We start from the raw sequence: 68,663 nt of genomic DNA on the forward strand, positions 1-68,663 counted from the left end.
CCTCTGTTAATGCAATTTAGGATTGCATTGGCTTTTTTGGCTGCTGCTGCACACGGCTGGCTCAGATTAACTATACAGCCGTGATGTTCACCTTACTATTGTGGCGTTCACTTAGTGACTGCCACAAAACAAGGTCACAAAATCGGACGTGGTCGCATAGTGACCTGCTTAATGACTGGGAAGACTTATCACCGCAATTCAAGGCTCAATGATGGTTGTCAAGTTGAGGATAGGCGAGATGGGCAGCATATGAACGTGGTCACAAAAATATTCAACTAACTAAATAAATACACGACAAAACATCCATACCCAACCAACTGGCCTGCTCCTGCTTGATTTCCCGGCAAGGCTGTTTTTCGCTGGCGTCATCCTCTCTTGAAAAACTCATCGCTACTTCTTCAAACTCTCCGAGCACCTGAAAGATTCAAAAAAAAGAAAAGCAAAAACGTGGGTGGATAGCTGCAATTCTGGCTGTTTGAATCTGAATGACAAAGGGAGCATCCATCACTTGCCGGTTCTGGCCCTTTGGGGAATGTACATGTGATGTCACAACAACACACGTATGAAGACGGTGTTGTTGTTTTTTTGCTGCACACCGCTGCAACCGTTCGGCCGGGAAACAAACCCTCACAATAGTTGATGGAAATCTACTGAGTGTCATAGCGCAAGATCGGGAGATGTGGCAAGGACCTTGGCCATTCGGGGAGTTGAGGTCCACAATGCGTAGAAGTTGACAAGTCTCATTTACACCAGAGGTGGGTATTCACCAGGTTCTGACCAGTTCTGGAGAACCGGTAGCAGAAATTTTGAGTAGTTCGGAGAACCGGCAAATACCGCCTCCGACTGGCCCCGCCCCCATCTTATCTCTGCCTCCCAAGTCCCAGCTGATCGGCTGGGTCTTCTTTGGTTGCCCTGCACAGGAGAACGGAGCTGGAAAGCAGGTTAGTGAGGTGGGGAGGGAATGGGGATTTTGCAGTAACCTTCCCCTGCCACACCCACTAAGCCACGCCACACCCATCAAGCCACGCCCACAGAACCAGTAGTAAAAAAATTTTGAATCCCACCACTGGTCTACACTCAAAAGAATATGGGACGAGACCATGCCTGGGAAATGTTAAACAGGCAGTAAGATCTGGAGAAAGACTGGAAAACTAATTCATGGGCTTAGTATGAAGCGAGAAGGTCAGAAAGACCCCAAACTTCTGACCGGCTTGTTCACATTTCAGGCTGTTGGCTCAACTGAGGGAGAAATCCAAAATTTCAAGGCACAAAGTTGATTGCTGACTGGAAAGCCTTATAAACGTTTTGTGTGAAACAGAAGAAAAAAAAGAACTTGTGATAGATGCTTTTGATTAGGAAAAAAAAAATTACCAAAAAAGGAAGAGCCTGGTATAACCACAGACTAAGAGGTAAAAGTTATAACTGCTGTTAACAAAAATTGGAAGCTATTTTTTTTTATATTTTCTTTCCTTTTCCCTCTACATTTTGGTTTTCCTATTCTGCCTTTTCTTCTTTTCTTTATTCTAACTATTGTAAATGTATTCCGTCAAATATATTTCTTTACTAAAAATCCCAATAAAGTTATATCAACATTTCAGGCGCATGACTAAAGCAAAGTGTTTCCTTCAGCTGAGGAGGAAACAGCCTCGAAAGGGTTTAAAAAAAACAACAACCCACGAGCTAATGTCAGCCAATAATACAGAATTTCTCAACCTCAGCTGCTTTAGGATTTATGAACTTCAACTCCCAGAATTCCCCCAGCCTGCAACGCGGCCTGGGTAATTCTGGGAATTACACATCGTAATGGCGAGGTTGGCTGCAGAACTCTGGGAGCTGGAAGGCTACCGATGTTAAAGCAAACGGGCTGAGGGATTTTGGCAGCAAGACTACTGTATACACCAAAAATGGAAGGACACTTCGATTCCCATCACCATGGATGAATGGCTTACAAAAAAGCTGATGGTCTTAGCAGAGATGGCTAAATTGACCGTTTTGATCGAAGAAAAGAATACGAGGGCTTTTGTTTCTGCTTGGAAACCGCTCCTGGGCTTTGTGCTTGAGTTGTGGGGGGGGAAAAATGAAACTTCCGATTTTGGGTTTTACTGATTAAGTTGATTTGTCCTTATAGAAATGGCTAGTTTTATACTACTGTGAAAAAGTAAAAAGCTGAGGTTCGATGTTCATGCTTTATTCCAGTGGCCCCCAACCTTTTTTTGTGCCACGGCCCGGTACCGGCATCACAAAATGATCCGCGGCCCGGTACCGGCATCAGCACGCATGGCAAGGCGAGCCGAGCGACCGGCCAGCCAGCCGTCCCCCGCTTTTCCCCACCACCTTCAACTCCTCCTTTGTACCTTTGTCGATGGGCTTCGCGGCGGCTTCGGGACGGTCACTCAGCTCGCCTTGCCTTGGGTGCTGAAAGAATCCTCGCGCCTTAGTTTTGTTCGAAGCCGCCCCGCCCCCTTCGATGAAACTAAGGCGCGAGGATTCCTTCAGGACCCAAACGCCGCTTTCAACCGGAAAAGCTCACCGGAAGCACTTTCTCATCAAAACAAGATGGCGGCGCCCAGCAAACCGGCGGCCCGGTAGAAAATGTTCCACGGACTGGGAGCAGTCCGGGGACCGGTGGTTGGGGACCCCTGCTTTATTCTACCGCAACAGAAGGAGTCGGACGAAGTCAACACTTTATTTTTCTTTTCCACACTTCTTTCTTCCACTTCCCTTCCCCACTGTGTCCCACTATTTGCTTTTGTACTTTCGTGTTTTATACTATAAACAGGGGTGAACCGGTAGCTCATTTTATCATTTCTAAGGGCGGGTTCGGTGAACTGGCAAATCCCACCCCTGGCTGGCCCCGTCTCTCCCAGGAGTCCCCACGCGGACTGTTTTGGATGCCAGGTAAGTACAGGGCCCACTTGGAGGCTCGGGGAGGGTGAAAAACGGGCTTCCGGGAGGCTCTGGAAAGCCTCCAGAGGGCCTCCGGAGCCCGGGGAGGCCATTTTCACCCTCTCGGAGGCCCGAGGAAAGCCTCGGGAGCCCGGGGAGAGCAAAAATGCCCCCCTCCCTACCATGGTGCAGGAGGCCAACTAGGCCACACCCACCATGGCCACAACCACCCACAACCACCAGGCAGAGAACCAGTTGCTAAAATTTTTGAAGCCCACCCCGGACTATAAACTACTAAAATGAAAACAATTTCGCAGGAATTCTGGGAGTTGAAGCCCACATATCTTACAGTTGCCAAGATGGAGAAATACTGATTCCACCTTATTTATTTATTTAGCGTACGGCACGCGTTAGCCAGGGATCTCCGGGGTGGCTGGCTGCCTCTGTGAAAGGAAATTTTTTCGGGCGGTGTTATCTTAACCTGCGGGACGCCTGAATGCCAGTAGGCAATCGAGGGAGGCTCTTTTCCTTGTCCTTCCGTGGTTCATTCGCTTACGGGAATCGAGCCGCCGAGCTGTCGAACTCAGCGGTGCGCAGACCCAGCGTCTTACCATGTGATTGGATTGCCATTTGTCAGAAATGGTGTAGGGCCTCCCGCTTGGGCGGGGGGTCGGACTAGATGTCCTACAAGGTCCCTTCCAACTCTGATTATGTTATTTATCTGTGAGCTATTGCAGCCCTGATTCCATCTGTCAGTCCCTGATGGGACACAGTGAGATAGCAACAGCAATAGCAATAACACTTACACTTATATACCACTTCATAGTGCTTTACAGCAGTGGCCTCCAGTTTTTTGGACACCAGGGACTGGTTCCTTGGAGAGTGTTTTTTCTATGAACTAGAGGGGACCTGGGTTCATGTGCTACCTGCATCCCATGGATGGGTCTTTGCTTGTTTCTGCGGCCCAATTTCTGGCATGCTGCGGCCCAGTGCCAGTCCATGGACCGAGGGTTGAAGACCCCTGCTTTATAGCCCTCTCTAAAGTGCTTTAGGGCAGGGGTCTCCAACCTTGGCGACTTTTAAGACTTGTGGGCTTCAACTCCCAGAATTCCTCAGCCAGGTTTGCTAGTTGAAGTCCACAAATCTTAAAGTTGCCACGGTTGGAGACCCTTGGTTTAGGGAGTCAGCATATCGCCTCCCTCCCCCCCACCAACAATCTGGGTCCTCACTGATGGAAAGATGGAAGGCTCAGTCAACCTTAAGCCGGTCAGGATCGAACTGCCAACAGTGGGCAGAGTTAGCCTGCAAGACTGCACTTTATCCCCTGTACCACCGATGGCTCATATGAGGTGAAGGACTGAGGGACTCATCCCCACCTCCCCACCCCTGAAACCTTACTTCCTGTTTCCACCTCTCAGTCTCTTGCTGCCTCAGCAGAAAGTCCTCCACCAGGGCTACCGCCTGGGCACAGGTCTCCGGCCCGCTTTCTCCTACCCAGCCCTGGAGGTCCTCAGGCAAGATGGCCAAGAACTGCTCCAAGACCACCAGCTCCACCATCCGTTCTTTCGAATTCAGGTCCGGCTGCAGCCAGTTGAGGCACAGCTCCCGCAGCCGGGCGCAGACGTCCCAAGGCCCCTCCGCCTCTTGGTAGCAAAACCAGCGGAAGTGTTGCCGGTGCAGTTCCGCGCTGGAGGTCTCCTGGGCTCGGCCCTCTCCCTTCACCTCTCCATCCTCCCCTTGCTCTGCAGGGTCTGCATCCAGGCTGGTCTTGAGGGGTCTCTCCGGGGCCAGAAGCCCACCTGTCTCTTCTTGTAGGAGCTCTTCGCCAGCCCTGGTTTCCGCAGGAGCCAGAACCCCCGGGATATGCGGGTGGCTCCACCCTGAATACGGGGACGGTGTGCTCTTCAGGATGTCCCGCCATTGGGCTTCCCAACAGGGTGACAGCATCCCCTCCTCGAGGTCCTGTTCTGTTGGCTTGGCTGTCATCCGGCTAAAATGATCCCCTATGGTGAAAGCTTGGACGACATAAGGGCTCTTCCGGAATCGGGTCGGGCCGGCCAGCGCAAGGCCATTTCTCTCAAACTCCTCCATTTTGACTCCTTTTTCCACCCGGGTTTCGTACGGGTGGAGGCCCACGGAGGACACCTCCCATCGCTCCGCCGCCATTTTGGCCTCGGCTCTGCTCAACTCTTCGCCTTCCCAGCCCAGCACTGGTTTCTTTCTGCGGACATGATCGAAGGGGTCTGAGTCCAAGTTTGGACAAGTTCAGACTGGTACTTACAAGGGAGAGATGATGGGATTTCAAAGCTTCTCACCTACAGAAAAACCTGGGGGCGTCTTCTCTCCAACCAACTTCTTCCTGAAGAACAGGGAGAGAAAGATGGATGAGAAGGAGGAAAAATGTAATACTGAAACAGCCACGCGCTGAACCGCAGAATCTCAGAGCTGCAAAGGGCCACCGAGGTCATCCGATCCAGCGTCTTGCTCAGTGTAAGAATCCAGATTAAACCATTGTCAGGAAGCCATCTTGAACAACCAGCAAAAAGCAGCCTAACAACTCTCTGGTGATATTCCCACCACAAAATGGCTGTTAAACGAATCCGGCTTCTCTCATTTACTTGGCTTGTAGGAAGCCGGCTGGGAAGGTTGCAAATGTAATTACATGACCCCAGGACTATGCAACTATTCAATCAATCGATTGATCAAAAGGTTGCCAACCTTTTGGACATCAGGGACCACAAAACTCATAATTTTAAATCCTGCAGACCAGAGATCCTGGGAAAATCCCAAGAAACGTCTACAGAAAAATTCCCCACCCTGTTTTCCTACCGATCGATCATTCTTTATTTGGGATCGCGGGATACCGTCTCCAGCTCTGTTCTCTAGGGAGGGAGAGAGAGACTTTTGGCTTCATGCAAGGAAAGCAGCAGAAACAGCAGAAGTCTTTCTTTCTCTCCCCCAAATTCTGCCAGAATTGGTGAGACTTGTCGTGCCGGCGCAGCCTCTTGGGATAGGATGCCTTGCAGGGTCCCAAAGACTCATTTCTGGCAGATCTTGAGGGAGAGAAAGAAAGACTTTTGCTGCTTTCCTTGTGTGCAACCCAAAGCAGAAGAAAGAAGTAGAAAGAAGCAGCCGGGTGGCCAGACGAGGCGCGTGGGGCAAGTTCCCCCCCCCCCCTCACTACCTCATGTTCGCAATGCAAGCGATGCAAACCTTGTATTCCCGTGCAGCCTGGATTAATTGCTTTGGAGGTGACATTTCTCTGTGGACCACCAGTGGTCCCCGGCCCACTGATTGGAGACCACTTGTTCTAGTCCAATCCCCTTTCTCAAGTAGGACAGCCTATACTATTTCACAGGTGGCTGTCCAGTCTCTTTTTAAAAACCTGGTTTATGGTTCTCACTTTTCGGATGTTTCTCCTTAATTCCAGGTTGTTTCTCTCCTTGATTAGAAACAATCTGCGGGATTGTTTCTTGTCTTTGGAGAATAGCTTGACTCCCTCTTCTTTGTGGCAGCCCCTGAGATATTGGAACACTGCTATCATGTTTCCCCTAGTCCTTCTTTTCTCAAGACTAGCCATAACCAGTTCCTGCAACTGTTCTTCATGTTTTAGTCTCCAGGCCTTTAATCATCTTAATTGCTCTTCTCTGCACTTTTTCCAAAGCCTCAATATCTTTTTTGTAATTGTCCAAAACTGGATGCAGTATTCCAGGTGTGGCCTTACTAAGTCTTTATAAAGTGGTACTAACACTTCACATGATTTTGATTCTATGCCTTTGGTTATACAACCAAGGATTATATTAGCTTTTTTGGCTGCTGCCACACACGGCTGGCTCGTGTTTAAGTATTCTAAAGACACTTTGGTTGCCAAGTGCCCAAATGTTGATCACATGATTGTGGGGATGCTGGAACAGTTATGAGTGCAGGGACCGGCTGTAAATCATTTTTTTCAGCACTGTAACTTGAAACGGTCGCTAAACAAATGATTCTAATAGACTTTTGTTCCAATTATGCTGTTAGGGCTGTCTTGGTAGAAAAGGGGAAATTTCTACTTCCCTCCAGCCCCAGTTTATACTGACATCTGCGACTTCCGCCATCTTTTTCCCTGGTTAGAGATGACTTGTGGGAAAGAGGATCTTTGAATTTAATTGGCACAGTATTTTAAATCTGAAATGCACCGAACATCAATGACAACGTATGTCTGGGTTGCCTGCATTGCAGACCAAACGTTTGTGAGTACTTTAACCAATACTAGTTATAGCAATGTTGTTTTTTCATCTTCATTGCATTTGGCCACGTTTATTTTTATTCTCAATCTTCCACGCCTGTCGAATGGGGATATTTACTGATCAGCTCCAGAAAGGAGCAATTGTGAAACCCACTGATCACTGGGGGAATCTGAGCTGAGGACCTTTGACGTGTTACAAACAGCAGCTGCTCATCTATATTATATAAAATCCAAGTACCACTCACTCATCACGAAATCTCCAGAACCGTAAAGCCTACAAACTTGAAATTTGACACGTATGTTCCTCTTGGCTTCTAGGTGCTCGCTAAGAAAGGATTTTTCGAAATAGCAATGGCACTTAGGCTTATATACCGCTTTATAGTGCTTCACAGCCCTCTCTAAGCGGTTTACAGAGTCAGCCTCTTGCCCCCAACAGTCTGGGTCCTCATTTTACCCACCTCAGTAGGATGGAAGGCTGAGTCAACCTTGACCCTGGTGGGATTTGAATTGCCAAACTGTAGGCAGCTGGCTGCAGAAGTAGCTTGCAGTACTGCACTCTAACCACTGCGCCACAGAGGCTCTAAATGAAATGATGAAATGACCATCAGATCATTAGTATTTCTTATACAGTAATTAACACGCTCTGATTCTAAGGAGTTCTACTCCCACCTGAAAAGAACTCTGTTCCAACTGCCAGTTGCCTCACGTTCTGTTACCTCAGTTCAAACTGGCAGACGTTCCCCTCCTTCACTCAGGTGCGGTCTGGGGCTCCTTACAGCAGTGATCCCCAACCTTTTTTACGCCACGGCCCGGTACCGGCATCAGCTGGGTGCCGCGGCCCGGTACCGGCATCAGCTGGGCGCCGCCATCTTTTTGATGAAAAAGTGCTTCCGGTGACCTCACCAGAAGCACGTTTTCATCAAAAAATGCGTATAAGCTTCGATGAGCTTTTCCAGGTAGAAATGGCTTTCTACCGGAAAAGCTCACCGAAGCGCTGGCGCCATCTTTTTGATGAAACGTGCTTCCGGTGAGCTTTCTACCGGAAAAGCTCACGGAAGCGCTGCGCCGCCATCTTTTTGATGAAACGTGCTTCCGGTGAGCTTTCTGCCGGAAAAGCTCACCGGAATCACTTTTCATCAAAAAAGATGGCGGCGCCAGCAAGCCAGCGGCCCGGTAGGACTTGTTTCGCGGACCGGTACCGGTCCGCGGACCGGTGGTTGGGGACCCCTGCCTTACAGTACTAAACTTTGCTACCTCACCAAAATGTCTACGCCTTCCACCTATGGAACTGCTTCCAGACTCAAGGTGGCGGGAACGATATTCCCTTATGTGTTTCAACCACCGACCACCACTGAGCCAAACGGATTGTGAACCGAATTTCTCCTGCATAGCCCACTCACATAGTTTCACCGCGAAGCACGGATATCCAGCTAATAGAATATTTAAAAAATCAAAAGCAATAGCACTTAACATTTAAACCAGGGGATCCCTAACCCCCCGGTCCATGGAAAAAAACTCTCTCCACAGAACCGGTCCCTGGTGCCCAAAAGGTTGGTGGCCCCTGACTTAGACTTACATCGGTAGTCCTCAACTTACGACCACAATGGAGCCCCAAATTGATAGCGCCAAGTGAGACATTTGTGAAGTGAGTTTTTCCCTGTTTTGAAATCTTTCTTAACACGATTGTTAAGGGAATCGCTGCAGTTGTTACATTAGTAACCCGGTTGTTCAGTGAATCTGGCTTCCCCATTGACTTTGCTTGTCAGAAGGTCGTAAGAAGGTTAAAAAAAACATTATTCCCAGGACATTGCAACCGTCATGAGTTGGTTGCCAAGCATCTGAATTTTGATTGTGTGATCACGGGGGATGCTACAACGGTCGTTAAGTGTGAAAAATGGTCATAAGTCCCTTTTTTCAGTGCCGTTGTAATTTTGAATGGTCACTAAACGAACTGTTGCAAGTTGAGGACTAACTATAGCAAAACTCACTTAAATGTTTCACTTAGCAACGGAAATTTTGGGCTCCATTTCAGTCGCAAGTCAAGGACTGGCTGTATTCAGACCTGTTTAAAGCTGAACACAGAGGAATACACGATTACTTTGCCCGCACACAGCCAACTTATTCTCAATGTCCTGATCTGATGAAATTCCACAACCAAAGCAACGTTTCTTCACCTCAGCAAATTTAAGATGTGTGAACTTCAACTTCCAGAATTCCCCAGCAGGGTACAGAAGAAGCAATTATCTTCCCCTTTTGGACAACGGGGGGAAAAAAGGGGAATTATTGCTTGATCTCCAGAGCAAACACAAAAGGAGAAGAGAAGACTGGAAAGAGGAACAACCCAGCAGGAGAAAAAAAAGCCAGTCACAGCAGAGAATGCAGAAAGTGGAACTGTGGGTCCAATCCGACCTTGAACAGTTGTTTTAATTTCCTTCTATTGCTTGTATCTTTTACATCTGTAAATTAGAACCGAGCTGCCTGCTAATTACTTTTGGTAAACCACTTTGAATTGGGTTGGGGTTTTCTTCAGCTAAAAAAAAAAATGGGTAAAAATAGAATATTCTAGATTCTTCTAGAATCCCCTTGTTTCCAGATTTTGAAAGCTGTAACCCCAACATGTGAGAAGGGTTTCAAGCCAGAGAGAACTTCTCAGGCCTGATGGTTTCATCAGATTACGAATGGTTTGTGATCTCCCCTTCTAAAAGTATCCTTTTGTTTCCGGCAGGGCAGCACAGAGCTCAAAACTTAATATTGGGATGGGAGACCAAAATGAAATCCCAGGGTTGCAGATTAGTCTGGAAAGTAAACAAAATACATTTCCAGAAAACAGTAGTGGTTAATTAAACCACTTCTGTTTTGCCCCATGAGGAAACGGTAGGATAATAAAAGCCCCACAAGCTTAACTTTAAAAAAAAAATCCCTGCTTTATGAAATAACCCAATTAATTATTTTTTTGAAAAAAAGCTCTCTTTGTAACTGCCCTTGAATATTCAGGCTCTTCTGAAGTAAGATTATAGGTAGTCCTTGACCACAACTGAATCCAAAATTTCTGTGGCTAAGTGAGACAATTGTTAAAGTGAGTTTTGCCCCATTTTATGACCTTTCTTGCCACAGTCGTTAAGTGAATCATGACACTTAACGGTGCAGTGCATAGTTAGTAACTGTACTGTTAAATTAGTGGCAGGTTCGCTAAGGGAACCTGGCTTCCCAATCGATTTTGCTCATCAGAAAGTGACTGAAGGTTACAGAAAGCTACAAAAGGAATTCACACGACCTCAGTACACTGCAATCATTGTAAACCCGGGTAATCCTCAATTTAGGACCACAATTGAGCCCCAAATTGATGCCGCTAAGTGAGAAATTTGTTAAGTGGGTTTGCTCCATTTTACGACTTTTCCTTGCCAACGTTTGTTAAGGGAATCACTGCAGTTGTTAAAGTAACACGGTTGTTAAGTGAATGTGGTTTCCCCGTGGATTTTGCTTGTCAAAAAGTTGCATGGACACTACAACTGTCACAAACATTGTTAAGTTGTCAAGCATCCAAATGTAAATCTGGTGACCCTGGGTATGCTGCAGTGTGAAAAATTGTCATATAAGTCACTTTTTCTAGTGCGGTTGTGTGATGACCCGGGGCGTGGCACAAAAATAACAAAGTCACAAAAGTAGAATAAATTCCATTTAATATCTCCAACTTGGCCCCCAATGTCCAGTTATCTTCAGCTGGAGATCAAACTCTTCCAAAAACAGTCTACAAAGGGAAGAAATGCAGTCCAAACCCAAAATACAGATAAATTAAAATAAAAAAAAACCCAACACAAACCACGCTGAAGTAAATTAACATGACAGGCCAGGATAATAACCAAAACCCAGATAAGCCTCGACAAAGGTAATGCATGCTTTGCTTCCAGCAAGGTGCTATGTGCAAACGCCCTTCTTATATCCTGTTCTCCCAGCTGCAACTAATGAAAGGCATCAGGGCCCTTTTCTCTCCCGTAAGCCACCTTGCTCCCTTCTCTGTTCCTCCCTGCGTGCCCTAGATTGAAGAGGGGGTGGCCCTGGGTCTTCCTCTGACTGCCCAGCCGGACTGTGCCCTTCCCCCGTTTCTTCCACAGCCACCACAGCCACACTCCCACTCAGCTGCTCAATCTCCCCCTCAGAATCATACTCCAAAAAGGACATGACAGGTTGTAACTTCTGTCATTAAATGAACTGTTGTAAGTCAAGGATTTCCCCGTACAGCAAAAGTCCACAACCACCGCCAAGCAATGTCGTGTTAAGTGAGGTGTACAACACCACAGCAGAGACTCTTGTTGAGCAACTATGAAAATTTTGAGGAGGAAAAGAGAAACACACACACACACATACACACACAAAAAACGGGCCTTGGCCTGAAGCCCAGAAAGGACAACCCAGTCAAACTTGAGGAATGGCTAAGGTGAGAAGAGCCTTTTGCTTGAAACTCTGCAGTATGGCTGCCAGCGAATGGCTGTTCACACAACCCATTAAACCAGCGAAGGGGAAAAAAAAACCTAGAAGGTGCATTTGCAAAACGAGATCTTTACATTCTGTGAAAACCAGTTCATTATTCACCTCTTGCGTGGCTCCATGCATTGCGGAAACCTCCAAGTAGGTTAATTTATTGACTAGGTTAAATGTCTGTGGAGATTCTCAGTCACATCCAGGCCAGGGTTGTCCCAAAGGTGCTTTTTTAAGAGGCAACTGGACTAAGAATGAGAATCGAAACGTCTTCAAAAGAAAAAAAAAACACAATACACCTTTGGGATATTGACCAATATTATAGATGCTGTGTGAATATAGCAATGAAGGGGCATTCTACCATGAAGGGGCCTTTGGGCCTAGATTTTCTGCAACCACGGAGGATGATCAGGTTTGTGCTCACCCCAACCAAACTGCAACCTAGTTACCAACTATGAGGCTAGTGTGTTGTGCAATTCACTAGCCCCATGCCTTGTGTGGTTTGCTGCATTGTGCAAAGGCTGGAAAAAACGGCTCCATTGAGGAAATCATCTCTCCATTAACCACAGATGTTGTCACACAACCATAGCAGGAGAGTTAAAAACTACCCTACTGAGCGGGGCTGCGAATCAAAGCCGGGTAGACAATATTAAGTTAAGCACCCTTGAGAATTAGGCAACCCACAATCCTTAAACTGCCAGAGGATAAAACAGGTAAATCCTTGACTTACAACAGTTCATTTCATGACCGTTTCAAAGTTACGACGGCATTGAAGAAAGGGACCATTCAGGTGCTTTGGAAAATAAATTGATACCCTATTTGTGGACTTGTGATCATTTTTCACACCTAGAACCATTGCAGCATCCCCATGGGCACGTAATCAAAATTCAGACACTCGGCAACCGAGTCATATTTGTGACAGTCATAGCATTCCGGGATCACACAATCACCTTTTGTGCAACCTTCTGACAAGCAAAGTCACTTAACCACCAAGTTACTAACTTAACGACTGCAACAACTGACTCAACAACTGTAGTCAAGAAGGCCGTAAAACGGGGCACAGCTCCCTTAACAAATGCCTTCCTTAAGAGCAGTGATCCCCAACCTTTTTTATGCCGCGGCCCGGTACCGGCATCAGCTGGCGCCACCATCTTTTTGATGAAAAAGTGCTTCCGTGAGGTCACCGGAAGCACTTTTTCATCAAAAAGATGGCGGGCTAGCGCTTCCAGTGAGCTTTCCGGTAGAAATGGCTTTCTACCCGGAAAGCTCACCGGAAGCACTTTTTCATCAAAAAAGATGGCGGCGCCCAGCAAACCAGCAGCCCGGTAGGACTTGTTCCACGGACCGGTACCGGTCCGCGGACCGTGGTTGGGGACCCCTGCTTAAGAGCATCTGCACCAAGACAAATTTCTTGTGTGTCCGATCACACTTGGCCAATAAAGAATTCTATTCCATTCCGTTCCATATTTTCTGTTCTATTAATTTTCTATTCTATTCATTTTCTATTCTATTCTAATTCCATATATTCTATTCTATTCTCTACATTCTATTCTATTCATTTTCTATTCTATATTTTCTATTCTATTTCTATTCAAATTCTATTCTATTCTGTTCTATCTATTCTATCAGCAGCAATTTGGAGCTCCATTGTGGTTGTACGTCAAAGGACTACCTGTATCTCAAAATTTGAGACCACTTCTTGAAGTATCCAAGAAAAAAGGATCTGGGGTCTGTCTGAAAACAAACCTGAAGCCTTTAAAAAAATGGGACAGCTGGTATCCTCCCCTGGCGGGCGGGCAGAAAACCTTCCAGAGGGTGATTCCGCTATTCAAGTGGACTTGCACTCATCTGAACTGAATCAGAATAAAAGGTGGAGATCCTATCCCACTTCAGACAAGTGACTATCTACTCTCTTCTTAAAAACCTCCAGTGGCGAAGCACCCAGTTTCTGAAGGCAAGCTGTTCTGCTGGTTAACTGTCCTCACTTTTGGGAAGTTTCTCTTTAATTCCAGGTTGCTTTCTCTCCTCGATTAGTTTCCATCCATTGTTTCTTCTCCTGCCTTCAGGTGCTTTGGAAAATAAATTGATACCCTATTTGTGGCAGTCACTCAAATACCAAAATACTGCTATCATGCCCCTCCCTTCCCAGTCCTTTTTTTCTCTGGACTAGCCAAACCGAAATCCTTTTTTTCATGTGTTTTAGCCTCCAGCCCCTTTAATCATCTTAGCTTGCTCTTCTTTGCGGTCTTTTAGAAGTCAAACTGCAACCTTTGACTTTGAAAACGGCGGACTGGGCTTACAAATCCATTTGCAGCCTTCCCACAATCATTTTTAAGCTAACCAAGTTAAATCAGGCACCTCTACGGAGCTTCTCAGTCCTCCAGGGTCATGGAAATCATCCCCCTCCAAAACCCAGAAAGCCTCCTGGAAAATGCAAACTATATGTGTTCGCATTTTATTTTTATAGCTATTTATCGACTCTTTCCTAGTATGATTTGATTGCTTATTGTACCCTATGGCTATTATTAAGTGTTGTACCTTATGATTCTTGACTCTTGATGAATGTATCTTTTCTTTTATGTACACTGAGAGCATTTGCACCAAGACAAATTCCTTGTGTGTTCAATCACACTTGGCCAATAAAAAGAATTCTAGGTACACTGAAGAGGGCATTTCATTTGTAGGAGGTGCAATGGCAATAAAATAAATTAAATACGAAATACGAAAAGCAACCTTTGGGTTAAACCCGACATTGCACAACCCAAACCCTCCACCCAGCCCAGCGCAAAAACCTAAAGCTGGCAACAGCAAATCGTCTGAAGAACCCATCTTCCCCTCCCAGAACGGTATGGCTGTGGCTGATGGCCTTGGCTTGGTTAGACCTACTTACCTCTACGATTGGGTGGGAAAGTGGGCTTCATGCGGGCTTGTGCCCGGTCTGCCCCCTTCCTTTAAGGAGCCCCAGACCCGATGCAACCCCTCTCTTTTGCACTGACGACTCCGGCTCCCCACCCTCCGCCCGCAGCCGCCGCCGTCTCGGCTCGACTACGCACCGCCTTGCAAACTGCACATCCCGGAGCGTCAGGAGGAGAAATGCGCCGCCCACCCCCACCCCTCCCGCACGCCCACAAATTCCCACGCCGCTCTAGGCCTCCAGGCTCGTTGGTTTTAACCGCGGCAGCTCCGTGGTTGGTAGGTCCCTCTTTCTCTCCCCCCCCTCTCTTTCTCCCATCTCGCATTTCCGGCCCCGGGGTAGGGAGGGGGCCGGAAGGGGTTCCTTCACGTGATTCCCGTGGCGTCACGTGATCGCCCTCCCCTTGCAGGCCCGAGGAAGGGGGCGGGGCGCAATGCGGCGCAGATAAATGGGAGTAAGGCGCCTATCTGTGATCCCCGACTTCTGACCTTCCCCCCCCATGGAGCCCAAAAGTTCTGTTGCTAAGCAACCGATATTGGTCAAGTGGACTTGGCCCTGTTGGTCAAGTGGACTTGGCCCTTCGTTGACATTGGTCAAGTGGACTTGGCCCTTCGTTGCTGAGGTTGTTAAGTGAATCACCGCAGTTGTTAAGTTAGTAAGGTGGTGGTTGTGCGAATCTGGCTTGGCTATTGACCTTTGCTTGTCAGAAGGTCACAAAAAGGGAATCCCATGACCTTGGGACACTGCAACTGTCATAAATACGATGTCAACTCATAAAAAAATATTTCTATGGTCTTTTAAGAGTTGCCAACAGAAAAGGGAGAGGGGAAAGGGGTTTGAAAGAGCAGTGTGGCAGCTTGGAAATCAAAAGTGCATTCCATAAATAGTTTTTCAAAGATAGTTTCTAGCTGACTGATGTTTCTGCTGTGCAAAATTCTAATTGGAGAGCATGATGACTCTGGGCTATGGATGTGTCCTATTGGAGAATATGAATTACCATACACCCAGGGGGTGGGGGGAAAACCAGGGTCAAGGGTGACAATGAATGATGTGTCTCAGAGTCAGTTATACCCAGGCAGTTGCCTGACATTTTAACTCCCAATAAATCCTTTTGAAGTTTTGGAAGTTTGACTCGAGACTCATGATTTAAATGGGGGTAACTGCCAGAATCCTGACATATGAGTTAATTACCAAGCATCGTGATTGATTATGTGACCATGAAGGATGCTGCAAGTCATAAGTGTGAAAAATGGTCATAAGTCCCTTTTTTCAGGGCCATCGTGACTTGGAATGGTCACTAAATGAACTGTGGTAAGTCGAGGACTACGTGTATTAAGTTGCCAAACCTAGGAATTGAGAGAGAGAGAAAGTGTGTTTAATCTAGCCAAATATCCTCTGCTGGATTTGAATCAGTCATGGTTTTTTTTTTATCATTTTAATGTACAAGTGGTCCTCTACTTAGGACCACAATTGAGCCCAAAATTCATGTTGAGTGAGAAATTTGTTAAGTGAGTTTTGCCCCATTTTACAACTTCTCTTGCCACATTTGTTAAGTGAATTGCTGCCATTAAATTAGTCAGATGGTTGTTAAGTGAAGCTGATTTCCCCATTGACTTTGCTTGTCACAAAAGGGGATCATATGATTCTGGGACACTGCAATTGTCATAAATGTGACTCAGTTGTCATATATCTGAATGTAAATCATGTGACCAAGGAGATGCTACAACAGTCGTAAGTGTGAAGAATGGTCATCAGCCCCTTTTTTGAGTGCCATTGCAAGGTCAAACAGTCACTAAATGGAACTGTTGCAAATCAAGGACCATCTATTTATCATGTTTGTATAGCCACCCATCTCACATGAAAGCGACTCTGGGCTGTGTACGACACTCCTATAGTTAACATTTTATTTTAACCTACCTTACAAGACTGTTCTGCTGTTCAAAGGGTTAAGACAGCTTCAGCAACTTTTAGCTGCGTGGATTTCAATGGGGAATTCTGAGAGTTGAAGTCCACTCAGCTGAAAATTGCTGAGGTTGAGAAACACTGGGTTAAAAAGAGACGATCTGCTTCAAATCTAATATTTTCCAGGTGTGTTAAATTATAGCTCCTGTTCTCTCTTGAGCAATCTGACTCTTTGAGTGCTGAGACTTGTAACCCAACACCTTCTTAGGACACTGAGGTTGGAGTTAGTTGGTATATAAGACTTTGCCGACTCCACTCATTATAGGAAATGCTGCTGTGGGATGTTTTCTCCTCCTTCTCCTCCTCCCTCCTCTTCCTCCTCCCCCCCTCCTCCTCCTCAGGCTCCAGCAAATGCAAAGGAGGGGAATAAATAAAGCTGATCCAAAATCTACCACTTCTGAATTTCTGTGATATTTGACAAAATCCTCTAAAAACGGACAACCTTAAAGAACAAAATATAATGTATGGAAGCAAGAATGGCTTGCCGCAATAGGAGAAGTATTGAGAATAATATTGGTGTAAATTCAAATAAGTTTTGTTTTCTTTTTCTGAATCCATGTTTTTAATTTCTTTGGTTTACTTTTTTGCCCCTTTTCTGTACTTCAAATAATGTTCCTTAATCCAAAAGAAAGTACTGTAGTGTCATCATAATCTAATCTAGAGCTTTAGGATTCCATAGTGGTCTTCTTTCTTTCTTTCTTTCTCTTTCTTTCTTTCTCTTTCTTTCTTTCTCTTTCTTTCTTTCTTTCTTTCTTTCTTTCTTTCTTTCTTTCTTTCTTTCTTTCTTTCTTTCTTTCTTTCTTTCTTTCTTTCTCTCTCTCTCTCTCTCTCTCTCTCTTTCTTTCTCTTTCTTTCTTTCTTTCTTTCTTTCTTTCTTTCTTTCTTTCTTTCTTTCTTTCTTTCTTTCTTTCTTTCTTTCTTTCTTTCTTTCTTTCTTTCCTCTCCTCCCCTTCCCTTTCTTGACGAGCCCAAAGTCACCCAGCTGGCTTTCATGGCTAACACAGGACTTGAACTCACTGTCTCCTGTAGGTAAGATCAGCTAGAAGTCTCTGTTTATTAAAACCTTCTTTCTTGAAGTCCAAGATACAGCTTCATTTAACTGTTACATTTCTCTATCCTCACACTTACCTACAAACATCTGTTAATTTTCAGATTTAGGACGCTGTAAATTAAGCCTATGGACAAAAAAAAACCCCATTTCTCCACATACATTTATTATTACCGTTGGTGAGTCGCAGTCAGCCTGATGTTTACGTTATATGTGATATTTTTATCCCCAATCAAGTTCTTCCCAAGAGCCTGAGATAGGCAGTATTTTTAAATAATATTACAGGTATTGTTAGAGTGTAAACTATTTCAAATAAATGTCTATGGAGATTCACTTTGGGATGGTTGTCCCAAAGGTGTTTTTTTTTTTCAAGAGGCAACTGGACTTTCTTCTTTTTTTTTAAAGACATTTCACTTTGCATCCAAGAAGATTCTTCAGCTCTGACTGAATGGTGGGGAATGGATTTATATTCCTTGCAGACAGCTGGTCATTTGTATTTTTTTTTAAAGAGTCATTGAAGCCACTTGGAGGTTTGTCTATATCCTCAGGGTCACCTGAGTAGTGCAAAGGCTCCACACCCATTTGGAGAAGTGAAACATTTTCAATGGAAAAACAAATACCCAAGAAAGTCCAGTTTCCTCCTTGAAAAAAAGCATCTTTGGGACAAACATGACCTGGATGATTGAGAATCTCAATCATCTAGCTGGTTGACCTTGGATCAGTCTCTCTCTTTCAGTCCAACTCACAGGGTTGTTTGGGAAAAATAGGAGGAAGGAATATTAGGTATATGCGCCACCTTATTTATAAAAATAGCACAGGATTTTATGTATTTATTAAATTTATATGCTGCCCATATCGCTGCCCCTCTGGGTGGCTTATAAATAAATGTTATTATACAGGTAGTCCTTGACTTACAACAGTTTGCATATTGACCATTCGAAGATACAACGGCACTGGGGAAAAAATGACATGACTGTTTTTTACACAACCGCTGCAGCATCCCTATGGTCACGTGATCAAAAATCAGTTGCTTGGCAACTGGCTCATATTTATGACAGTTGCAATGTCCTGGGGTCATGTGATCCCCTTTTGCAACCTTCGGATAAGCCAAGTCAAGGGAGAAGCCAGATTCACTTTACAACCTCACTCACTTAACAACTGTGCCAAGAAAGGTCATAAAAAAAGAACAAAACTCACTTGAACGACTCTCTCGTTTAGCCACAGAAATGTGGGGCTCAGTTGTGATCATAAGTCGAGGAGTACCTGGTATTTATAAATAAGATATAAAATCGCATAGAATTGAATTCATTAACCAATGGAACAGCTTGCCTTCAGTGTAGAATAACCGAGTTGGAAGGGATCTTGTAGGTCATCTAGTCTAACCCCACCCCTCCAAAAGCAGGAGACCCTACATCAGGGGTGTCAAAACTCGATTTCATTGAAGGCCGCATCAGGATTGTATTTTACCTCGGAGGGCCAGAGTTGGCATGGCCAGAGTGGGTGTGGTCAGCTCGACATCACTCGTGTCAGGGGTGCCTGTGGTGGCCCAAGTCCTCTGCCAGAGAAAACAGGCTCCTGAGCTCTGTTTTCGGCTGCAACAGCCTCCTGTAAGTAACCCTCTGCCAATGAAAATAGCTTGACCCCTTCCTCTCTGTGGCAGCCCCTCAAATATTGGAACACCGCTGTCATGTCTCCCCTGGTCCTTCTCTTCACTAGACTAGCCATGCCCAGTTCCTGTGACCGTTCTTCATATGTTTTAGTCTCCAGTCCCCTAATCATCCTGGTTGCTCTTCTCTGTACTTTTTCTAGAGTAGGGGGTCCCCAAATTTGTAGACTTCAGCTCCCAGAATTCTGGGAGTTGCAGTCCACAGGTCTGAAAGTTGCCAAATTTGGAGACCTCTGTTCTAAAATCTCAGCATCTTTTTTATAGTGTGGTGACCCAAACTGGATGCAGTACTCTAGGTGTGGACTTACTTAGGCTTTACAGAGTGGTATTAGTACCTCACTTAGCCTTGATTGTATCCCTCTGTTAATGCAATTTAGGATTGCATTAAGACGATGAAATCCAAACTCAACATCTTTTTTATAATGTGGTGACCAAAACTGGATGCAGTACTCTAGGTGTGGTCTTACTAAGGCTTTACAGAGTGGTATTAGTACCTCCCTTGATCTTGATTGTATCCCTCTGTTAATGCAGCTTAAGGTTGCATTAGCTTTTTTTTGGCTTGTTTTTTCTGGGTCGTAGGGACTCCGTCACTAGAGGCTTTTAAAAAGAGGCTGGACAGCCACTTGTGTAAAATGGTATCTGCTGGTGTTCTGCTGGAGGAGGGGGCTGGACTAGATGACCTCCAAGGTCCCTGATTGAAAAAAAATTAAAAAACAAACAAACAGAAGACGTTTGTGGGGAGGGGGCAAACCAAGCGGTTCTCCCTTCCACAACTCGTGCCCGCAACGTGCCGCGTGGAACGAACAACGGGGAAAGTCGGCGAAGGACGGGAAAAGTTCCGCGCTTCCTTTCGGCGGCCGAAGGGGTTAAAAAAAAAAGGATGAGGAGCAGCGCGCCGGCTTCCTAGAGCGGCCCCCGGCGTCTGCGTCAGCGCGGCGCACAGAACGAGCGAGCGAGAGCCAACGTGAGAAGGAGCGTCCCAGCCCTCGCCTCGAAGCTCCGCCCCTTCCACTCCCCCTCCCACCACCACCACCACCACCACTTCCAACTCTCTGGATTTTGAATTTCTCAACTCGGGAGGTTCGGCTGTGAGTTTCGGAGGCTGCTTTTGTCCGGCGGGAGGGGGGAGGAGGAGGGAGAGGGAGGGGGGCGAGGAGACGGAGAGGGGAGAATCGGGGTGGGGGGTTGGGGAGAAGGAGGAGAGAGGCAGGATGGTCCAGTGGTTAAAGGCAGCGGGGCTATAGGTAGAAAGGCGAGAGACGGCGAGGTCTGGTGCCGCCTTGGGCGTGAAAAGCCGGCTGGGCGACTTTGGGCCGGTTGCCTCTTTCTTCGCTCCTCTCCACGGCAGGATCGGGAGAGGAGCCGGTGGGGCGGTGATCTGTTGGTCCCAAGCAACAGGATCGATCCTGGGGTGATCCGGGGGGAGAAAAAAGGGGGAAGGGATCTCCTTTTGGGGGGAATGGGTGGGAAGGGATCTCCTTTTGGGGGTGGGGGAAAGGGATCTCCTTTTGGGGGTGGGGAGTGGGGGAAGGGATCTCCTTTTGGGGGGAATTGGGAGTGGGGGAAAGGGATCTCTTTTTGGGGGAATGGGGGATAAGGGATCTCCTTTTGGGGGGATGGGGTGGGAGGGAAAGGGATCTCCTTTTGGGGAATGGGGGGTGGGGGGAAGGGATCTCCTTTGGGGGATGGGGGATAAGGGATCTCCTTTTGGGGGGTGGGGGTGGGGGAAGGGATCTCCTTTTGGGGGAATTGGGGAGTGGGGGGAAAGGGATCTCTTTTGGGGGAATGGGGATAAGGATCTCCTTTTGGGGGATGGGGTGGGAGGGAAAGGGATCTCCTTTTGGGGGAATTGGGGGTGGGGGAAGGGATCTCCTTTTGGGGGAATTGGGGGTGGGGGGAAGGGATCTCCTTTGGGGGAATTGGGGGTGGGGGAAAGGGATCTCCTTATGGGGGAAGGGATCTCCTTTTTGGGGGTGGGGGAAGGATCTCCTTTGGGGGAATGGGGGGGAGGAAAGGATCTCCTTTTGGGGGAATGGGGGAAGGGATCTCCTTTTGGGGGGGGAATGGGGGTGAGGGGAATCCAAAGTGGCCAGGGAGGGGTCCAAGGCTGTTTTTTGGGGTGGGTGGGGGAGGCTTGGGTTGGGATTGTATAGGTAAGTCCTCAACTTACGGCCACCAGTTGAGCCCAAAACGTTTCTGCCGCTAAGCGAGACCTTGGCTGCCTGGGTTTTGGTCCCCTTGCACGACCTTCTTTTGCCGGGGAGCTGTCAAGAAGGGCGGTTTCGCTCGCTTAGTGACAAACGTCGTAAAGTGAATCCGGCTTCCCCTCCCACCCACCCCAATTGACTTTGCTTTGAGGAAACACACACACACACACACACACACACACACACACACACTGAGACACTGCAACCATCGTAAATGTGTCAGTCGGTGGCCAGGCCCATCGTGACTTTCGATCACGTGACCCGTTGGGGGGAGGCTGAAATGGTCGTAAATGTGAAAACTGGTCCTAAGTCCCTTTTTCCTCCCCCCCCCCACTTTGAACGGTCACTAACTGAACTGTTGTAAGGCAAGGACTATCTCTGTGCTGTAATTAGTGCTCGGTTCTTTTCTTTTCGGCCCAATTCAAGGCAAAAAAAAATGTATTTTATCCAGGCTGATCCTTGTTCGGGAAAACCAAAGTGGGGAAGAAAGAATAAAAATAATCGTTTAAAGAAAAAAATTGTTTTGGAAACAATTTCCCAGGGGCTTTGTTGTACAGGTAGTCCTTGACCTACGACCACACCTGAGCCCCAAATTTATGTTGCTAAGTGAGACGTTTGGGAAGTGAGTTTCGCTCCGTGTTACCACCTTTCTCCCACACTGTTGTGAAGGGAATCACTGGAGTCATTAAGTTAGTAACCTGGTTGTTAAGTGACTTCGGCTTCCCCGAATTGACTTGGCCGGTCAAAAAGTCACAGAAAAAGGGGGGCACAGCAACAGCCATCATAATATGAGCCAGTGGGCAAGTGTCTGAATTTTGATAACGCCACAATGGTTATATGTGTGAAAAATGGTCCTAAGTTGCTTTTTTTTCAGTGCCATTGTAACTTTGTGGGTCACTAAACGATCAGTTGTAAGTTGAGGACTACCTGTATCAACCTAGCACAGGATGAACAAGCAGAAAGGCCGTCGTTCTGTAATCCTTCATTCCTAGGACCTATTTTGCAGAAAACTAGCAAAATCCTTCCACTTAAGGCTGAGGATAAAAAAAAAAAAATACCACAGCTATTATTTGTATGAAGTATGTTGGCCTGAGAGAGAGTGTGACTCTACAGGTAATCCTCGACTTACAACAGTTCCTTTAGTGACCCTTTGAAGTTACAACGGCATGGGGAAAAAGTGACTTATTACGGCTGTTTTTCAGTTAGAACTTTTGTAGCATCCCCATCACCACGTGATCAAAATTCGGATGCTTGGCAACTATTTCATACTTACGACTGTTGCAGTGTCCCTGAGGTCATGCGATCCCAAAGTCAATGGGGAAGTGAGATTCACTTAACAACCGGGTTAAACTAATAATAAAATAGGGCGAAACTCACTTAACAAATTTCTCAGCAACATAAATTCTGGGCTCAATTGTGGTCATAAGTCGAGGACTACCTGTATTTGTATCACCTCAAAAATCATAAATTATGGCTAAAAAACTGATAAAACAGGCATTTAAATTCCTTCCTTCCTTCCACTCTCCCTCCCTCCCTCCCTCCCCGCCTTCCTTCGGTTGAGGATAGAAAATTCTACAGCTATTGTGTGAAGTAGGTTGCTTTAAGATTCACTTAAATGTGCAAGAAAAATGGTAAAACAAGGCAAAACTCAACAAATTTCTCCGCAACATAAATTATGGGCTCAATTGTGATCCTAAGTCAAAGACTACCTATATTTGTATCACCTCAGAAAAGCATTTAACTTCCTTCCCCTTCCTTCCTTCCTTCCTTCCTCCTCCTCCCTCCCTCCCTCCCTCCCTCCTGTCCTCCTTTCCTTCCTTCGTTCCTTCCTTCCTGTCTCTTCCTTCTCCTTCCTTCCTTCCTTCCTTCCTTCCTTCCTTCCTTCCTTCCTTCCTTCCTTCCTTCCTTCCTCCCTCCCTCCTCCCTCCTGTCCTCCTTTCCTTCCTTCGTTCCTTCTTTCCTGTCTCTTCCTTCTTCCTTCCTTCCTTCCTTCCTTCCTTCCTTCCTTCCTTCCTTCCTTCCTTCCTCTCCCTTCCTCCTGTCCTCCTTCCTTCCTTCCTTCCTTCCTTCCTTCCTTCCACTCTCCCTCCTTCTCCCTCCTGTCCTCCTTCCCTTCCTTCCATTCCTTTCCTTCCTTCCTTCCTTCCTTCCTTCCTTCCTTCCTTCCTTCCTTCCTTCCTTCCTTCCTTCCTTCCACTCTCCCTCCCTCCCTCCTGTCCTCCTTCCCTTCCTTAGTTCCTTCCTTCTTCCTTCCTTCCTTCCCTCCCTCCCTCCCTCCCTTCCTTGGTTGAGGATAGAAAATTCCACAGCTATTATTGTATGAAGTAGGTTGGTCTGAGCCAGAGTGACTGTATTTGCATCACTTAAGAAACCATCAACGATGGCTTACAAACTATGACAAAACAGGCATTTGAGTCCTTTCCTCCCACCCTCCCTCCCCAACACAGCCCATAATGGGCTCATAATCCCACCACCAGCCCACCAGGATGGGGATTAAAGTTGAACCTAACTCTCTCTGCTCTTTGTTAACACCTTCCCTTCCAACATTTTCCCCAACAACTTGCGTTATCGTTTCCTTTCTTCTCACCAGAGAAAGGAGAAAATGGTAAAATAGTGACAACAGCAGTGAGAAGTCCTTGATCTTCCAGATGTGGTGCTTCAACTGCCAAACAGCTGCACCTAGACTCCTCAAAGAAGGTGCTGTGGGCACCCAGTTTCCACGTACCATTTTTCTCAAACTCAGCCAATTTTAAGGCGCTTCGCCCTTCCAATTCCCAGAATTTCCCAGCCAGCTAAGGCCACAGATCTTAAAAGTTGTTGCGGTCGAGAAACATTGAGCTAAGGTGTAGCAATAAGCTTACATTTGCTCCAACAAATCAAACACAATCCAAAAGGAACAGAAACCTTGTAATGCTTTTTACAAAATAATTAGCTGTGATAAGCACAAGTCTTGCCAAACTGTGCGAGACTTGCCAAAAGATAACAGACAAGAAATAATTTGCAATACAAGAATCTTCAAATACAAACTCAGGATACTGGAATGTCCACGAGGCTGGAGTTTCAAAACGTCTTTGCCTTCTGCAAAGTCCGTTTGTTTCACAGCTGGCTTTTATCTTCTTGAAGGAGGGGCCATTACCTTGCAGCCTTACTCCCGAGTCGCCCGTGCTATTGTAGCTGCTTTTTCCTCCTAGCAATCCTGCACGCACACGCACTTGGCACAGGCTCCTCGGGAACCTCCTCATCGCTGCTGCCAGCCCCCACAACCTCTGAAGGCAGCGGTCCATTCCCTAATGGTCCTGGCCCCTCATCTGAGTCCTCACTCCCCACAGCCATCCGTACCTGCTGCCGGCTAACCACAACAAGATCAAAACAATCAGATACAGGTAGTGCTTGACTTATGACCACAATTCATCCCAAAATTTCTAAGTGGCTAAGTGAAATATTGGTGAAGTAAAATGAACCCCATTTTACGACCTTTCTTGTCCCTGTGGTTAAGTGAATCACTGCAGTTGTTAAGTGAGTAACACGGTTGTTAAGCGAATCTAGCTTCCCCCATTGACTTTGCTGGTCAGAAGGTCGCAAAAGGGGATCCTGTAACCCGAGGACATGCAACCCTCATAAATATTGCCAACCCTCTGAATTTTGATCATGTGTCCATGGGGATACTGCAGTGGTTATAAGCGTGAAAAACAGTGATAAGTAAGTCCCTTTTTTTCAGTGTCATTGTAACTTTGAACGATCACCAAATGAAACTGTTGTGTGATGACCTGGGAAGCAGCACACACGCAACAAATTCCCAAACGTAAATAAATGTCCTTTAATGTATCCAACTTGGCCCCACTGTTCAGTTGTTTTCAGTTGGAGATTAAACTCTTTCCAAAATTGTCTCCAAAAGAAAGAAATACAGTCCGAACTTAATGAGCAGATAAAGGAGAAATAAAAAACCAAAACAAACCATACAAGGAATTTCCACGACAGACCAGGATAATTAATTACAAAAATTACAAGAAGATAACAAGGCACAGTCCGTTGGAAGAACGCCAATCAAGATAAACCTCAGCTTTGTTTCTAGCAACGCTGTGTTTTAAATGCGCCTCCTATATACTATTCCCCCAATGAAGGGGATCATGGCTGCTTCCTCTCCCATAAGCCATGTTGTTCCCTTCTCCGTTCCTGTTAGGGATATACACCCTAGCAGAACCTGCATGGCAGTCAGGCAGGCAAATATGTGAGATAAACGTTTTTGTAGCTTACACTCAGTAAAACAGATACACTGTGCTAGTTAAATAGTTTATTCCAGTAATAGTTGTAGAATAGTCAAACAGTCCATATATCATACACTATTTCAGTCCGTCCGGGGATTAATCAGTTGCAAAGTCCAGTGTCGAAAAAGAGGTCAGTAAACTTACAAATATCAGTCCAGTAATATATCTCCTCGCAGTAAAGATATGAAGAAGTCAAACCTCCTTTCTTCCTTCAGCAACAGCAGAGAACACGCAGTTAACAATCCATCATCGTCAGCAAGCAATCCAGTAAGCCAGCAATCAATCCAGTTCTCTTGCTCCCTCTTATGGCGATTTTACAACCGCACCCAAAAATTACATGCTTTGCAGTTTAAAGTGACACACACTTAAACTCACTATCATAGTTTATATATATTATTTTACCCAAACTACGTTAGGTAACTATTCCTAACAGTTCCTCCCTATGTGCCCTAGGATGAAGAGGGGGTGGACCTGGGTCTTCCTCTGACTGCCCAGCCGGCCTCTGCCCTTCCCCAGCCTCCTCCACAACCTCCGGAGCCCCACCTCCACTCCCTGTCGGCTGTTCCTCCCTCAGAGTCAGTCTCCAACAGGGGCATGACATGTTGTAAGTTGAGGCCTACTTGTCCTGAACCGGCATAGGCCCTCAGCCTACAGCCAGTCACAATGCGATCTACGGTCACACTGAGGGGAAGATACTGTCAACTCATAAAATGTTCCTATGCCTGTTTTAGTAGTTGCCATAAAAATTGGGGGGAGGAAATCTGGAAGAGCAGCGCAGCAGTTTGAAAGCAAAAGTACATTCCAACTCTTATCTTTAAAATATTGTAACTAAAATACCAGAGCTTTTGCCTGTGAATATATTTAATTGGAGAACATGAATGATGACACCCAGCCCATGAACGTGCTCAATTGGAGAATCTGGTTTATGAGACACCCAGGGAGGGAGAGGGGAAACAGAGTGACAGGGGACTGTAAATTTCGTATGCCAGAGTTGGCTTCACACAGGGCAGTGCCAGTATGTCGCGGCTAATGATTCCTTTTGAAGTTTGGCTCGAGAATCATGATTTCATTAGGGCGATTGCTGGAATCCTGACAGATGCCCCATTTTGGTAAGCGATAGCAATTGTCCCTGATAATTATCCATTGATGAATGTCAACTGACTTTATTTGTATGTCTTTGTGTGTGTGTGTGTGTGTGTGTGTGTGTGTGTGATCCCAGGCATACCCCAAGGATGAAAACGGAAAAGGAAGCTGCGGACAGCCCCACTGCTGAATCTGAGGGGAGCCTCCAGCTTGTGGTGACCGGCATTGTGGGAGAGGATTTGCCTGTACCGATGCCGTCTCAGGTTAAAATGGAACCGGAAGAAGGACAGGTGAATTCTTGGGAGGACCGGTGGCAGAATTTCCTCAAGGAAGCCGAGTCCTCTTGCTCCATGTGGGGGAACATGGACTCCTCGGAAAGCCACCAGGGTCTCCGTGGAAGAAGGATCATCACCGTCCCGCCCGCCTTCAAGCAGGACGAACACCCCAATTCCGAGGAAGCCCATCGCCAGCATTTCAGGAGGTTCTGCTACCAACCGTCCGAAGGACCCCGAATGGCTTGCAGGTGGCTGAAGAAATTCTGCTGGGGGTGGCTGCAGCCAGAGAAACGCACCAAAGACCAGATCCTGGAGCTGGTGATCCTGGAGCAGTTCCTGGAGATCCTGCCTCTGGAGATCCAGAGAAGAATTCGGGGATACGGAGCGGAGACCTGTTCGCTGGCAGTAGCTCTGGCGGAGGAGTTCTTGCTAAAGCAGCAAGAGACGGAGCAGCCGGAAGAACAGGTGAGAAGGCAGGTAGCCCTCGATGTACAGCACTCCATTTGGCGGCCGTTCAGAGTGACAGAAAGATTGAAAAAGTGACTTATGGCCGTTTCTCACACTTATGACCCAAGTAGCATCCCCACGGTCACGTGATTTTACATTGGGATGCTTGGGAATGGACTCAAAGGCCTTCCTAATCAGGGCTGCCACCTGCCCTTCAAATAGGAGTTGTGAGTCCAAGAAGATCCCCCCCCCAAAAAATAAAAAATAAATAATGCACCATTCTTGAATGGGAAAGTGTGACCCATCCAAGGTCAAAGTTGAGGTACCCCCCCCCAATGACCCCTAAGGTTCTTTCTAACGCTAGAGTTGCTTTTAATCTGATTGTTCATGTTTAATATTCTTTAAGGCAAGAAGGGGACGCAAATGGCTCAGTGACTAAGACTCTGTGTCAACTCAAAAGATACTCTTTTGGTCTTTAAAAGGGAGTGGGGGGAAAACAAGGCATTCCTGAAATGCCTAGATAATCACCTCAGCAGCCCAAAGTTGTCGGAGCATCAGAAGGTAATTGCAGAGCATGATGGATGACTCTTGGAGACGGATGTGTCCCATTGGAGAAGTCACATCCAGGGGGTGGGGGAAAGAGCAGGGTCAAAGGGGAAATGTATAATGTGATTTAGAACCAGCTGCACCCAGCAACGCACCAACATGGCAAGTTCTAATAAACCAATTTATTTTTTCTGAGATGCGGCTAGAGACTTTTGCTTTGAATGACGGGGATTTGTTGGAGCCCTGAGACTCTGAGCTTGCCGATCGGAAAGGTCGGCAGTTCGGCGGTTCGAATCCCTAGCGCCGCAATAACGGAGCGAGCTCCCGTTACTTGTCCCAGCTTCTGCCAACCTAGCCATTCGAAAGCACGTAAAAAATGCAAGTAGAAAAATAGGGACCCCTTTGGTGGGAAGGTAACAGCGTTCTGTGCCCCTTTGAACCTTTACTCATGCCAGCCACATGACCACGGAGACGTCTTCGGACAGCGCTGGCTCTTCAGCTTTGTAACGGAGATGAGCACTGCCCCCTAGAGCCGGAAACAACTAGCACGCATGTGCGAGGGGAACCTTTACCTTTAAGGCAAGAAGAAGCCAGAATACAAGAAAAACGCCCTTGAGCAATACCGTATATCTCAACATTCAACAATAGCTTTTAAATAGCACTAAATTTATCAAAAGAGAAGTTATTGTTGTTAGTTATCAATTAGCCGTTATAGCATCTGTAGCAACATCTGATAAAAATTAGTCTGGATTTCAATTTTAGCAGTTAGAGCTTACCTCAGCATGCCAATTATCTGAGAAAAGATTGTCTGAAAATTTCCACTTTTGAGCAATTCTTAATTTTGCAATCAAGGGTAAAAATACAATTAACTCCTTTAAATTGGCTGGGGTTCAGGGGCGGCTTGGCCGGCGTGCCCGAGGAAAGGCAAGGAGAGCGCGGGGTGGTTTGCTTCCTTCCCGAGGCAACACAGAGGGGGGGTGTAATAATCCCAACTCTCAAATTCTAATCTTGTGTCTTTTCCCCCCCTTTCTTTCTTTCCCTTCCTTTAGATCCCAAGTCCAGCTGATGAACAGGCTGGAGAATTCTGTGATTCTGGAGAGCCTTCGGTGGGGACCCCAGAGAGACCTCCCTATAAAGAGATGAAACTGGAGGGAAACGAAGACGCTTCCTTATTAGGTCAGGATTTTCTGTTCCTTCAGCTCTGGATTCTGGGTTAAGAAGACCAAATACCTTTTAGAATCCTTTTTAGAGTAGTGATTGGAACGTGTGTTCTGTTTAACTGTGCTTGATTGTTGGCTTTCAATTCCCGGATTTTTTTGTGATTGTCAATCCAATATGTCAGTGTTCCAAGTAATGGACCCATCGAACTCCGAGGCAGGTAGATTCCTCAAAGAACAGGTTTATTGGATATACCTTATTGTTAAGGTAAAGGTTCCCCTTGCACATACGTCCTAGTCGTTCCCGGCTCTAGGGGGCGGTGCTCATCTCCATTACAAAGCTGAAGCGCCAGCGCTGTCCGAAGATGTCTCCGTGGTCATGTGCCCAGCATGACCAAACGCCGAAGACACACGGAACGCTGTTACCTCAGGTGGCTTTTACCTCAGGTGGCTGTTACCTTCCCACTAAAGTGGTCCCTGTTTTTCTACTTGCATTTTTACATGCTTTCGAACTGCTAGGTCGGCAGAAGCTGGGACAAGTGACAGGAGCTCACTCTGTTACACAGCGCTAGGGATTCGAACCGCCGAACTGCCGACCTTTCTGATCGACCAACTCAGTGTCTTAGCCAATGAGCCACCGCGTCCCTCCTTATTGATTCAACTGGTGAAAACTGACTTTAAAATTTCCCGCTGTTTTCACTTAATTAAAAACTAAAAAGTTCCCCCCCTCCATCCCCAGTCAGTCACATTATCCAATGGGGTGCTGGCTGGTTGCTTGGTTACTCCACTCCTCCTGTCTCAGCCACCTGATGAAATGACCTTGGTTCCCACAGGAAAACTTTCTGACGGCCAACCATGAAGCAGCAAAAAGATGGCTCGAGCAAGGTTCACTTCAGGGTTGACATAATACATGTTAGCCTATCCAGTTAGGGCAAAAGGGTTAACCTTTCCATTTTCCTCTTTTTTATTGTTTATTTTTAAATCTTTCTAGGCGGCAGAGATCATGGCTGAGGGTGCCACTTAGGGGTGTGACTCACGTTTTGGGTTTGCCCTGTGTGCAGGGGTGGGATGCTACCGGTTCTGGCCGGTTCTAAAGAACCGGTAGCTCTGAAGAGCAGCAGACACCAAACCGGTTCTGTGTTTGCTGCTGTTTGGCTCACCCGCCCGCCAGGGCTCCTATCTGTCCTTTATTTCCTGCTTTTTCAACCTCAGCTGCTTTGTGCGGCACAACTGAGGTTGAAAAAGCAGGAAAAAAAGAGGCTTTTCAGCTGTCCGGGTGGTGCAACCGATGGTTTTTTTGCGTGCGCAAAATGTAGTCCCCGAACTGATAGTAATACCAGTTGAATCCCATCCCTGCCTGTGTGTCTGTTTGCATATGTGCTTTATTCATGCTATTTATTTAAATATTGACATTGTTGTGTATAGTATTTCTCAGCCTTTCCAAGATTTATGACGTGTGGACTTCAACTCCCAGAATTCCTCATTGCCAACGTGGGAAGTTGAAATCCACACATCTGAAAAGTTCCGAAGGTTGAGAAACACTGGAATAGCTAAGTTATTCAGTGTATATTTTCAGCTCTGCATAGTCAAACTTATGCTTACAAACATTTAACATTTTAGGAATTATAATACAGGTAGTCCCTGACTTACGACCACAATGGAGCCCCCAAATATCTCTTGTTAAGTGAGCTTTTTTGCCCCATTTTCCGACCTTTCTTGTCCCACCATTGTTAAGTGAATCACTGCAGTTGATAAGTGAGTGACATGGTTGTTAAGTGAATCTGGTTTCCCCCGTTGACTGTGCTTGTCAGAAGGTCGCAAAAGGGGATCACATGACCCCCCCACAGATCACATGACACCCCCCCCCCGACACTGCAACTGTCATAAATGTGAATCAGTTGCCAAGCGTTTGAATTTGGATCACAAGATTCAGGGGTTGCTAGCAAAGGCCGTAACTGTGGGAAAACGGCCACAAATCACTTTTTTCAGTGCTGCCGTAACTTTGAATGGTCACTAAATGAAGTAAGTCAAGGACTACTTGTAATATTGACATAAACCAGGGTGTCAAACTCGATTTCATTGAGGGCAGCACCAGGGTTGTGTTTTACCTCAGGTGGCTCACCCACCTGAGGTAAAACACAACCCTGGTGCGGCCCTCAATGAAATCGAGTTTGACACCCCTGGTTTATGTCAATATTACAAGTAGTCCTTGACTTACTTCATTGTGGGCGTGGAGGTGGGCATGGCCAGCTTGACGTCACTCATATCGGGGGTCCCATGTGGTGGCCTGAGGGCTCTGCTAGCGAAAACAGAGTTCCGTTTTCACTGGCAGAGGGCTGCAGGAAGGCCGTCACAGCCAAAAATGCATGCAGCCCTTCCAAGCTCTGTTTTCGCTGGCAGAGGCACTGTGGGCCGGTCTTTCACTGTTGTTTCTAGAGTGGCCCCGCAGGCCAGATCTAAGGACCTTTTGACTGAGTTTGAAACCTCTGGCATGAACCCTTTTTTATCTTTAAAGGCTTAAGTTAGCTAAATCATCAGAACGTTCATGATCTGTATAAATACAGGAGAACCTCCAGTGACGACCCTAATCCGTTCCGAGAATTCGGTCGCCACCCAATTTGGTTGTCACTGGAAGCGCATGTGCTTTAAAAAAAAATGACGGCGCGGAAGGGCAGATGCGGCAGCTTTTTGTTCACCACCCGAGCACCTGTTTGTGTCAAGAGGTTAAAAAAAAGTTTGGCCGTCACCCGATTTGGTTGTGAACGGAAGCGTTTGCGACCAGAGGTTCTACTGTATTATTGCCACCAAACAATATGGTGTATTACTTGTGTTTTTCAACAATAACATAAAACAGTATTATAACATTGTACATTTCCCACCCACCCCTTCATTCTAGAAAGCGACCAAGAGATGTATCAGTCTATCGAGGAAGATCAGACAGATACTTTTGACAGGTCAGAGATTGAAGATGTGGTCATCGACTATCCCGAAGAAAACGAAATGCAGAATTCAGAAGAGGCACCTGTTAGTGAGCTAGACGGGGTCAACCTCTGGCGGTTCACTGTCCCCCCAAGACAGCACAAAGACGGGCCACGGCACAGCTGCCTCCTTTGTGGGAGAGCCTTCACCCGAAAATCAAGCCTGAATAGACACCTCATTATTCATACCGGAGAGAAGCCCTACAAATGTGCTCACTGCGGGAAAAGCTTCAATCGAAAGACCAACCTGCTCTCCCACGAGATGGTCCACGCCAGAGACAAGTCGTATCAATGTTCGGACTGTGGGAAAAACTTCAAGCCGAAGTGGGGCGTCAACGCCTACCAGATAGACCACACCGGAGAGAAGGTGTACAAGTGTATTTCTTGTAAGAAGAGCTTCAGGCAAAGATTAGAATTGGGGCGGTTGTTCAACGGGCAGAAGAAGGAGATCACCGCAGGGCAGTTGAAAGGGGAGTGGAAAGATGGGGTCTTTGGCCCTCTAGAAGACCACGAGAAACAGGTGGAAGGCGAGATGGCCGAAGAAAAAAATGTAGCCCTGATCAATCCGTACAACGACCTCGATAAAATGAACAGCTCGCCGGCGTTGTATAAGGGAAGGCAGGGGAGCCCCTGCCCGATTTGTGGGAAGGTCTTTGCCACGCAGTCGAGTGTGAACCGACACAAGAGAATCCACACGGGAGAGAAGCCGTATCAGTGCTCCGACTGCGGGAGAAGCTTCAACCAGAAGACGACTCTTCTAACCCACATTGTGATCCACACCGAGCAAAAGCCGTATCAGTGCTCGGAGTGTGGGAAGCACTTCCGGCATTCCTCGGGCCTGTTGGTGCACCAGAGGATGCACACGGGAGAGAAGCCTTACAAGTGTGCCATCTGCCGGAAGAACTTCACCCAGCGGGCACACGTGGTCAAGCACTTTGTGAGAAAGCATGCACGAGAGAAGCCATCGGCTTACCTTTCTCAGTCCCCGCAGTAATGGCGGCCGCTGTAATAGGATGGGCCCTCTTTCGCCCTCGAGTCCGGAAATCGGCTTCTCCTCAGGAGCTCCCCTCCTTGGTGTCCGCACAACTTTGATTCCTTGTAGTTCACGGCACTGAGCACTTAAAACCACCAGGAATGCGCGACCCGCAGCCTCAGGTCACAAGGGGGGTGGGTTGCCATTTTTCAGAAGAAACGCTCAAATTAAGATCTGAAATAGACTTGACTGTGCTTTAAAACAGCTTCTCCTGAAACTCGGTTTGTGGGGGGGTGGGGGACTTTGTTTGGGCCACTAAAATACACTGAAGACAAAGATGAAACTGTCAGCTGCCTTGGCAAAATTGCTGAGCCAAGCGAAACAACGGCGGATTTGAAGATTCCCAAAGACAGTGAAAGAACGTCTCAATTGTGTGGGCAGTCCTCGTTTACTGGCTGCTTCATTCAGCGACCAGTTAAAAGTCACGTCAGTGCTGAAAAGCTAACTTTACAACTAATGCCTGCCCTTAACGACCTCCATAGAGTTCCTCGGTTACGTGATCGGTCTTTACAGTCAGTATACTTTGTCCTGGGCCTGACCTGTTCTTTTTCCTTTTTTCCCCCCCTCTTTTTTCTTGCAGATTGGAGAGATTGAAGAAGATGACAAGAGAGTAAGCGAGCACATGACGGAGAATATACATTAAAAGCAATGTAGTGGCAATAGCAGCGGGTGTATTCTCCATTATGTACCTGCTTACTCTCTTGTAATCCCTTCCTCTTCAAACTCCGCTGTGTAAACAGGGCGGGGAGAAAACAGGTCAGGCATAGGAGAGCTTGCCTACAGAAAACCCTCTTTCCTGCCCCCTGGGATCGGAGAAATGAGGAAATTACAAGAGAGTAAGCAGAGCACCCAATGGGGAATACTTCGGGCTGCTTACTTAGCCGGAACCAAGGCATTGATTTCAATGTATGTTCCCTATTGTGTGCTCGCTTACCCTCTTCCAATCCCTTTCTCTCCAATAAATGTAAATATACATGTTAATTCCCTTTTTTTTTTCTTATTATCCCAGTGCCAGGCTTAGCATTCCAGAGGATTGGGAAAATAGAGAAAAGGGAAGCCCAGTGATAAGTCATGTGATTTCTCACTTAGTGACTGCTTCGCTTAACAGCTGCTGGGCTAAACGCAGACTACCGGTGTTCCAGAATACGGTAGCCGTATCCAAGAATTGGCAAGTTTTTGAGTGACTGGCAGTGACCGCAATGTATAACCGGTTGTAGGTAACCCTGGCGTTCTTTGGCATTGTAGCTCTTTCCAATGAAACGCTCAGTTTTTAAGTTACTCCTAGGCATCCATAGTGTATGTTGTGGAGCGGAAAATGATGAAAGCACGTGTGGCATTGTGGCATAAGCTCCACCCCTTCAGTATATGTGCCAGGATATACACACGTAAGAAAGGGACAGGGCTTGCTCAGCAATGCTACAACACTGCTTTCATCGTGTTCATCCGGGTTCGCGTATGAACACTTTTTAATACTTTTTTAAACATTGGAATTCCCGTGAGAATTTCAAACACTCACATCGTGCTGCTGGTGCCATTTTAACAGGCCTATAATGTCAGATTGCAAACTCTTTCCCAGGTGCTGTGCTGGCGGTGTTGCTTTAAACCTTGGCAACATGAAGAGGTGGGTATTTCAGCAAGAGGAAATCTTCCCTCTGAAATATCACCTAGACATTTTTATTCTTTAGTATTGACCAATTTGGCTGCTCTAAGTAGGAACTGAATGACTTTTTTACTCGGCTGTTTTCTTAATCCAGCCACCCAATATGTATAGCAAACGTCCCTTTGGAAAGAACTGAATCTGTTCAGTTTCCTTCATTATCACTAACCTGATGCTTGTTTTCACGCTCTGCATTTCTGCTTTCCTGCTGAGAAAATATTCTCAGGCGTTTAGTTTCTCTTTGGTTCTCTGTGGCAAGTAAGTGATGGGCACAATCTTTGTCGATGGAGAGGGAAGGTAGAAATTTGTTACTCTTCGCAGAAGCTGATTAGAATAATAAACCTAATGAGAACATTGGATCAGAAGCGACCTGTCTTTCATGTGTCAAGGGCAGGAATTATTGCAACAGAAAGAGGAAAACTTTCTCTCATATTCTTGCTTTTCTTCAAGAGTCCGATTGTTGTGATGGCATTTTCCCACCACCACCACCCCGGGCAAAGAAATATTCATTGGTGTGACGAAGTAGTGAAATATAGGTAGTCCTCAATTTACAACTTTATTGTCATTGCACCTCGTACAACGAAATCAAACACCATCTTCAGTGTACATCATGACCATGAAAATAAAACACACACATCCTTCACCCTCCACACATTGAATCTAAAACCCCTGGCACCACCACAACACTGCGCCATACAGCAGAATTCAATAGAGTTACTGCCCTGGGACAGAAGCTGTTTTTCAGCCAATTTGTCCTTGTTTTTATTATCCTGTACCGTCTGCCGGATGGTAATAGCTTTAAAAAAAAAAGGGTTCTCAGGATGAGATGGATCTTTGAGAATGTTTTTGAGCTTTCTTAAGGCAGCAGGAGCTATAAAGCTCTTCCAAAGAGGGGAGAGGGCAACCCATGATCCCCTGGGCAATAACATTAACCCTCTGGAGTGCTTTCCTATCTGCCACTGTGCAATTGGCAAACCATACAGAGGTGCAGTAAGTTAAGATACTCTCTATGATGCAGCGGTAGAAGGTCACCAGCAGTTTTTCATTCGGTTGTTGTTTTCTGAGGAGTCTCAGGTAGTATAGTCTCTGCTGGGCCCTTTTGACCAGGGCTGCAATGTGAGCATTGCAGTTCATTTAGTGATCGTTCAAAGTTACAAGGCACTGAAGAAAGTGACTTATCACCATTTTTCTACACTTACAACCCTTGCAGCATCCCCCATGGTCATATCATTTACATTCCGACGCTTGGCAACTGACTCACATTTATGATGCTCACAGTGTCCCGGGGTCACAAATGTTTCACTTAGCAACATAATTTTTGGGCTCTGTTGTCGTAAGTCGAGCACTACCTATAATACATACATACTTATATACATACATATCATATAGCATCTATCATATATGTGTGTGTATATATATAAAAGCGAAATACCACTCACGCATCATCACAAAATCTCCAGAACCATAAAGCCTACAAACTTGAAATTAGGCAGGTATGTTCCTCTTGGCTTCTAGGTGCTCACTAAGAAAGGATTTTTTGAAACGACCATCAGAACAATAGTATTTCCTATATTATTATTATTAACACGCTCTGACGCTAAGGAGTTCTACTCCCCCTTCCTTACCTGAAAATAAATCTGTTTTAAATGCAAAACACAAGCAGAGGAGTTTCAGTTTCACAGGGCCAAGCAGTGAAACTAAAGGTACAGAATAGTACACCAAGCAGTGTACTAAAGGTACAGAACAGTTGAGCTAAGCCACGGCCAGGCTCCTTGCTGTCTCCTTGCTCACACAGCAAATACTGTTTCAGTTTCCAAACAGCCCTCAACTCACACTGACAGGACACTAAACAGATGAATACCGATGGATCTTGTAGGCAGAGGCAGAATTCCCCCCCCCCTTATTTTCCTCCCCAAAAACTAAGCCCAATCACATAGTTTCGTAGCGAAGCATGGGTATCAAGCTAGTATATCATATATATCTATAAATCATATATATGAATTTATACAAAAGCGTAACATATCTCCACTTAATATCAGACTGGATTTTCAGGGAATACTACTCTCAAGGTTTGGTTTTTTAAAAAAGCCATTTTTTTTTTTTAATTAAGGAAAAAAATCCATAGCTTTGAAGTCTGAGTCTTCTTTTCAAAGACCACATCAGAACTTGGAGGGATGAGGGAGCTCACATTTCATGAGAAATCTTGTGAAATTTCAAGATCTACGTTTTAAAAAATGATTTCATTTTTTTTCTTAATGCACACACACATCTGCATGCGCGTGCACACACACACACACGAACTAAAACTCTGTTTCCTGTAACCTTTTAAGTGGGCAAAAGGATAAAACAGGGTAAAACCTTTTGAACCGAGGTACCTCAGACAGACTAACTTTTTAGAATGCACCTGTGGAATTGAGATTTTGCAAAACTGTTAAAACATTTTATGGCATAGGCATTATACTAAAGCAGCTTAGGACCTAGCCGGTTTTGTCTAGTGGTTAAGACATTGGACTAGAAAGTGGGAGGCCATGAGTTCAAGTCCCATCTTAGCCTTCTGGGTTACTTTGGGTAGCCCAGCCCACCTCACAGGATGGTAGTTGCGAGGAAAATATTGTTCCTTACTGGAATTTGGAATTTAAAAAAAAAAATTAAATAAAATATGGATTATTTCGTAAAACATGAATGAATAATAGTATAGTCAAATGATTGATTAATAATGATATTAATGTATTTAGGAATATTTGATTGACAATATGAGAATATATACAATGTAATTGTCAGCTGGTGCTCCATTCAAAATCCAAGAAAGAAATACTTAGACTCCTTTAATCAGAGAAAAGATATCTTTTACTGGAAATCAAGTGGTAGCAACAAAAGAATTCTGAATCTGAGAAAATGGGCGCGTAAATCACATATACAAAGTAATGGCAACGTTCCCACCCCCAATAGTTCAATTGGCTCATCCAATTAAAAGTGGTGTATATCATCATGTGGGCATCTCCAGGTGGTGATGAGGCCTCTGTCTGTGGACCTTGACATATTTTGATAAAGAGTCGCAGCTGCGCACAGCATAGGATAGAAACCTAAGCAAGAATCTACCCCCCCACAGCTTATACAGTTCTGGTTTATAACACCTCCAGCTCACTTCCCATAACCATATCCCCCCCTCCTCCCCCCGTTACTTATGACAGCCGAAAGATGCAAAGCAAAGGGAGAAAATCTTGAAGGCTGACAGTAATTGTAATTGAAGACTACGAAGTGGAAGCACAAAACAATTTGTAAACCAACCGACACACTCTATGTATATATATATGGAAGATGACTTGATGTTTTTATGTTTTGTTTGTCTATGTTTGTCTTAAAAAACAATAAAACTTTAAAAAACAAACAAACCATGGCCTCTTTTATGACTTGCGGACTTCAACTCCCAGAATTCCCCAGCATGCTGGCTAGGGATTTCCAGGAGTTGAAGAGGATAAGTCATGGCTGGCTCAGGAATTCTGGAAGTTGAAGTCCTCAAGTCATTAAAAGGGCCATGTTCCCTACCCTTAAATAATTTGGAAAAGGACAGAACTAGTTTTATGTTGTAGGAACCTTTTAGTTTCTCTCCCCAGCTTAGTTTATTTTTTTTATAAATTTATTTCAATCTTTATTTTAGTTTATTTTAATCATCAATATCCGATTGTTTCATTTGTATCCACACCGTTGAGTTATTACTGCCCTTCTTTACATCGCCTTCATCATTTTTAAAACTACTGCTTAAAAGAGACCAGGCCAGACAAGGAATAACAGATGGAAACGGAACAAGGAGATATTCAACCTGGAAATAAGGAGAAACTTTCTGACGGTGAGAACAATCAACCAATGGAACAGCTTTGCCCTCGGAAGTTGTGGGAGCTTCATCACTTGAGACTTTCAAGAAGAGACTGGACTGCCATTTGTCAGAAATGGTGTAGGGTCTCCTGCTTGGGTGGGTGGGTAGGGGTTGGATGAGATCAGGGGTCTCCAACCTTGACCCCTTTAAGCCTGAAGGACTTCAATTGCCAGAATTCTGGGAATTCTGGGAATTGAAGTCCTCCAGGCTTAAAGGGGCCAAGGTTGGAGACCCTGGACTAGATGACCTGTAAGGTCCCTTCCAACTCTGATTATCTGTTGATCTGTTAAGACTCGGACACCATCTCTTTTTTTTTGGGGGGGGGAGTCTTCCTCTCTCGCGAAAAACTACATTTCCCAGGAATCCCCGCGAGGCTCAAAGGAGGCTTTTCTCCCCTTCTCGTCTCCCCCTTTCCTTTTTTGCAAAGTGCGATCCGAGCAAAGAAGGAGCTTCAAAAAAAGAGAGAGAAAGAAAGAGAGAGAGAGAAAAGAAAGAGAGAGGGAAAAAAAAATCGACCTAAGCATCGAAGGAAGGGAAGGGGTGCAAGGGAAAATAAAACAATATTTTCACACTGGGATCCCATTGTTTCTTTTATTTTTTTTATTTTTCTTATATGTATCCATGTATTCATAACTATGTTTTTACTTATACCTATTATCTTGTAAGCAATTGACAAACCAGATAGCTAGCTAGCTAGATAGATAGATAGATAGAGACAGAGAGATAAAGATAGAGGTATGATACATAGATATGATCGATAGACAGACAGACAGATAGATAAAGATATAGAGGTATGATATGTAGATGATAGATAGATAGATAGATAGATAGATAAATAGATAGATAGATATACAGATAGATAGAGAGATAAAGATATAGAGATATGAAACATAGATATGATAGATAGACAGACAGACAGACAGATAGATGTGGAGATATACAGAAATACAGATAGCTAAAGATATAGAGGTATGATATGTAGATGATAGATAGATAGATAGATAGATAGATAGATAGATAGATTAGATGATAGATAGATAGATAGATAGATAGATAGATAGATGATAGATAGATAGATAGATGATAGATAGATAGATAGATAGATAGATAGATAGATAGATAGATAGATAGATAGATAGATATAGATAGATAGACAGGTAGAGATAGATAGATAGATGATAGATAGATAGATAGATAGATAGATAGATGGATGTAGAGATATATAGAGATAGAGAGATAAAGATATAGAGGTATGATACATAGATATGATAGATAGACAGACAGACAGACAGATATATGTGGAGATATGATAGATAAAGATATAGAGGTTTGATATGTATATGATAGATAGATAGATAGATAGATAGATAGATAGATAGATAGATAGATAGATAGATAGATAGATTCTGAGTGGGAAACCTTTTGCAAAAATCACCGCAAGGAAAGCTCTTTCAAAAGCTCCCCTCTGCCCCCTCCCCACCCCAATATTTAAAAAGTGCATTTCGGAGGCAATTTGCTATTCGACTCGGAGGAGCCTCACCCCTTCCTGCTCAGAGCCCTCCCACGGAAGCAGCTGTATTTGTTTAATACTTCTGGCTTCGCAGCGAGCTCCGCTTCCTTAATAGAAGGAGTGGGGGGGGGGAAAGAGGCGTCCTCGTTTCCGAGTGGGGGGGTCTCCCGCAGGAATCCGGGTGAGTGGCCGAATTCGGAGCGCGGGGTCCGAAGGCTCAAAAGGGGTTAAAAAGTGAAGGCCACCCCCCCACTCCCCTTTGATTTCGATGGGATCTGACTTCTCAACCCCAAAGCCCGGGAAATCCAAGGCAGATGGACTTCCTCGCAGCTCGAGAGTTGCCTCTTGAGCCATTTTCAAGGGGGGGGGAGACGTTTTTGGGTTGGGGGCGTGTGTGGGAACCAGGGTCTGGAAACCCCCCCCCTCCCCTTCTCTTCAGCTACCGAAGCTATTGGGACCTTTTGGTCCGGTCCCCCCCCCTCACCCTTGCAGCCCCAGAGCCAGGATGGGGGAAGGAGTGGGGAGACCCAATTCTAGTCCCCCCCCCCCGCTTCTTATTTTATTTTATTTGATTTATTTGATTTGTCAATCGCTTACAAGATAATAGGTATCAGTATAAACATAGTTATGAATTCATGAAGAGAAATAAAAAGAAACAATAGGACAGGGACGGTAGGCTTATGCATGCCACCTATTAACCAGGAGAATTAACCATAATTCTTAACCATGGTAGCTTATTGGTGTGGGGGGGGGGACGAGGGTCCTACTGGGGCAGCAGTCTTGCAGTATTTAGAGGGGCTGCCACCAAGAGGAGGTGGAGGGGCTCAAGTTATTTTCCAAAGTACCTGAAGGCAGGACAAGCCACAATGGGTGGAAACTAACCGAGGAGAGAAGCAACCTGGGATTAAGGAGAAACTTCCTAAGAGTGAGGACAATTCACCTGTGGAACAGCTTGCCACCAGAAGTTGTACGTGCTCCAACGCTGGAGGTTTTTAAGAAGAGACTTGTCTGAAATCAGGGGTTGCCACAAAGAAGAGAGAGTCAAGCTATTCTCCAAAGCTGCTGAAGGCAGGGCAAGAAGCCATGGCAAGGAGAGAAGCAACTTAGAGAACTAAGGAGAAATTTCCTGAGAGTTAGAACAATTACTCAGTGGAACAACTTGCCTCCAGAAGTTGTGGATGCTCCGACACTGGAAGTGTTTAAAACGATGTGGGATAACCATTTGTCTGAAGCGGTGTAAGCTTTCCTGCCTAGGCAGGGGGTTGGACTAGAACCGTGATGGCGAGCCTATGGCACGCATGCCACAGGTGGCACGCAGAGCAGCCATTTGTGCCGGCACGCGAGCTGCAGGCAAACTTACCTCACTGTGCATGTGCGCGCCTCACAGCTGATTGAGGCCTTTTTTGGCCTTTGGGCTTAAGGAAGGCTTCTGCAGGCTTCTGCAAGCTTTGCAGGCCGAAAACTAGCCCCGTTTAGTCACTTCTGGTATTTTCGGAAAAACAGGAAGTGATGAAACAGGGCTAGTTTTCGGCCTGCAACGCTTGCAGAAGCCTGCAGAAGCCTTCCTCAAGCCTTTGGGAGGCCAAAAAAGGCCTCAAGCCAGCCAAAAATCAGCTGTGAGGTGCAGTGCAGGTAAGGGGTGGGTGGATTGCACATGCATATGTGGGGGGGGGCACATTGCCTTCTGGGTGCTGGCACGCGAGCACGAGCGTGCAAGCGCGTGCACAATTTTTGACCCAGGAGCCCAAAAAGGTTAGCCACCATTGGACTAGAAGATCTCCAACGTCCCTTCCAACTATTCAATTCCAATTCCTATTCTGGATGGAATCTCCTGCTTGAGCTGGGGGCTGGACTAGAAGACCTCCAAGGTCCCTTCCAGATCTATTCTGACTCTGATTCAGTCCTTCTCTTATAGCTCAATCTATTTGGGAGTGGGGATGGGGTAGAAACTGGGGTGTTCTCCCTGACCTCCTTGAGTTTCTAAAAAAAAATGCTTAAACTCCTATGTGGAGTTCAGCCAGTCCTTTGAATTGTAACTGCATCTGAGGTGCCAAGTTGTTAGGAATATGAGTCACCTAACAGCTATTTGGGTTAGAAATATATATAAACCAGGATAGACATTTTAAAACTGTATCTTTAAGAAAATGCAAAACTGTAATTAGGTGTGGTTTCTCAAACGGCCATAAGATGGAGCCAGAAACCTGGTTTGTCTTAGTCTGAGTCTCAGAAGAGAGTGTGAGTGTATCTCTGTTTCCTTCTGTTGGAAAGTATTGCCGTTCCTCCATTTCTTCTAATTGATATTACTGGGTTTAATGTAAGTCTGATACTGAACTGTTTTTGACACTGGACTTTGATATTTGGATTATCCCTGGATTGAAAACTGACTGATTTAACTTGTGAATGACTTTGGATTGCTTATTTTGGACTTTGCTTAAACCTTTCTGGAAGTAAAAACCTACATTTACTGTACAGTGTATCTGTGTACTGTGTGTGTATTATTCAAACACTTCTCTCAAATACGTCTCCCTGTATGCGCTCATTCTCCTAATGGGAAATTACCTCAACACAAGTCACAAAAGACTTGCCAAGGTGAAGATGCTTTGCAAATACAGGTAGCTCTCGACGTACGACCCACCTGTAAGCATTGGACTTTTCCCCTTCAACCGAAAAGAATGAACTTCTGAAAACTAGGTGTTTCAAAAGGAATTCTTTGTTGAAAGGGATTTAGTCCCAACACTAGTCAAAGCAGAGTCTAAAATATTTCCAGGCATACAGTCATAGATAAAGGAAGTTAGAATCCCTCCCCTTATTTAGATGTGGATTTAGTCAAACAAAGAACCAACATGTTAATTCCCCCCTCCCCTTCTCTGAGAACCTATCTTAGCAGAGTCCCAGGAGTGTCTTCCAGAACTGGAATTTTTATGGTCCCTTCTCATTTTGTCATCTCTTCAAGAGGTGACAAGTTTCTAGACATCTGGCTCCACTCCTCCAGTTGTATATCATATGCAAGTTATACAGAATCAATATAGGATTTAATATATTCAGGTTACATCAAAAAGGATTACTTGTACCAACTCCCCCCGTTCTTCTTCCATTGAAGAATGGCAGATACATGGACCTGACTCTTGTTGAAGTCCACAAGTCTTAAAAGTTGCTAAGTCTTAAAGCTGCCAGGAATTCTGGGGGTTGAAGTCCACAGGTCTTCAAGTTGCCAAGTTTGATGACCTCTGGAATAACCGCACATCAGAATTGTAGAAACGAAAAAAAATTAAAATGGATTAGACATAGTTATAAAGCAATAAGATAAGCTGGTGAAATAGATATATTGGATATTACTTATTTTATTCATATGGGAATGTGATTATTGTTATATTGATAAGAGTATTAATATTAATTGTAAGCACCCGAAATATGTACCTAATCGACACACGGTTGAAATGGAATGGATTTATTGTATGTAAAAGTTAAAAAAAATTGGGGGGTGGGGGGTGAAATCATAAACTGTAGAAACACCATTGCACAAATTGGGGAGAAAAATGGAGGTAGTCCTCACAACAGTTCATTTAGTGACCGTTTGAAGTTACAATGGCACTGAAAAAAGTGACTTATGACCATTTTCACACTTAATGACAGTTGCAGCATCCCCCGTGGTCATGTGATCAAAATTCAGGTGCTTGGCAACTGACTCATATTTATGATGGTTACAATGTCCTGAGGTCATGTGATCCCGTTTTGCGACCCTCTTGACAAGCCAATGGGGGAGGCAGATTCACTTAACTGTGTTACTAATTTAACCACCACAGTGGTTTCACTTAACAACTGTGGCAAAAAAAAGTCAAAAAAATGGGGCAAAACCTGCTTAACAACATCAATTTTGGAGTCAATGGTCATAAGTTGAGGACTACATGTATTTTCCTACTATTAGTTCAGAATTTATCTCCATCCAGTTTTTAAATACTGACCAAGTTCCCTGAAGGGTGGCTGCTGTTTTTTTTTTAACCCTCTGGGAGTCCTCTCCTGGAGTTGTGGGTTCAATTCCTACCTCCATCCCCCTCATTGTTGTATTTTTAAAAAAATAGCAATTGGGACTGGAATTATTGTTGCTAAGCGATGCGAAATCACATATTTGCGCTGCTTAGCAACAGCAATTCTGGCAGTCCCAGTTGTTAATTGTTAAGCTAGAACAGGGGTCCCCAAACTTGGCAACTTGAAGACTTGTGGACTTCAACTCCCAGAATTCCTCGCAGTTTTAAGACTTGGCAACTTGAAGACTTGTGGACTTCAACTCCCAGAATTCCTCGGCAGCTTTAAAACTTGGCAACTTGAAGACTTGTGGACTTCAACTCCCAGAATTCCTGGCAACTGCTTTAAGACTTGGCAACTTGAAGACTTGTGGACTTCAACCCCCAGAATTCCTCGCAGCTTTAAGACTTGGCAACTTGAAGACTTGTGGACTTCAACTCCCAGAATTCCTGGCAGCTTTAAAACTTGGCAACTTGAAGACTTGTGGACTTCAACTCCCAGAATTCCTGGCAACTGCTTTAAGACTTGGCAACTTGAAGACTTGTGGACTTCAACCCCCAGACTTCCTGGCAACTCATTTAAGACTTGGCAACTTGAAGGCTTGTGGACTTCAACTCCCAGAATTCCTGGTAGCTTTAAGACTTGGCAACTTGAAGACTTGTGGACTTCAACTCCCAGAATTCCTGGCAGCTTGAAGACTTGGCAGACTTGAAGACTTGTGGACTTCAACTCCCAGAATTCCTGGCAACTGCTTTAAGACTTGGCAACTTGAAGACTTGTGGACTTCAACCCCCAGACTTCCTGGCAACTGATTTAAGACTTGGCAACTTGAAGGCTTGTGGAATTCAACTCCCAGAATTCCTGGCAACTTGAAGGCTTGGCAACTTGAAGGCTTGGCAACTTGAAGACTTGTGGACTTCAACTCCCAGAATTCCTGGCAGCTTGAAGACTTGGCAACTTGAAGACTTGTGGACTTCAACTCCCAGAATTCTTGGCAGCTTGAAGACTTGGCAACTTGAAGGCTTGTGGACTTCAACTCCAAGAATTCCTGGCAGCTTGAAGACTTGTGGACTATGCTGGGTGGAGAATTCCGGGAGTTGAAGTCCACAAGCCTTCAAGTTGCCAAGTTTGGAGACCTCTGAGCTAGAAGCATGTGGGTTGTTAAGTGAGGACCTCACAGGATTGTGACTGTCTGCCAGCTTGCCCGTTCTTTGCTTGTGGGAAACTGGCAATGAACATCCGAAATCATGATTAAGTGACCCTGGGACACTGCAAAAGTTGGAACTCAAAGGATGGGTCAGAAGTATCACTCGTTCAGTGCCATCCTACCTTTGAATGGTTGCTGAATGAACGGTTCTAAGTCAACAACGAACATCCCTGACAGTTCGCTTAGTTGACCATTTGAAGTTACAACGGCACTGTAAAGAGAGATTTTTGACCAGTTTTCACACTTACGGACTGTGGCAATGTCCCCATGATCCTGCGATGAAAAGTTTGGGCCCTTGCAACTGTGATCACCATTTGTAATCAACCGAAGTGGGGGAGGAGCCAGATTCGCTTAATGACCTCATGATTCGCTGAACAACCGCAGTGAGTCACTAAAGACCGTAAATTAGATTAAAAGAGCAAAAGACCGTAGATTAGATTAACAAGAGTTGGAAGGGACCTTGTAGGTCATCTAGTCCAGCCCCCCCCCCGTCCAAGCAGGAGACCCTACACCATTTCTGACAAAATGGCCGTCCAGTTTCTTCTTGAAAGCCTCCAGGGATGAAGCTCCCACGACTTCCGAGGGCAACTTCTGTTCCATGGATTGATTGTCAGAAAATGTCGTAAAGTGAGGCAAACCTCACTCACTTAAAGCAACACAAATTTGGGGTTCAGCTTGTTATCCATTGAAGACTACCTTTGATGTGTCAAACAAGCTTCAGGGCCCCCTGTTTGATTGGCAGGGGATTGGCCTAGAACAGGGTGTCCAACCTTGGCAACTTTAAGACTTGGGACTTCAACTCCCAGAATTCTGGCTGAGAATTCTGAAGTCCACAAGTCTTAAAGTTGCCAAGGTTGGACACCCTGGCCTAGAAGGTCCCTTCCAACTCTGCTATTCTGTTAAAGTTCTTTTTGTTCAGAAAAAGCTTTTTTTTTATTATTTTTATAACAAAAACAAACAAAACCATCTTTCAGTTTTCCAGCGTTGTCGGTTGGGTACACATACCTTGTGCCCATAATAATATCATACATTTCTTACTTAATTTATAATTATAGCCATTCTAATCGCTATTTTATATCACATTGGTCAATCGTTGTATTATCATTAACCTATCATTATCCTCTTTCAAAAGTATATTCCATCCTTGCCTAAGTTACATTCATTCTCTTATTCAATCCTAATCAATCAGTTATTTTATTGCTATGATCACATATTTAACTTCTTACTCTTCTCTCTATCTATTCATGTAATAAATTCTAAATCTTATAATAGTCTTTTCCTGCTTCTCTTTTAAAATTCTGTTTGAAGACAGGCAGGTTCTCTTCTCTTGCAGATTTACAAGTTGATGGGTTTTGGGGTGGAGGCCCCGCTTCTCCTCCCTGGTTTAGGTGACTTCCCTCCCCCCTTTCTTTCCTTAAGGACTTGGTTCCTTCTTTTAAATAACTCCCTGAAGAGATCTTTTAGAGAAAAGATCCCTGGCTTTTGTCCACTCACATGCCTGCTTCCTCTTGAGGTCGGGCAGCTTCCGCCTAGTCTCACAGGGCCCAACCTGTTTCTCTCCTGTGGGAAGGGTGGAAGTGTGAACTTGAGAGTCAGGGGAGGCTAGAAGTGTTCGGAAACTGAGGCACTGGAGACTAAAACATACGATGAACGGTTGCAGGAACTGGGCCTGGCTAGTCTAGTGAAGAGAAGGACCAGGGGAGACAGGATAGCGGTCTTCCAATATTTGAGGGGCTGCCACAGAGAGGAAGGAGTGAAGCTATTTTCTAAAGCGCCTGTAGGCCAGACAAGGAATAATGGATGGAAACTGAACAAGGAGAGATTTAACCTGGAAATAAGGAGAAACTTTCTGACAGTGAGAACAATCAACCAATGGAACAGAAGTTGCCTTCAGAAGTTGTGGGAGCTTCATCACTTGAGGCTTTCAAGAAGAGATTGGACTCTCATCTGTCAGAAATGGTGTAGGGTCTCCCACTTGGGCGGGGAGGGTGGACTAGATGACCTACAAAGGTCCGTTCCAACTCTGATGATCTATTATTATCTGACTTTTGTCCCCCTACAGAACGCCAGAAAAAGCATTTTGGCCATCGACTGTAGGTTTTTCCCTTCAGGGATCGTCTTGTCTCAGTTTGGAGAGATTCCGGCTCGTCCATTGCCGCACAAATTCCATGGCCGACGGAGAGGTGCCCCGGACGGGATTCAGCCTGCAGTTGCAAGCCGCTTTGGAGAAGTGGATGCAGCCGGGGTTCAAGAGGCAGGATCTGGGCCGAGCGGCTTCCAAATCAGGCGAGGAGTTGGAAGGAGACCGGAAGAGCTGCAGAGGGCCGGAGGGAGCGGAGCAACTGGTCAAACAGGAACCGGACCTGGTCTCTCAACAGTGGGAAGCCCAGTGGCAGGAATTCCTGAAGATGTCTGAATCCCAGCAGCCCTGGGGTTTTGTGTCCCTGGTCCAGGAGGAGCCGCCCCCCTGGGATGACGCCAAGGCCTTCCTGGCTTCCTTCGAGCAGGTAGCCGAGGCCTGCCAGTGGCCCAGGGAGGAGTGGGCGTCCCACCTGTTGCCCGCCCTCCGAGGAGAAGCCGAGCGCGCCTATTGCAACCTTGGAAGCGCCGAGCGAGAGGATTATGGGAAAGTGAAGGCGGCCATTTTGCACAGGGACGCCCTCGGCCGCGAGAAGCTGCGCCAGCATTTCCGCCGCTTCTGCTACCAGGAGGCCGAGGGCCCGCGGGGGGCGTACAGCCGGCTGCAGGAGCTTTGCCATCAATGGCTGAAGGTGGAGCACCATTCCAAGGAGCAGATCCTGGAACTGTTGATCCTGGAGCAATTTTTGGCCATCCTGCCGCCCGAGATCCAGAGCTGGGTCCGTGGAAACAGCCCCGAGACTTGCATCCAGGCGGTGTCTCTGGCTGAGGACTTTCTGCAAATGCAAGCGGAAGGTCACCAGCATCAAGAACAGGAGGTAAGTCGACCTCCTTTGCAGTATTATGACCCAGACTGAACCAGAATCACGAAACAGACACCTTGTCCTGAAAAAAACAAAAACCCTTTTAATTTGGTTAATGTGAATTCCTGGCATTCACACACCCAGAAAAGTCCCGGCAATAATCCTGCAAGGACTGCCTTATCAGTCCTTGGATAGTTGCCAGGCCGAGAGCTTCCAGTCGCAACGCTGTAAATTAATTCCTGACAAGGAGTCTCCGAGGCACAAACCACGATAAGCCAATCTTCATAATAATAAGTGAACTAATTGTCTCCTGCAACCACCATTCCCCTTTTGCTTCTATTTATTCCCCAGGGAGGGGTCATTCAGCGTCCACGTAGGCCTTTCTTTCTTAGTTGGCCTCTGTTCCTTAGTTGTTCCCTTCTCCTGACAGCTCGGCGCATACGCCCATCTGGAATAGGCTCCAGCTGTTCTTCTTCCACACTTATCTCCGACTCCATAGGCAGCTGGGAAATGTCGGATGGCCCTGGCTTCATCTCTTGTGTCTGACGCAGAACACCCATTAGAGCAGGGGTAGTCAACCTTTTTATACCTACCACCCACTTTTGTATCTCTGTTAGTAGTAAAAATTTTCTGTAACCGCCCACCGGTTCCACAGTAATGGTGATTTATAAAGTAGGGGACAAAACCCCTACCGCCCACCATGAAAGCTGGAACACCCACTAGTGGGCTGTAGGGACCAGGTTGATTACCACTACATTAGAGCCTTCCCCAGACACCAGGACTGGCCAGAGTTCCTCCCCAACCTCCTCACTGTCTGAGTCTGCCGCTGGTAGCTGGTGGGGCACAACACCAGGTGTGTGACACAAGAGATACGAGTCAATGTTCAGGACTGGCAGCTGTGCCCTCAAAAGAACTCAGGGCCTGGCAGAACGCCGAGTCCAGAACCTGCCATTACCTAAAGTGGTTCCAGGGTATGCCAGCCCTTCAACTTAATCTAGACCAGAAGTCTCCAACCTTAGCAACTTGAAGACCTCTCTTCCCCATCTCTCTCCCTGCCTTGTTGAAACAGATGTTTTCTCCTGTTTCCAGGTGCTCAAGGAAGTGAGGGATGCTGCAGAGGATTGTGGGAAGGGACCACTGTTCAGGGAGGCTAATCATGAGGGGAACTCTGGAGATGCCGGTGAGTGATACAAACGGACGAGTTAAAGCCAGTTGGTCGAATACTTGGATGCGGTGCAGTTCCTTTGGGGGTGGATATTTTAATTCCATCCCTTTCTTTCTTCAGCTCCCTTCCCATTACTATCCACCTGCCAAACGGCTCCAAAACATTTTCTTTAGATTTCTACGAGCTGATCACCCGGCATTGTCCGGGTATTTATTTATCCTAAACCTTGTATTAGATAGGAAAAGCCTTGATTTCAGCAATCCGGAAGAAACGTCATTTCTAATGTTGGATTTTCCCCGTTACCAGAGAGAGCCCCCTTGTAGAGTACTGTGAAGCCGTTACCATGGCAACTCCACAGCGCTGTACAGTAGAAGCCATTTTAAAGCACAACTGGCTGTATCTTAACAGACCACAAGAACACAGACAACCCCCGAGGAGTGTTAGGGGTGTCTTACCCCCACAGTATTTTTTTTCAGAGATTAATCAGTGTGCCAAATTTGGTTGAAATTGCTCGAGGCGTTCCAGAGATATGCTGAAAAACACACATACACACACACTTTTATATAGAGAGATTTGGGATTATTATTATTATTTTTTCATTTCTCCCATAGGTGAAGGGAGTAGAGGCATTGACAAAATGGAGAAATACACGCTGGAGAATTCTGAGGCCGAAACATCACACGAGTTGCTCAGCGGGAGAATGGAAGAGCAGGCAGCTCAGTTCGATGAGCAGGAAAACCTTTCCCAAAGCCAAGATAGACTCATTTGGCCCCAGAAATTTCTTCCCAAGGAGATGGGCAATAGCGCCGTTCCTTGCCGAGGAAGTTACAGGGAGCTCGGCCAGTCCAAAACGCCCATGGTTAAGAAGTACGGGGCCTCCAGCGTCATCGCCAGGAGTTTCTACCATAAATCAAACTTCACTAAACAAAAAAAAATCCACCCGGGGGAAAAAACCTACAGCTGTTTGAATTGCGGGCGGCGATTCAGTCGCAGGTCGAATCTTAAACGCCACGAGGGGATCCACACGGGGGAGAGACCCCACGAGTGCTTGGAGTGTGGGAAGAAGTTCACTCGGAAGTCTTACCTCCTTAAACACAGCACTGTTCACATGTATGGAGGATCGACATAGCGGTTGGGGAGAAAAGTGGTTGCGGATAGAAAAATCGATACTGTGTGGCGAAAACGAGTCAAAAAGGGGGATTTGATTCTCCTTCAGATCTTTATTGTTCTCAGGGAGCATCTATTGCCGGCTACGTTGGGAATCCTGGGAAATACTAAGGTCTTGGGAAAATGTTAATTTGGGATACACAATATGGAGGGTCCCTCCAGAGTGTCATAAATTTGGGGGGAGGGGGAGCTCATCGTTCACAAGAGGGAGGGAGAGATTACACAAATCTTGATTAGATGCCAGTCTGTTTCCACCTCATTCCTTCTTGAGTTACAGGATGCCGTAACTCGGTTCCAAGACCATTATTATTTGGGATTTTGCTATTTGTTTTTTTGGGGGGGGCTATTTCGCCTGTTAAAACAGGAGTGAAGACGTATATGCCAAAGCTTAAATCTGAACGTCTTATTTGGAAGGCTGAAAAGTTTCTATATAACAGCACAGAAGATCTTAAATATAACTGTGAGACAAGTAATAAGCTTTGAATTCCATCAGCAGACTAGTCCACGAGGAACAGCTGCCAGGCAGAGAAGCTGTTCCTTGGAGAATTAGAAACGCTCCAGCATCAAATCTGAGTGATCCAAATCCACTCGTATTAATCTGAGCAGATTGGTTACTTCCAACATGATAAGAGGGCAGTGGTGTCAAACTGGTGGCCTCCATGGGCTGGATGCCTTACGTGGAGTCCGTGCCCGCTCTGGCTCCGCAAAGGCAAAAAAATGTCACAATACGTCACGTGATGTCATCAAGTTTGACACCTATGATATAGGGAATGAAACTTCCCCTCCCCCGTCCCCCCAATAGCCATTTTACCTTTATAGTTTCTCCTTGGTGGTTTGATCTATTTCAATGTTTCTGAACCTTGGCAAATTTAACACATGTGGGTGGCAAACATCTTAAAGTGGCCGACATCCAGAAATGCCGGTTTATTCGATTCAATTGATACGATCACCTTCCTTTCCCCAAGTGAATGGCTCATAGTGTTAAAAACACAATAATATGCCTCCCCAAAAATCCAGGTCAGGAAAACATGACCGAAGAAAACGCATCGAAACTTCTGTGGCGCCAGGAGCAAACTTCACCAGAAGTATATTAATGCAGGGGTCCCCAACCACCGTCCTCGGACCGGTACCAGTCCGTGGAACAAGTCCTACCGGGCCGCTGGTTTGCTGGGCACCGCCATCTTTTTTTGATGAAAAAGTGCTTCCGGTGAGCTTTTCCGGGTAGAAAGCTCACCGGAAGCACTTTTTCATCAAAAAAAGATGGCGGCGCCCAGCTAATGCCGCTACCGGGCCGCGCCATAAAAAAGGTTGGGGATACCGGGCCGCGGCATAAGAAAGGTTGGGGATCATTGTATTAATGCATCCGAAGAGCTCCAGGGCTGTTTTGTTCAATATGTGAGGGAAAAAAACAGTTGTTTTTTTTTTTTTTTTGGTGTCCTAAAGGCTGTGGCAGAGCTGGGAATCACGTGGTTGTCAAAAATCAAGATGCTGATTTGGGAAAAATGCTCCTTCGCAGAAGAGCCTCCTTGAAGAAGAAAATCCAGCTAGAACTTTTTGATGAATGGTGGTTCTTCATCCCCTGTCTGTTTGCGGAGCTCCTTAATTTGAGACGCTTGCAAGGACGCCCAACTGGGTCTCCATGGATCAGTATCCAGCTCTAATTCTCAATCCAGCCCCTCTCCCCTCTTCCTACTATTCCTGCCAGCCCTTTCAAAGCAGCGTTTTTCACCTTTGCCTCATTTTAAAATGAGTGGACTTCGACTCCCAGAATTCCTCTGCCAGCGTGGTTGAATTGGGGAATCCTGGGAACGGAAGTCCACGGATCTTTAAATTCGCCAAACTTGAGAAACGCTGCTTCAGAGAAAAAGCTCCCAGCTGTCCTCTGCCTTTCTCCATCTCTGTTCAGAGCCTGCTAGATGTAAATCCACGTTTCTCTTTTTGTTTTTCCCCCATGCACACACATTAAACGAAAAGCTTGCGGTCTAATTGTAGTTGTTTTGAGTAATTATCGCCCCTCTTTAAAGAAGTTATTCTCCTTTTATTTGCTGGAAATAAACCTGGGCAGGTAGTATACCTGAGTTTTTTTTTTTCTCCTGTTCCTGGTGGGGGTTCACGTAAGGGTATAAAAAAGGTTGCATGATTACCAGGGTGAAGTCAAAAAAACCAGGGAATTTTTGAGCTTGTCTTCTGTTCCCATAGCTACTGTGGGCCCTTTTGAAGTCTTGAAAAAAAGACAGTGAATGTAAAGATGCCTTGAGTGGAATTGGGATGAATAAAGTTCTCTAAACAACCGTGCCATTTTTTTTTTCACTTGAGTTAATAATCACTTGCTATCAAGATTGCCTGTTCTAATGGATCGCCCAGCTTAACCGAAAGATTAACTTAATCTTACAGTCAAACAGTTAAAAAGAAGAAAAATTCTTGTCCATAGATCTCTCTTGTGGGAATCCAGCCATTGTTTAACTGCATTGTAGCAACTGGGCCATTATCTTAAATCAGGGTCAACTTTAACCTATGTGGACTTCAACTCCCAGAATTCCCCAGCCAAGCTATGTTGGCTTGGCTGGGGAATTCTGGGAGTTGAAGTCCACATAACTTAAAAGTTGCCAAGGTTAACGCTGCCTTAAAACAATAGGCATAGCATGCTATATGAACACAAGTGGTTTGTTACTGAAGATCGAAGATTATATGTAGTGTCTGAATGTAGCCATTGGGAAAGCTGACAGTGGAAAGAGAAAGGAACAACAGGAGTATCTTAAGCCATTACCATTTAGCAGAGTGATCTGCAACACAAATTTGTAGTGTAGCAATTCAAAACTGGCCAAGCTTAAATGTCAGTATTCCAGCAGTTACCCCCATTTAAATCATGAGCCTCGAGCCAAACTTCCAAAACTTGAAAAGGATTTATTGGGAGTTAACATGTCCGGCACTGCCTGGGTGTAGCCAACTCTGAGACACATCATTCATTGCCACCTTTGACCCTGGTTTTCCCCCACCCCGAATGTATCGTAATTCATATTCTCCAATGGGACACATCCATAGCCCAGAGTCATCAATCATGCTTTCCAGTTAGACTTTTGCACGACAGAAACTTGTCACCTAGTTACGATCTTGGAAAACTATGGAATGCAATTTGGGTTTCTAAGCTGCCGCGCTGCTCTTTCCCCCTTCCCTTTCTGTTGTAACTCTAAAACAACCATAGAAATATTTTAGGAGTTGACGCAAGCCTTGTGTTCCCGCGGGCCATGTGGGCAGCGCAGCCTTGTGTTCCCACACAGCCTGGATTAATTGCTTTGAGGGGGGGTGACATTTCTCTGCGGACCACCAAAATTTTCTCACGGACCACCAGTGGTCCCTGACCCACTGGTTGGCAACCATTGGGCTAAATCATATGAATGTCACCTTATTCGTGATCCGTGGAGCATGGATTTTGTTCCCTAGTTGGGTAATGAAACATCTGCACGAAAACAGCCAAGTTCAAAAGGGCACCAAACTCAGCTCTTACAAATGTTATCAGTATCTGGTTCATAGGTACCTTTTGGGAGGATCGGTTGTCATTTCCAATGGTTGCTAAGCAACGGGTCATAAGGCCTACTTTAGAGGCCTATAGAATTGCAGAACTGGGATATATAACAACCCAAAGACAACTGGAATTCTTCCACTCCTCCATGAACAAGACAAACCAACCAGGGGTAAGTCAATTCAAGCGATGGGAACCGAGTCAGAAAAAGAGAGCTAAAAGTCAGGGCCATCTCTGGCCATCTTCCAGTAGGCCAGCACAGAAGGCTCACTAGAGGAAAACTGGAATACAGGTTAACAACAACCCGTTTAGCGACCGTTCAAAGTCACAACCACCCTGAAAAAAGCGACTTATGACCGTTTTTTCACATATACAACCATTGCAGCATTCCCACGGTCACCTGAAATCTGGACGCTCGGCAACCGGTTCGTATTTATGACTCTTGTTGTGTCCCGAGGTCACATGATCCCCTTTTGCGACCGCATGACTAGCCAAGTCAATGGGGGAAGCCAAATTCACTTCACAACCGCGTAGCTAACTTAACAACTGCGGTGATTCGCTTAACAATGGTGGCAAGAAAGGTAGCAAAATGGGCAACACTCTGCTGTCTCGCTTAGCGACAGAAATTTTGTGCTCAATGACGGTCATAAATTGAGGACTACCCGTATTCTTTTTTTTTCTTTCTTCCACCAAGAACTTGCAAAGATCTCAGTTTCCTGTGGCCGAGAAAACCCAGGGTCACTGGTAGGGAAAGCATTGGAGTGAGGAGTCCCAGAGTATCACTCCTCCCGCTTAGCCATAGGACTCCGTTGGCTATTCCCCCTCTTCAGTCCCAGAATCAGTGTGGGGTAGTGGAGAAGACGCTGGGCTGTGAGTAGGAGACACCAACCCTCATAAACTTGAACTTGGATGTCCACATTCCTAGTCTAAGATAATAATCCACAGCACATTGTCAGTGGTGGGATTCAAAATATTTTACTATCGGTTCTGTGGGCATGGCTTGGCTTGGTGGGCATGGCAGAGGAAGGATACTGCAAAATCCCCATTCCCTCCCCACCCCACTAACCTGCTTTCCAGCTCCGTTCTCCTGTGCGGGGGAACAAAAGGTGTCAAGCCCGAAATTGAACTTACGTGTAGTCATTTTAGTTAGGATTAATATATATTCTTTTTCGTACTTTCTCTGTGGCAGTCGGAGGGGAAGGGTTTCGGGCTTGCCGGGGGGAGGAGTGGAGATAAGAGTTGTTTAGGCTAGGTGATTCTTCTTCCCGTGGGAAAATGAGCTGTCCGTGCTTAGGTCCCTTGAGGTGGAGATTTATGACATCAAGCAACGTTGAATTGCTTCTATTGGTGAATGTGACTTTTGGGGGTTGTTTCTAACTTTTAATATTGTGGGGCAATTCTGGGTTGTGTCAGATCTGGAATTACTGTGGACTTTGGCAATTTGATGCTTTCCTAAATAAAATAAATTGCTTTGGAAGATGGACTTTGTTCTTTTCTTTTTAAATGGATTTCATCACTTGGAAACTTGACATTATTCTGGAAACCTGACAGAGGACCCAGCCAATCAGCTGGAACTCGGGAGGCATAGAATAGATGGGGGCGGGGCCAGTCAGAGGTGGTATTTGCTGGTTCTCCAAACTACTCAAAATTCCCGCTACCAGTTCTCCAGAACCGGTCAGAATCGGCTGAATACCACCTCTGCACATCGTCCACAAATTGGCAGTTGTGTCCACAAGAGCAAACCCAGCACACTTCAGACCGCATTCAAAGGCTGCCATCTTAATTTTTTTTTTTGAGAGCCTCCTCCTCCTCCCCCAAGCCTAATGACCCACTGCGCCATACCCATAAAAATTTCAATTGTGATGTTCAGTTGTTTATAATCAGCAGTCTCCAACTTTTGTCACTTGGTGGCCCAGCGAGGGAAGAGGGGAACAAAGCAGTGATCCTTTGCACACGTATGCGTGTCGTTCAACTTGCACAATCGGTGGGCCAGAGCACAAGCGCATGTGTGTGCACAAGTTGAGCTGTGTGCACCTACGTACGGGCACATTTGCACAAGTTACGTGTGTGCTTAACACTCGCGTGGCCTGGTTGCAAATACGCCTTGACCTGGTAGTGGGCCCCGGGGGTTGAGGGACCCCTGATTTATATTAAATTGCTTATTTCGATGGTAGACTTCAGTTGTGATTTATTCTGCCTATGGTAAACTACTAGTTGTTCTTCTGAGCTGTGTGGTTCAGTATAAAAGCACTTGAAATCCACAGATAAAACAATTCAGAGGAATTGTCTCATTGTAAATGAGCTTTACTTCCAGATATTTTTTTCTATAATCTACCACCATGATGGCGAACCTTGTGCAAGCACACGAGCCCTAGCCAAATTTACCTGCACTGTGCATGTGCGCGCCTCCCAGCTGATTTTCGGCCCGTTTGAGGCCTTTTTCGCCCTCACAGAGGCTCGAGAGCCTCTGTGAGCCTCAGGAGGCTGAAAAATGGGCCTTCTGAAAATACCGGAAGTGCCAAACAACGGGCCCATTTTCAGCCTCACAAGGCTGCAGAGGCATCCCTCGAGCCCTCAGGAGGGCGAAAATGGCCTTCCCCAGCTCCAGAGGCCCTCCAGAGGCTGAAAACAGCCACTTCCAGTATTTCCGGAAGGCCCATTTTTTGGCCTCCAGAGGCTGCAGAGGCTTCCCTCGAGCCCTCAGGAGGGCGAAAATGGCCTTCCCCAGCTCCAGAGGCCCTCCAGAGGCTGAAAACAGCCACTTCCGGTATTACTGGAAGGCCCATTTTTTGGCCTCCAGAGGCTGCAGAGGCTTCCCTCAAGCCCCCAGGAGGGCGAAAATGGCCTCCCCCAGCTCCAGAGGCTGAAAACAGCCACTTCCGGTATTTCCGGAAGGCCCATTTTTTGGCCTCCAGAGGCTGCAGAGGCTTCCCTCGAGCCCCCAGGAGAGCAAAAATGGCTTCAAACGGGTTGAAAATCAGCTGGGAGGTGCGCACATGTACAGTGCAGGTTAAGGGGCCATGATGGAGGTGTTGCGTACGCTGCGCAGGAGGGGCAGGGCGCATTGCATTTTTAGGTGCCGGCACACATCCGCTTTCGGCACACCACAACAAAAAGGTTCGCCAATCACTGATCTACCAAATGTCATTTTCTTACAAAAAAAGGGGCAGAGAGGGTTCTACCTGTTTGATCATTTTCCTTATGGAATATATAGAAAACCACCTGGGAAAATGTATAAGGTAGGTAGTCCTCGACGTACAACGGTTCACTTAGTGACCGTTCAAAAATGCAACAGCACCGAAAAAAGTTGACTTATGGCCGTCTTTCCACACTTATATCCTTTGTAGCATCCCCATGATCCTGGGTTCGAAATGCAGATGCTTGGCAACTAATTCATACTTATGACCGTTGCTGTGTCCCAGGGTCTTGTGGTCCCCTTTTGCGACCATCTGACGAGCAAAGTCAATGGGGAAACCAGATTCATTGAACATCCAAGTTACTAACTTAACAACCCGAGGATGCTGCAACCGTCATAAATATGAGTCAGTTGCAAAGTGTCGGAATTTTGATCAGGTGACCATAGGGATGGTGCAATGGTCGTTAAGTGTGAAAAACGGTTCTTTGTCATGTTTTTCACGCCATTGTTAATTTTGAATGGTGACTAAACACACCGTTGTAAGTGAAGGACTACTTGTATAGGATTCCCTGTTTGAGCATGGGAGTTAGACCAAGACCTTCCAAGTAATTTCCAACCCTAAGGAAGGTGACAGGGCAAATTGTCCACTGCTTCACCTTCCAGCCATCCTTGTGTCCCCTTCTCTCCAAAAAACCTTTTCAGCCAAGGCACAGTTTCAGTCTTCCCACAGGAAAAACCAAGAAATTTTTGGGAATTCCCTGCTTAAGCATTCTTCCGCTGCTCGCTTGGAATTCCTAACACCAGCACAGCAACCGTTCCTCTGCGACAGAAGCAGATAACAGATAATCAGAGTTGGAAGGGACCTTGTAGGTCATCTACTCCAACCCCCTGACCAAGCAGGAGACCATTTCTGACAGATGGGAGTCCAATCTCTTCCTGAAAGTCTCAAGTGATGAAGCTCCCACAACTTCCAAAGGCAAAGCTGGTTCCATTGGTTGATTGTTCTCACTGTCAGAAAGTTTCTCCTTATTTCCAGGTTAAATCTCTCCTTGTTCAGTTTCCATCCATTATTCCTTGTCTGGCCTTCGGGTGCTTTAGAAAATAGCTTGACCCCTTCCTCTCTGTGGCAGCCCCTCAAATATTGGAAGACCACTATCCTGTCTCCCCTGGTCCTTCTCTTCACTAGACTAGCCAAGCCCAGTTCCTGTAACCGTTCATTGTATGTTTTAGTCTCCAGTCCCCTAATCATCCTGGTTGCTCTTCTCTGTACTTTTTCTAGAGTCTCAACATCTTTTTTATAATGTGGTGAGCAAAACTGAATGCAGTACTCTAGGTATGGTCTTGCTTTATAGAGGGGTATTAGTACCTCACTTGATCTCAATTGTATCCCTCTGTTAATGCAACTTAGGATTGCATTGGCTTTTTTGGCTGCTGCTGCTGCACACTGCTGGCTCCTATTTAGCTGGTTGTCCACTAAGACTCCAAGATCCCTCTCAGAGCGACTGCTATTGAGCCTGGTTTCACCCAGTCTATATGTGTACTTTTTTTAGTTGCAATTAAAGCGAGTTTTCCGATGCCGGATGAGTTGCAGGCTCTGGTTGAAGCTTTTCCCGCAATCGGAGCATTTGTAGGGCTTCTCTCCCGTGTGAATCCGCTGATGCCGGATGAGGTTCGTGGCCTGGTTAAAACGCTCCCCGCAATACGAGCAGCCATACGGCTTCTCACCCGTGTGAGTCCGCCAGTGACGTTTCAGGTTTGAGTTGTAGCTGAAACTCTTCCCACAGATGTCGCAAATCTTCCGGCTTTTCGCCTTCCGGGTTCTCGGAGGCTCCGGGGAGTGAGGGAACCCGGGTCCTTGAACAGACGATCGGTCCTGCCGGCTGTCGGCAGGTTCGGCCTCTGATTGAATCTGTGGGTCCTGGTTTGTGAAGGCAGCCATTAACTCCTGAGGAGCGTCTCTCGCCCAGGGCTGCCTGCTCCAAGAGCTCACAGCTTCTGGAGAGGGGGGAAAAAACAATAAAATCCAGAATTGTTCACACAAGACAATCGCTTCTGAACCAGAAGGGACAAACTGGGCTGAGGAAACACTTCAGCACCAGCGGCTAAATTAAATACAATAACAGAATTGGAAGGGACGTTGGAGGTCTTCTAGTTCAGGGGTCGCCAACCTTTTGGACCTCAGGGACCACCAAACTCATAATTTGAAATCCCGGGGACCACTAACCAGTTCTGTGGACATGGCTTAATTTGTGGGTGTGTCTTGGTGGTCATGTGACTGGCTGGGTATGGCTCGTATGTAAATGTTATAAATATTTATATAAATATTGATATATATTTTTTATAAAAAAGAGCAACTTTTACCCAAAATCAGGCAAAGCAGGTAGGCAGATTGAGTTGCTCACAGAATCACAGATTCACTTAGAGATCTATGTTTCTGCCATCGGCTAGTTCCAGTCTCCACTGCTTCAGTCCTAAGGAAGATTCGGCTCATCTAAAGCAGGGGTCCCCAACCACCGGTCCGCGGACCGGCATCGGTCCGTGGAACAAGTCCTACCGGGCGCTGGCTTGCTGGCGCCGCCATCTTGTTTTGATGAAAAAGGGCTTCCGGTGAGCTTTTCCAGGTGAAAGCTCACCGGAAGCACTTTTTCATCAAAACAAGATAGCGGCGCCTTCTGGTGAGCTTTTCCGGGTAGAAAGCCATTTCTACCCGGAAAAGCTCACCGAAGCGCTAAGCGACGCCATCTTGTTTTGATGAAAAAGTGCTTCCGGTGAACTCACCGGAAGCACTTTTTCATCAAAACAAGATGGCGGCGCCCAGCTGATGTCGTACCGGTCCGCGCCATAAAAAGGTTGGGGATACCGGGCAGCGGCGTAAAAAGGTTGGGGATCACTGATCTAAAGATTAGCTAGAAAGCAAGAAATCCAACGATTTCCTGCTTTCTAGCTAATCTAAATCTTCCGGCACAGCAGAACACCTGATGGTAGGAAAAAGGAAAAATAGCAATTTAGCAGGCAAGTTTGCCAGGTAAGGAGTGAGTGGGCGGGGAGGGTTCCCACGGGCCATGTGGGCAGCGCAGCCTGTGCAGCCTGGATTAATTGCTTTGTGGGGGGTGCTCTGGGGGTGACATTTCTCTGCGGACCACCAAAATTTTCTCGCGGACCACCAGTGGGCTGCGGTCCACCAGTTGGCGACCACTGCCATAGAACACAATGAAACATAATTGAGTACAATATAATGAAATGGTATGGAACAGAACAGAATGAAACGTAACCAAACACAACCCAGACAGACTTCAGTGGGATATAAATGGAATAAATATTCCAACGAAATATAATAAAACTATTGCCCTGAGCTCCTTGAAGAAAGGGAGGAGCAGGGGCTCAGCGGTTAAGATGCTGGTAAAGCTGGCAGCCCAGGTTTGAGACCCAAGCGCCACATGACCGAGTGAGTTCCCATCCTAGCCTCAGCTCCTGCCCACCTAGCAGTTCGAAAGCATGCTAATGCAAGTAGATAAATAGGTACCACTTCGGTGGGAAAGTAACAGTCCTCTGTGACTTCATGCGGGCCACATGACTGCGGAAATGTCTTTGGACAGCACTGGGTTCAGTGGCCTTGAAAAGGAGATGGGCATCACTGCCTATAGTCAGCTACAACTGGCGGAATAAAATCCATGAGGGGACTCCTTTTTTTTAAACCTTGAAGAAAAGACTCTGTTAGCCTATGCATTCGGCCACTGGCAAAGAGGAGGCAATGCAGTGGTGGTATTCTACTGGTTCGGCCTGGTTCGACCGAACCGGTAGTAAAGAAACAGCTACCGGTTTGGCTGAACCGGTATTTCTTTTCTTTTCCCTCCCAACGATCAGCTGTTCCGACAATTAGCTGTGCCGGGATCCTCCTTGCTGTCTTACTGCTTCGCCCAGGAGGCTTCCCTGAGGCCCAGGAGGCAAAAAGGGGCATGTGTGTGTGTGTGTGTGTGTGTGTGTGTGTGTGTGTGATGCCCCCCCATGCTCTGTTTTTTGCCTCCTGGGCCTCAGGGAAGCCTCCTGAAAGCAAAATGGGCTCCGTTTTTGCGGGGGGGATGCATAAAAAAAAGCCATACCCACCCAGTCACATGGCCACGCCCACTTAGCCACGCCCACAGAGCCGGTAATAAAAATATTTGCATCCCACCCCTGAGGCAAGGACAGAAAATGTGAAATTCTTACCCAGAGTCACATCTCCTTTTCTTTCAGTCTCCGCCTCCCTGCCTGGGCTCCTGTCGTTTTTTTTAGAAGATTCCTCCTCTCCAACTGGGAAATTCACCGTCAACACTTGGAACAGGATCTGAAAAAGAAGAGGATTGGCCAAAGAGTTCTTAGCCAAAGACAAAGGGCCTGCAGAGGGAGCCCGTGTCGGGAAAGATGGCAGGAGTGGCATTACGACAAAAGCCCCGCCTCTTTGGGGGCGGGGTTTCCACCCCCACCGGCCATCTTGCAAATCAGGGGTCCCCAACCACCGGGCCGCGGACCGGTACCGGGCCGTGGAGCACTCTTTACCGGGCCGCAAAGAAAAAAATTTTTTAAAAATGGCGGCTTTCTTCGCCTTGGTGAATGCTGCTGGGATCGGGATCAAGGACACAAATGAAAGAAGGGGAGGGAGGAAGCAACGAAGCCTGTCCTGCTCTCTGGCTCAGCTCTCTCAGTCGCTTTCTCGCTCCTCCACCAGCCCAGGAAGAAACTGCTTCAAAGAAGCCGGGGGGTGGCTTTTCCTGTCGCCACAGCTTCCCGAGCGCCCGTTTCACCCCACCCGCCCGCCCGCTCGCTCGCGGTTCAATCCACAGTGCTCCGTTCTGCCTGCCTGCCTGTCTGGTTGTTTGGGAGCAGCTTCGGCTGAGAATAATAACTATTCGCCTCTTTTTATCAGCGAAGCTGCTCCGAAACGAAGAAGGCAGGCAGGCAGGCAGGCAGAACGGAGCACTGTGGATTGAACCGCGGCGGCGGGCGGGCGGGTGGGGGTGAAACGGGCGCCGGGAAGCTGTGGCGAAGGAAAGCCACCCCACCCCCCACCCCGGCTTCTTTGAAGCAGTTTCTTCCTGGGCTGCTGTAGGAGCGATAGAGTGACTGAGAGAGGAACGAGGCAGACACCTGAGGGAGGGAGGGAGGGAGGCAGACACCTGAGGGATGGGGCTGAGGGAGGCAGGGACGAGGCGCTCCCTGAACTTGGTGGTTTGCTGGCAGGCGTTTTATTACCCGACTAGGTAACAACATCAGATGTTACCTAGTCAGGTAATGAAACGTCTGCAAGCAAACTACCAAACTCGAGTTCTCTCCCCCGGTCCTTGAAAAATGTTTCTGCTTGAAACCGGTCCCTGGTACAAAAAGGTTGGGGACCACTGTTGCAAATTACAACCTTGTACAGACCAACACGAAAGGGGAGATTTTCTCCTCTCATAATGTCAGAATTTGCAGTTGGGAGGGAGGGATGGAGATTCACCAACCAATCTAAAGAAGGCCTGGTTTTACACAACTTGCAGCCAAACACATCTCTGAGAGCAGTGAGGTTGGTCCTCAACTTCTGACCACAACGGAGCCCAAAATTTTCCACTGCTAAGCAAGACGATAGTGATGTGAGTTTCGTCCCGTTTCACAAACTCTCTGTTGTGGTTCGCCAGCAGCCTGTGCAGATTGGCAGCAGAATCGGACAGTGGGGAAGAATGGGGACGAGCCCAGGAGTCTGGAGAGGACTCGGATGAGGGTCCTGCGTCCGATGCAGAGATGGGGCCAGGACCATGTGGGAGTGGGGTGCTGACTCCAGAGCCTCTGGAGTCTGGCAGCAGTGAGGCAGAGGATCCAGGGGAGCCTATTCCCAGTGCGCGTGTGCGCAGAGCTGCTAGAAGGCAACAGCAGCTGAGACAAAAGTGGCGACTCGGGATTAAGGCTTGGAGGTGATTGCCCTTCCCATAAGGTATAAAGGTCAGGCAAAGGTGAAGAAACCTTTGCAGGAAGCAAAGTCATTCATTCTGTTCGGATTAAACCTTGAAACTCTGTGTGGACTTTGTACTTAGGTTGGGGTTTTTGTTTTTTTAGTTCATTTGGCACTTCAGTTGTTGGCAGCAATTCAAAGGAGAGAAAGGTGGGTGCTTATCTCAAGGGACTGTTTGGGACTCATTACAGGCTGGGAATGAACATATTTCCCAGCGTTGAAATAAAACAAGAGTTGTTTTAACTAAGCATGGGCTTAATTACGGTCTCAGGAAGCCTTGGTCAGAACACTCTCTTGCCACAGTGGTCGCAGAAGGGGGGAATAAAATGACCCCCGGAGACTGTGAAGGTCATAAATATGAGTCAGTTGCCAAGCGTCCGACTTTTGACCAGGTGACCATGGGGGGAATTTAGTAGCATAATATTAGAGCTGCCAATTTGCAGGAACAAATTGCAGTTCCCTGTTAAAAGTCAACACTTTCTGGCAACGCCCCAAATTAAATATGTTAATACTGTAGTCAACGGCAACTATACAAGGAGGTGCTCAATTTCAATTGTACAGGTAGTCCTGTTCAATGGAGCCCGAAGTTTGTAAACAAGACCAGTTGCTAAGTGAGTTTTGCCTCATTTTTACAACCTTTCTCGCCAAACTTTCTTGATAAGTCAATCACTGCAGCTGTTACACATAGTAACATGGATATTAAGTGAATCTGGCTTCCCCACTGACTTTGGTTATCCGAAGGTCACAAAAGAGGATCATATGTCCCCGCGACACTGCAACCGTCATAAATATGAATCAGTTGCCAAGTGCCTAACTTTCCCTCCCCATTCCTCCCCCCCCCCCCGTGTTTTTGGATTTTTATTTTTAAAATATACATCAACATCAATACATGAACAGTGTGGCATCTGAGTATCATTCATTTTGGGCCAAGTGGCATATGAAGAAGGAGAAGGAGAAGAAGGGGAGGAGGAGGAAGAAGAAGAAGAGGAAGAGGAGGAGGAGGGGAGGAAGAAGAGGAAGTGAAAGAGAAGGAGGAGGAATAAGGAGGAGGAAGGAGAAGGAGGAGAAGAAGAGGAAGAGAAGGAGAAGGAGGAGAAGAAGAGGAAGAGGAGGAGAGAGGGGAGGAGGAGGAGGAGGAGGAGGAGGAGGAGAGGAGGAGGAGGAAGAAGAGGAAGAGGAGGAGGAAGAAGAGAAGAAGAAGAAGAAGAAGAAGAAGAAGAAGAAGAAGAAGAAGAAGAAGAAGAAGAAGAAGAAGAAGAAGAAGAAGAAGAAGAAGAAGAAGAAGAAGAAGAAGAAAGAGAAAGAAGAAGAAGAAGAATTATTGACCACTTGACTTGGGAATGCTGCAACCCTCATCACTATGAAAAATGGTGTTAAGTCACTTTTAACAATGCCCTGTAACTTCAACCTGTCACCAAACGAACTGTTGTAAAACTGTAAATCTTTCTCACTCTTTACCGACCGGTTTGCTGCGACAGAAGCCCGGCTCTTACCGTCTGCATCTGCCTCTTATTTTCCTGCTGCTTCAGCAGGAAATCCTCCGCCAGGGCGACTGCTTGGGGACAGGTCTCGGGGTGTCTTCTCTTCACCCAGCTCTGCATTTCGGGGGGCAGGATGGTCAGGAAGTGCTCCAGGATCAACAGATCCAGGATTTGCTCTTTGGTGTGCTTCTCTGGCTTCAACCACTGATGGCAAAGGTACCCCAGCCGGCAAAGAGCCTCTCGGGGACCCTCGGCTTCCTGGTAGCAGAACTGGCGGAAGTGCTGGCGTTGCAATTCCGCGCTTCCCACTTCCTCCTTCAGAGCTTCTTCTTCTTCTTCTCTTTTTTTCTTAAGCTTCCTGATGTCTCCGTCGCTCTCCCGCCTACGAGACTCTGGATTCTTTCCAGCGTGCTGGGATGACTGCTTCGCCCTCTGCTCTTTGACTGCTGGGCATCTCTCTTGCTCCACAGAGGGGGAAAAATCGGGAATATTGTCTCGTTGTGTGGCCTCCGATGGCTCCACATTTCCCCAACCGGAACGTGAGGATTGCATGGTGTGCAGGAATGCCTGCCACTGAGCCTCCCAGCAATCGGACAGCGGCTTCTCCGGTTCCTGAGGTGCGGGCTCTTTCAGATACCCCCCGATGGTCCCCACCTGCATGACTCGAGGGAAGCCCGCCTCCCTGCTGGAAGTCTGAATTCCAGTCCATTCCTGTTTCTCCGTTTTAATGGTGGCTGTCGCTTGGCGCTCTGGAGGCCGAGCGTCTGAATCTGGAGCGGACATCTTGTTCTGCATGGTGGACATTTTCTTTCCTAGAACCGGTTATGTTTCACCAAGAAGACGAAGAGTCTGGACTGCAGAGGTTAAAGCCTGATGGGGAAAAAAAAAGATATTGAAGATGTTCAACGAGTTCTTTGTGACTTTTGATTGATGGACCCAATCAATGGACTTTTTTTTATTTATTTTTTAAATTTTAAACAACAAACATAAACAAACACAAAACATACAACATAAAATAAAATCTTCTTTCCATTATACAGTGTATCTCTTGTGCACAATATCAGCAGTCATACCTTCCTGTTTTTATATTACAATTCATATTGTATATAACTACTATTCGTTTAGTATCATATTATTATCAAATCAATTTTTTTTGTAAAAAGTTTTTTTTTAATTTTTACACATCTCTTCATGTGAGCGACATGTTTCCAGCTTATAACACTTGTACATAATCATACTTTCATTTCCATTAATCTTATATAATATCATCTCATATTATTATCCATTTCACTCATCTTTAAATAAATTTGCATTTCATATTTCAATTCATTAATTCAATATCAATATCATTTCATCCACACATAGGTTTTCAATTCTTTATCCCCTATTATTTCCATTTTCAGCTTACCACCTATTTTATTTTACATTACACATCGTTATTATCCTTAATTTTCTCTGAGCTGATGTATAATAAACAATCTAAAAACAGTAAAAATAGAATAAAGCCAATATATTTAGGAGCCACATATTTTCCATTCCCCTACTTTAATCCTAATAAAATATTCTGATTATACACTTCTAATATCCATTAAATAATCAACTGTATATTTTAAAATGTATATATTTTAAAGTATCCCTCCAATCAATCGCTAAAATAACTTAATATGTCTCATTTTATCTTCACTTTACTTATAATCATTAATAATCATATATACATTTTTAAATCATTTCCATTCCCCTATTTTAGTCCTCCAAAAAAAGGGTTCATAACAGCACAATTCATATAGTTCACACACACACACACACACACACACACACACACACACACACACACTGTATATATAGTTATACATTCCTAAAATATTTCCCAGCAAGTTTTAAACTAAATACCAATATACATTCCATGTGGTATCCCCTTTGAAGAATCCCTAACCCTTATCTCTAAATTTTTTGGCTTTATTATTTCTTTTAATTTTAGTCAGCTTTCCCTTTTCTGGATTTCCCCCGTTTTTCTTCTTTTTTCCTTCTAGTATTTCACCCATCTTCTCCCCCACCCTTTCCTGTTCTCTTTTTTGAAGTTTCTTCTTGTAGAACTTCTTTTGTTTAATCCTGGGAACATTTTCTCTTTTATTTATTAACTCTGTCATCAATGTCATAGTTTTAATTCCTTTGATATCTTTTGGCAATATCTCTTGTTCTCCATGTTCATCTGTGTCACTTTCCTCTTCCTTTAACTCCACCTCTTCTTCTACAAACTGCATTGCCATTATTTTCTTTGCCAGTGTCCAATAATTCCCTTCTGTCAGATCCGTGTATCTGTCATTTCTTCGGTGGAAGAAGAAAAGGGGGGGGGACTGATAAAGAAATCATTTCTTGATGTAACCTGAATATATTTAATCTTATATCGAATTTGTATAACCCACACATGATACAATGGCGGGAGGAAACCCAGATGGCCGGAACCTATCACCTCTGAGAGGCACAGCCAGGAGATGAGAAGACCATAAAAATTCCACAGTGAGATGTGTCCTGAGAACCTCTGGAAAACTTCGTTCTGAAAGGGGGTGGGGGAAAATTAGGTATGCCCTGGGAAATTGTGAAAAAGATCGTTCCTTACAAAAGGGGTGTGGGGGGGAATTAACATACTGGCTTTTGTTTCACTAAATACACATCGAGATAAGGGGAGGGGTTCTACACTCCCTTATCTCTCCCTATATGCCTGAGAGACCTTAGACGCTGCTTTGAACTCCTACATGAATTGTCTCATCTCAATAAAGGATTCCTTTTTTGATACGTTTGGTTTTCAGAAGTTCATTCTTGTTAATTGAATGGGAAAAAGTTCTGTAGCCTGACACCTTCTTTCTTTCAGCATTCCTCTTACAATTTGCAATTCCAACTTAAAGTCTTTGCTTATTTCTTCCATATTTTAAATCTGTTATTAAAATTCAAAATCTTTTGTTGCAATCCTTGCCAAAAATCTACTTTTATCTTTGTTTCCCTTATTAACCCTTCTGTCTCTTTGTCACAATCAACACCCAACGGTCCCAGGAAATTGCATTTGTATATCCTTTTAATACAATTTCTCCCCTCTTTTTTAAGTTTCCGGGGTTTTGTTATTTTATTAGTCTTTTATCTCATAACAATTATAAGACCAGTCATTTTCCATGAAATTCTGTAGGAAAAATTCTTTAACCATTAGATGACGTTCTGTATCACTTTCCACTTTTCAAAGTTTTCTTTTCTCTCTTCAATTATATTAACGTTATTTTCAATCATTTCCACTATTAGCTTTCTTAAAAATAGTCAATTCCAGGGCAAGTCCAGCATTTTATCCAATGCCTAATTAATGCCAAATTATATACATTATTCCAGATTTAGCCTCTAATTCTGTTGTAGGTTTTTATACTCCAATTTTGTTTACCTTATATTTTCCTCTTATTTTCTGTTCACCGCTATGATACTCTTAAGCGAGGACTCTTTCTTTCTGCTTCTCAGGATTGTTAAGAAGGAATCAAGTTCTTTTATCTGGTTACAAGTCGCTCACCGCTTCACGTCTCCAGCACATGCTTAAGTCCCAGTACCTTTCCGTCTTCAGGGCAGCCATTAAACTGCCGTTTCTCTGTTTTCCAGGGGAGTAATGCCTAGCTAGGGAGGGGAGATGCAGCTCCCCTCGACCCAGCAGGCAGTCTCCCCCTCTTCCCCCACCCCTCCGAGGTGGGTCAGATGACTCCGGTCCTGGTGGGGACCCTTCCAACAAGGTAAACACGGATCAAAGCCGCACACGATTGCGGTCTGAGCCATCATCGACGGAAATGCCACCGGAAGTCCCTTTATTATCAAATCATTAT

At 45.8% G+C, this 68,663-nt stretch overlaps 4 protein-coding genes across 5 annotated transcripts in view; 2 read left to right on the top strand and 2 right to left on the bottom strand.

The window, feature by feature from the left end:
• The window catches only part of LOC113424439 (uncharacterized), a 20,786-nt gene extending 6,053 nt beyond the window's left edge, over window positions 1-14,733 (bottom strand). The window contains 3 exon segments of the mRNA XM_026686129.2: window positions 310-415; window positions 4,285-5,245; window positions 14,481-14,733. Coding sequence (XP_026541914.2) covers window positions 310-415; window positions 4,285-5,052 — 874 coding nt within the window. The 5' untranslated portion in view covers window positions 5,053-5,245; window positions 14,481-14,733.
• A 5,382-nt stretch (window positions 14,734-20,115) lies between these two features.
• Window positions 20,116-35,193, top strand: LOC113429827 (uncharacterized). Its single transcript, XM_087953060.1, has 4 exons — window positions 20,116-20,268; window positions 26,872-27,475; window positions 29,053-29,179; window positions 32,057-35,193. Exons 2-4 carry the CDS (start codon window positions 26,885-26,887, stop codon window positions 33,130-33,132), a joined length of 1,794 nt encoding a protein of 597 aa, XP_087809186.1. The 5' UTR covers window positions 20,116-20,268; window positions 26,872-26,884; the 3' UTR covers window positions 33,133-35,193.
• A 5,075-nt stretch (window positions 35,194-40,268) lies between these two features.
• Window positions 40,269-51,178, top strand: LOC113424446 (zinc finger protein 165-like). Of its 2 annotated transcripts, XM_087953202.1 has the most exons (4): window positions 40,278-40,393; window positions 47,505-48,399; window positions 49,474-49,564; window positions 50,161-51,178. In XM_087953202.1, exons 2-4 carry the CDS (start codon window positions 47,611-47,613, stop codon window positions 50,676-50,678), a joined length of 1,398 nt encoding a protein of 465 aa, XP_087809328.1. In that variant the 5' UTR covers window positions 40,278-40,393; window positions 47,505-47,610; the 3' UTR covers window positions 50,679-51,178. The 2 variants fall into 2 exon arrangements, with proteins under 2 accessions (XP_087809329.1, XP_087809328.1); XM_087953203.1 differs by lacking the exon at window positions 49,474-49,564 and having other exon boundaries at window positions 40,269-40,393.
• A 7,565-nt stretch (window positions 51,179-58,743) lies between these two features.
• Window positions 58,744-68,663, bottom strand: part of LOC148131743 (zinc finger protein 174-like) — a 13,275-nt gene continuing 3,355 nt past the window's right edge. The window contains exons 2-4 of the mRNA XM_087953223.1: window positions 64,828-65,685; window positions 61,579-61,696; window positions 58,744-59,367 (exon numbers count right to left, since the gene is read on the bottom strand). Of these exons, the coding sequence (XP_087809349.1) occupies window positions 58,919-59,367; window positions 61,579-61,696; window positions 64,828-65,619 (1,359 nt within the window). The 5' untranslated portion in view covers window positions 65,620-65,685 and the 3' untranslated portion in view covers window positions 58,744-58,918. The remainder of the gene's footprint in view (window positions 59,368-61,578; window positions 61,697-64,827; window positions 65,686-68,663) is intronic.

The sequence above is a fragment of the Notechis scutatus genome, chromosome 2 (assembly GCF_049901735.1).
Source record: "Notechis scutatus isolate UNSWTSFEM ecotype Mainland chromosome 2, rNotScu1.2, whole genome shotgun sequence".
NCBI lineage: Eukaryota > Metazoa > Chordata > Lepidosauria > Squamata > Elapidae > Notechis > Notechis scutatus.

What these genes read in the sequence shown, in the direction of transcription:
- LOC113429827 (XM_087953060.1), top strand. Translation starts at nt 26,885, where the DNA reads ATGAAAACGGAAAAGGAAGCTGCGGACAGCCCCACTGCTGAATCTGAG. An exon ending in CGGAGCAGCCGGAAGAACAG is followed by an intron (nt 27,476 to 29,052) that starts GTGAGAAGGCAG and finishes CCCTTCCTTTAG; the next exon opens with ATCCCAAGTCCAGCTGATGA. An exon ending in CGAAGACGCTTCCTTATTAG is followed by an intron (nt 29,180 to 32,056) that starts GTCAGGATTTTC and finishes CCTTCATTCTAG; the next exon opens with AAAGCGACCAAGAGATGTAT.
- LOC113424446 (XM_087953202.1), top strand. Translation starts at nt 47,611, where the DNA reads ATGGCCGACGGAGAGGTGCCCCGGACGGGATTCAGCCTGCAGTTGCAA. An exon ending in ACCAGCATCAAGAACAGGAG is followed by an intron (nt 48,400 to 49,473) that starts GTAAGTCGACCT and finishes TCCTGTTTCCAG; the next exon opens with GTGCTCAAGGAAGTGAGGGA. An exon ending in GGGGAACTCTGGAGATGCCG is followed by an intron (nt 49,565 to 50,160) that starts GTGAGTGATACA and finishes TTTCTCCCATAG; the next exon opens with GTGAAGGGAGTAGAGGCATT.